General features: G+C 39.0%; 5 protein-coding genes across 5 annotated transcripts in view; all 5 read left to right on the forward strand.

Annotated features, from left to right (window-relative positions):
- LOC146609232 (N-formyl peptide receptor 1-like) overlaps positions 1 to 1,229 on the forward strand; it is a 2,997-nt gene extending 1,768 nt beyond the window's left edge. The window contains exon 2 of the mRNA XM_085346592.1: positions 336 to 1,229. Coding sequence (XP_085202718.1) covers positions 336 to 1,229 — 894 coding nt within the window. The remainder of the gene's footprint in view (positions 1 to 335) is intronic.
- A 23,463-nt stretch (positions 1,230 to 24,692) lies between these two features.
- On the forward strand, positions 24,693 to 26,847 carry LOC146609233 (formyl peptide receptor 2-like). The gene is made up of 2 exons (XM_085346596.1): positions 24,693 to 24,869; positions 26,029 to 26,847. The coding sequence occupies exons 1-2, from the start codon at positions 24,693 to 24,695 to the stop codon at positions 26,845 to 26,847; spliced, it is 996 nt and encodes a 331-aa protein (XP_085202722.1).
- A 3,139-nt stretch (positions 26,848 to 29,986) lies between these two features.
- On the forward strand, positions 29,987 to 35,218 carry LOC146609234 (C3a anaphylatoxin chemotactic receptor-like). Its single transcript, XM_085346455.1, has 2 exons — positions 29,987 to 30,163; positions 34,400 to 35,218. The coding sequence occupies exons 1-2, from the start codon at positions 29,987 to 29,989 to the stop codon at positions 35,216 to 35,218; spliced, it is 996 nt and encodes a 331-aa protein (XP_085202581.1).
- A 5,092-nt stretch (positions 35,219 to 40,310) lies between these two features.
- Positions 40,311 to 42,822, forward strand: LOC146609235 (N-formyl peptide receptor 1-like). Its single transcript, XM_085346595.1, has 2 exons — positions 40,311 to 40,490; positions 42,004 to 42,822. Exons 1-2 carry the CDS (start codon positions 40,311 to 40,313, stop codon positions 42,820 to 42,822), a joined length of 999 nt encoding a protein of 332 aa, XP_085202721.1.
- A 7,741-nt stretch (positions 42,823 to 50,563) lies between these two features.
- On the forward strand, positions 50,564 to 52,772 carry LOC146609236 (formyl peptide receptor 2-like). The gene is made up of 2 exons (XM_085346580.1): positions 50,564 to 50,743; positions 51,960 to 52,772. Exons 1-2 carry the CDS (start codon positions 50,564 to 50,566, stop codon positions 52,770 to 52,772), a joined length of 993 nt encoding a protein of 330 aa, XP_085202706.1.
- The last annotated feature ends 17,624 nt before the right edge of the window (positions 52,773 to 70,396 follow it).

Raw genomic sequence — 70,396 nt, forward strand, 5'->3', positions numbered from 1 at the left:
AAATTTATATATAAATATATGTTTAACTAACAGTTTTGAATGTGGTCAGTCCACTGAGTAGTCAGTTGTTATTGTTGCAAACATATCGATCCCCTCTACCTGACCCAATAGGACATGGTTAACACTTTTCTCAAGGTACTTACTTTACCCTGCAGGACAGCACTAGTAATGGGTGGTTACCAGGTTTAAGGTCAAACTGTTTCCAGGTAAAAACAGCAGATGAGGGCGCGTACTAGTGATGCACAAATGATAATGGCAATTCAGTGCCATCAAAATCTTTGATTTTCTTTATGTTCCTGTTATCATTGTTGTTTTATTTTCTTCTTCATCCACAGCCAAAGGTCACCAACGTGTGGTTGGTGAATCTGGCGATAGCAGACCTGATCTTCTGCTTTACACGAGTTTTCTCTCTCACTAAGAAGCTCTTCTTTGAGCACTGGCCTTTTGGTCTCTTCGTCTGCAAGTTCAATGGCTTCTTCAAATATGCCAACATGTTCTGCTCCGTCTTCCTGCTGGCTGTGATCAGTCTGGATCGAGTGCTCTGCATCTGGCAGCCCATCTTCACAAAGCGTCGACGCACCATGTGGGTAGCGAGGATGGTGGCGGTCTGCGTCTGGATCGCAGCGATCCTCTTCAGCATTCCCTACTTCATCCATCGCCAAGTCTACCTGGGCAAGAAGAACCTAAGTAAGTGCTCTGTGGATCCGAAGGAGAAGGCAGAGGGGTACAACAGCACCAAAGCTGCTCTCTACTCCATCCGCTTCCTGTGTGGCTTCATATTTCCCTTCATGGTGATTCTGGTCTGTTATATCTTGGCCGCTGTAGGAATCAGACGCACCCGCCTCTCAGGGAAATCCCGCCCCCTGCGTATACTCGCAAGTTTGGTCATTGCCTTCTTCCTGTGTTGGGCACCTTACCATTGCCTCTTACTGGTGAAGATGGTGGACAATAAAAATGCAGTGGTGAAAATCTGGTACCCTGTAGCAAAAGGTGTTGCCTACTTTAACAGCTGTGTGAACCCATTGTTGTACTTCTGCATGGGGCTAGATGTGAGGGGGCGATTCAGGCAGAGTCTGATGGGTGTTTACAAAAGAGCTCTGGCAGACGATGTTGATGGACAGACAACTCACTCCAACGATCGCTCTTTGGATGAAACCTCAGTGTCAAAGCACAGCACTCTCATAGCGGAGGGATCAGGTCTGACAGCAATGGGTGTGGCTAAAGTTTAAGTTTTCCCTCTATTGATCCTGAAGCTTGGTAAATGGCCTGCATGGTAAATGGCCTGCATTTGTATAGCGCTTTTCTAGTCCATAGGACCCCAAAGCGCTTTACACTACATTCAGTCATTCACCCATTCACATTCACACACTGGCGATGGCAAGCTACATTGTAGCCACAGCTGCCCTGGGGCGCACTGACAGAGGCGAGGCTGCCGGACACAGGCGCCACCGGGCCCTCTGACCACCACCAGTAGGCAAACATGGGGTTAGTATCTTGCCCAAGGATATTTGACATGCAGCCAGGAGGGAGCCTGGGATCGAACCACCGACCTTCTGATTAGTGGCTGACCTGCTCTGCCACCTGAGCTACAGCCACCTTGCAGGACATGTTTCAAACCTATCACAATATCATCATTATATGATACGTACACTGGTAATGAAATAAATAGAAAGTCTTCACCTATGATTGGATTGATCCACAGTGTCTCAAAAAAAAAAAAAAAAAAAAAAAAGGAGCTGTGAGAAGTGTTCGTGTCCACCTTAACCTGGATTAGCTGGGTTGATGTATCACAAGAGAGGATAAGGACAAAATGAGTATATTGGATAAATTATCAAACTGACACCCCTCCATGATATCAAAGTACTACACGATTGTGGCATTATTATTATCCACACCAACCTAGGGACTAAAGAACCAGATTTAAACAGGTAAGTTTATGTGGATAAAATAATTCAAGAAAACAAAGAAAAAATATGTTTAGATTAGACAAGAGGGCAGCATACTAATAATCAGCTAATGCTAACAAGCTTGAATAGCTAGGGTCACACACTGACACAGAAGCCTGTCAGACAATGCTCAATGATATACAGACGTCTCGGACAGCCTGCTTGTACAGTTACTGCACAGTTTTATTTTTCATGTTTGTTTTGTTTGTTCAACAAAGAGAAAATAGTCTGACTCCAGATGAAAAGTGTACTTAAAAAAATAAAGATGGTCACTTTGTACTTGATTTCGGCATAGTGGGAAAAAAATATTTAAACAACTAATGTTGTAATTCAAGTACTGGGACACTCTTTCTTTCACATTTTCCTTCTCAAACCAGATTTTATTTCCTGGTGGTGCATTTGAAAAATTCCAAAATGTGAGCAAGTCATTTTTGAAAATATTTATTTTTAAGAAAAAGCTATTGTGTTGTAGATATATTGCAAAGCTGTTTTACATTTTATGTTGTTCAAAGTGGGCAGCACGTGATATAGTGGTTAGCACTGTGACCTCACTCACAGGCCAGTGTGGAGTTTGCTTGTTTTTCCTGTGTTTGTGTGGGTTCTCTCTGGGTACTCTGCATTCCTCCCACAGTCCACAGACATGCAGATAGTGGTGTTAGGTTAACTGGTGACTCTATATTGCCCATAGATGTGAGTGTGTTAGTAGAGCCCTGGATGTCACATTTCTGAGTTGTGTTTTTGAACATGTAATTGAAGTCACAGAAGAAAAGTGGAACTGTGATGAAGCAGAGGGAAGTGAGACTACTAAAAGAAAAGCCAGTAATAGCTTTAGTCATGACTCTGTCTTGTGTATAGAGGTCATTCTGAAAGTTAGATGAATGGAAACTGTGCAGTGTACCAAGCTGCATCGTGTGGTTTTTGTTTTTCGTCTTTTTTTTGTTACCATGAGAAATGCGTCAAAAGTATTCCATCCATCCTGTGTGTATCTTACTGCTACTTAAGAGGGAGAGTGGGCTGAGACTTTTATGGCAGTCAAATATTATGAACATGGAATCTAGTTAATATCAATCCATAGCAACCAGCTTATAAAACACAGCACCAGAGTATTTACTCAGCTGCTTACACATCACTAACTCTGTTTACAATAAAACCGTTTATCTGAAACCTGCTGTTCCTTTTGTTTAATAACATTTCTGCCATAAAAATATGATTAAAGCTAAACGGAGTAGCTGCAATGATGTGCACGTGGGTTTTTGTAAATAACTGAAATATAACATATGACTTTGTAAATAGCACTGTCTATGGGATTATATTGATAAAGTTTAATTTTGAAGTGTCATTGTGCGAAGGTGTGCAATATGTCTGTGCTTTAAGAAACAGTGTTCATTAAAAACTGAAAAAATAAAATTGCTTTTGTGTTTTATGTTTACAATAAAAAGCTCAACTACTAATTGAAATCCTTCTGACATTCAGTGTAAATCACACAGGAAGTAAACGTGTTCAAGTTGTATTATATGGACGGAGATATTTCTCTTTGACATAGTGCACCAGAGTTTGCTTCCTTTTACAGATTTGCCACTGAATTTCCACAACCATAACCTTAACCATACTGAAGCTAACATGCACAGACAATAACACTAACATTCAGCTTATAAACTATATTTTATACCTTTGTGGAGATGAACAACATCAGTGTTCTTGTCTGGGGATATGTAGGTTAAGACATAAATTACAATGATGTAAGATTAAGACATACTTCATCACATGACCTGGTTCTTTGGCTTTTGGCATCATGAAGAGAAGCTGGGGGTTATCAGACTCTTCTACTGTGTTGAACTGCCATTTATGAATTCTGGAGGGCAGTACAATGTAAAAACTTTTATTTGGCCCTTTGTCAGTTACATTTCTTAAAGAACAAATAACTACTCAAACTGAACAAAAGTGGCACCTTTTATTTTGCTTCAAATAAATCTCTAAATGAGCAACTTGACTTTCTGTCTTGAAAAATTGAAATGGAGCTAAGCTCTAGATTCCCACTGGCCTCATTGTGGTGTGGCTCAGCCCTAAACAAGCTGGCTAAATCAAAACGAAACTACGTATTGACAAGTATCTTGCCTTCAAACAGAAAGCTATAATATGTGAAATGAAATGGGGGAAAAAAGCAAAGAGGATGTGATCTGATTATTTCTGCGAAACCACTGTTCAGAAGAAGCTTTCAGGAGAAGAGGAAGCTTTTATTTAGAAGAACATTATTACAGACACTGTCCTCATTTTGGATATTTCTTGTCTGCTACTTTCACTGAATCAGACTTTAAAGACTTTGAAGCCATATGTCACAGTGGCTGGTGTCCCCTTCTTAGATATAATGCATGTGCACATACTACCACCTATATATGAAGTAGTGGATTACAGTTTCTGTAGTTTACACATAAAAACAGTCAAAGATTTTATGTGTAACTAAAAGTAAAATGTTAAATGTGTTTGGAGTACCTCTGACTTGGTAACAATAGCCAAACCAAAATTTTCATATTGATGCCAATACTATTATTTGGCGTGAAGGCTGCCACATAAATTGGTTCAAATGTGAAGGAGGGAGGAGGAAAATGCTCTACTTCGACTCGTAACAAATCCTTTAACATATTTTACATTTTTTGTGAATGAGTTAATGTTGTTTGCTCGTTGGGTGTTGTTTTGAAAGTACCTGGAGTTGGGTGAACATCAGCACCTTTAACTAATATTATTTTTCTATTATGTTCGAGTCATGAAGTGTTATAAATACAGGAAATATCCAGATCCAATTTTAAAGCTAAAAATAACATTTAAAGTAAGTTAAAAATCAAATCAGTGTCATTGTCAGGGCTCTGTGTGCGAGCAGGCGGCGAGGAGGATCCAATAGTGATGTGACGTTCTGTATCGAGGCTTCGAAGCTTGTGTCGAGTAATTGAGGGGGCGTTTCCGCCATGCGCGTATCGAGGCTTGCTTCATTTATGGGAGGAGCTGAAAATGATGACGTCCGAAGCCTCGCTGCCCGGCTGTACCACGTGACTGGTTCATGAAGTGGTTCGAACTTTGCCGCGAGATATGACAGCGATATAAAGCCCTCAGACTTCATTCAAAATGTGGGTGTTTGATGGAGAGTTGCGGTTAGTGAGTTTGGAGACAGTTTTGAGGTTTATGAGAGTGAGGAGAGAAAGTCAGGAGAGAATGGAGCCAGCTAAGAAGAGGAGGATGTCCTCCCCTGTGTTTTGATCTTATTCCTCCCAACAAGGTATGTAAATTTCTACAGAAGATGTATTTTCATAATACTGATGGTGCAATACAATTTATGTTAAGTGGCTTTACTTTTGTACAAGGTGAAGTGTTTGCTATGTGCCAGGGAGCTGGGATATAACAACAACACCTCATCCATGCTTAGGCACTACAGAGCTTTGCATGAGAATAAGGGGAACACCGATTGTGGAGCAAGACCAGGTGAGCCATCAAATGCCATGATAATACAGCATGCAGTAATGTAACTAAATGATATAACAATATTATACAACTGTAATAGGTTACGTGTGTGATATTTATATTTGTGCTTTGTCTTTATTGTCTTTCCTCAGGAGAACAATCTCAAATAGATGAAGACCTGGTTAGCATGGTGATCGAGGACTCCCAGCCATTTAGCATTGTGGAGGACAAAGGATTTAAAAGATTTGTTAAATCATTAAATCCTAGCTATGTTCTCCCCACTAAAAAGGTCATAAAAGCAGTGGAAATTTAGTTTTTACAGAATAAAATGTGAACAGGCAGGACTGTGTAGCTGTCCATACCTCAACGTTACAAAAGCACAACCACTGTCCACACCCCAACCACACCTCACCTCACAGTAAATGATCATTTCCATTTTAAGCATTTCCAAATAATCATTTTCCATACTGCCAGTATAAATATACACAGTATACTGCCATCACTACAATATACATGTTTTACACACTCCTTTTGTTGTTGACATTTACAGGCAGTGTGCAAGAGGCCACACTTCAAATTCTTGCCAACTAATATTTTTACGTCCTGTAGATGTCCTACTAGAGCAAATGAAGCTTCAAGACGCTTTGTGCTGGGGTGAACCAATTGGATGAAAAGCTTCAATGCTTCATGAAGCTTCATCTGCCCATCACTAGGATCCAAGCGCAGGACTCAGACACTGAACTGTAAATCAAACCTCAGCTTTATTGCTGGCATAAAACAAAAGAAGAAACTGAGCAATGGTACTGAACATGGAAAACTGCCACAAAAACACACATGCATGATCTGATGGTACGACGCAACACCAAGCATGGGAAAACACAGGGCTTATATACACAGGGTAGTAACGGGGGAATCTGCAACAGGAGGGAGACACAGCTGGGAGAGATCAGGGCTAACGAGACATGGGGAACAAAGCTGCACACACTAACATAAGAAAAAGACTTTCACAATAAAACAGGAAACATGAATCACAACTCAGAGACACGGACTCAACACAGAACGACAGAAAATGACACATGGAACTGAACTATATATGAAACCACAATTCCTAAACATGGTTAACAGAAACATGAAACTCAAATAATAATCATCACAACCACAACAAGAGAACAAGAAAACAATCCATGATGCAATCCATGACTCAAAATACTGTGACAGTCATACTCACTCCAAATGCCATGCACAGTAGCAAGGCGACAGATGTGATTCGGCACAACAGAAATAAACTGAATTGAAGGGAATTGAACCAATTTATTTTATTGCGTTAAAAAATGATTTTCAGAGCTTAATTTTCATTTGTTCAAAAGGATTTCTTTCTATAATACTGACACGTTGTGGCACCATTTGCACAATCATGGTACACCATGATTACATTTGTAGTTTATTATTAACAGGAACACAGTGGAAAGTATATTATTGGGATCATTTAAATGAGTGGTGGAAACCACTTCTTCTTCCACCTGTCATAGTAATATGCAAAATATGACAATGAAGAGTCATCACGGTTCATGTGTGCTCACTCACTCACTCACTGACAATAATGGCTGATCACAGACGGCCAAGACACAGTTTATGACACATGTGGCAAGACCACAAACCTTGTCAAACACAAACAAAAGTAAATCATAACACAGAACATGATGATGAGATAACGAGGCAAACTGAAGAGAGGGATAAACTGAGAGGGATAGGTGCTGCTGAGGAAAGAAGTGTCACTCGTAGAGTCCTTTGGTGCTGCAGGCACTACCGCCTCACATCAATTCAGTTGGTCAATATTTAGTCAGGTAATGTTGTAGAGCATTTAAAGTGGATTATATAGAATAGCTTTCATTAAATTATACAGTATATCTGCAGTGAAGGTTAGGCTTTCAAAAATAAAAATACAACTTAAGAATATTTTATATATAAAATAGATAGATAATAATATGTAAATAGAAAATGTTTCCCAGCTTTATTATTATTATCAGTCACATTTGTTTTGACTGACTGCATTCTTGTATGATAATTCTTCATAATGAAACAATAAGAACAAGTAGTCTGATGTCTAGTATTCATTATGAATGTATCATTTGAAGTAACCTACTTTTGCTTTGGATTTTGCAAACACACTAAGGTTTTGTAGAAAGTATTTGTTTCAGATCAGTATCGTCGATATCAGCCTGAATTTTACTTGATATTAGACTGGAATGAAAATCAGTGGTGTCACACATCACTGCTAGATCTAGCTGTGTTTTAACAATGCCATTGGCATTTATCCACTGCACCTGAAAGAGGGTGCCTTTCAAATGGATGAGGAGTGGAAGAGCTCATGATCCAAAGCATACCACATCATCTGTAAAACACGATGGAGGCAGTGTGAAGGGTTGGCTGTGCATGGCTGCCATTGGCACTGGGACACTAGTGTTTATTGTGACACAGGACAGAAGCACCCAAATGAATTCTGCGATGTTCAGAGACATATTGTCTGTTCTAATTGAGCTAATGCAGCTAATGCTAAATGCAGTCAAATCGATTGGGCTGCATTTCATAATACAGATGGACAATGACCCAAAATATCCAATCAAAGCAACCCAGGAGTTTATTAAAACAAAGAAGTGGAATACTCTTGAATGGCCAAGTCAGTCACCTGATCTTAACCCAACTGATCATAGATTTCACTTGTTGAAGACTAAACTTCAGACAGCAAGGCCCACAAACAAACAGCAACTGAAACCTGCTGATATGAAGGCCTAGCAGGGCATTAAAAAGGAGGAAACCCAGCGTCTGGTGATGTCCATGAGTTTAAGACTTTAGCCTTTCATTGCTGGAAAAGGGTTTTTAACCAAGTATTGTACATAGTTTCAGTTATTTAATTAGTCCAAATACTTTAGAGCCCCTGAAACATTTACAATTCATTGTAGTAACGTACAGAACCAAAATTATTAAAAAGTCTCTGTCCAGATATTTATGGACCAAACTGTATTTACATGTAATTATATCTGGTTTATACTGTGAACTTGACTGGCATGCTCCAAAAATTATGTTAATATATGTTAAGTATAGAAAAAAAAGAAAACAAAACAAAAAAAGACTAAAAGAAAGAAAAAGAATAAAATGTTAGACTGATGGCATCTTGTAAACAAAAGGTCAAACTAAACTTGAAAACTAAAATCATTCTGGAAGAACACTTTCTGGGCATCAATTTAACTCTAGATTTTAGCAAAATAGCCTTTTGATCTTATTTCACACTTGCATACTGAATTGGTGGCACTAATCTATGGCGCTCTACTCACTTCCTTCAAAGTGTTCAGCACCTATGATACATGACTACATGAGTGAAAGCTGCAGGTCATTTGGTTGGAGCCACAATAATGTGGTTTCGGCTCAGGCTGATGTGGGCTGTGCATTCATTACAGAGCCATGTTCATTTCTTGACCGCAAAAGCTTTGCTTCTCTAAACAGCAGTGAGACAGTCTTTGTGCTCAATCGCTGGGACCTTTTCCAGTATTTGCTTCCAGTGGTAAGATCACTTTCTAATTTATGACATAACTCCTCCATTAACATGTCTTCAACCAAGGCTTTCATGTTACTCCTGGAAACAGTTAATTATTATAAAAATAATTATGTAATTTTCATCTCTGAGAATCAACAGGCATATCCTACAACTTCTGTTAAAAAATAATAGTAATAAAACGTTTAACCATTTTATTTTCAAAACCTTAGATCAGGAAACAGCAAACAAACATTGATCTGAATATCTCAGACTGGTGCCAGTGGTGACACAAGGTTGCAGGGTTTACGTAGGGAGGTGGCTGGAAACTATACTGGAAACTTGACTGGCATTCAAACAACTTTTTTAGGTTTTGCAAATTTCAAAACAATGCTGTGACACATGAGGGGTCGGAATAATGTAGCTCTGACAGCAATTTGTGGCTTTCTGAGCAGGACAGATCTGAAACCGTTTGTGGTGAACTACCATTCAAAGAGCCACGGTGGTGTGCTAACACATCCTGTGGCATATTATTACACTTGCTGCTAAAACACCCAGATGTGTCCCACTTGTTTAAATCGATTTATTTCAATTTAATTACACAGTGGCAATTCACAACACCAGCTGCATCAAAGCACTTGACTTTACCTTACACTACCTCCTTTCAACAAGCCCTTGGTGATGGAGGGAAGGCAAAAAATAAAAACTTGTTTTTAACAGGGATAAACCTCCTGCAGAAGCAGGGTCATGGATGGGCAGTCTGCCATCAACCGTTAGGAATAAGGAAATAGCAAGCAGAAGGATATAGGACAAAGGACAGACAAGAGGAGGCACACTTAATAATGAATTATTACTGAAGAAATACTCACTGCGTCATGGGATGTCCCCCAGAAGCCAATGCTTGTTGCAGCATATTTAATGGATCACTTATCTCGAACAAACACTAGTAAGCCTGCTGTCCGAAAGAAATGAAATGTTAGATACTATGATGCTTTGAGATCTATAAGATAAGATGGGGCCTGGTTATGTAAAACTTTATATGTGAGGAAATTAAATTTTGGATTCTGTACGGTTAATTTACTTTTTTCTCAAAATGGATGAAATGCTTTGGCACATATTTACTAGTTAACAAAATAAGAATCTGGCTCCAGTTCCACACACTTAAAAATACAATCTGAAAAATGTTTTAACTGGTGGTGTTGCATTAAAAGCTGTTTGCTTTTCTGAAGAATTTCTGCAGACGGTTTTTGAGATGAGCAGCCTACTTTCTGTTTTCCCCCTTAACTGCAGAGCATTGAAAAGATGGTTCCTTGATAAAAAAAAAAGAGCCATTTCTCTGAAACAGCAATGATAAAGACATGTAAATGACAAACAACTGATCAGATGTGCGCAGCAGTTTTTGATACCAAAAATCATTTCCCAAATTCTAAAACCACAAATGGTGTCAGTTATTACATCTTTAAAAAAAAAAAAAAGTAAAAAGAAAAAGAAAACAACAATTGAGAGGGCAACATGGAAGGACAACAGCAAAACAAATAAGAATACTAACTAGGCTTACTAGCACTTGATTGGTCGATGACCTATTTACTCCAGAGCTATAACCACCCCAACAGTAGTACAACCGAGGCAGCTAAGCCAAAAAAACTGAAAGTCACCATACAAATACACCATACAAATAAATAGATAGGAACTGAAACAGAGAAATGTGAAATTCAGTTCTTGGAAAATCATGAGGTTAAAAGGAAAATCAAAACTCAATAATGTTGCAAACACATCACTGGAAGAAAAATAAATAAATACAGTAATAATAAGGTAATGTGTCTCATCAGAGGGTGATGAGACACACTCGTCACCACTTCGCATCAGTGTGAGGATTTACGCCCTGTTTTTGCTGTTGTCCTGCATCCTGTTTTCCCCTTCTAGTGTGCTTTTCTATGTTCTGGATTCTGTTTTCTTTTGTTTGTGTGCATTTGTATTCTGTGGCTTCTGTGCCAGCTGTGAAAAAGGGGCTTATGTTTTAATAATTTATTTATGCATTTGGATCTTAATTCTGCAACCTCTGGCAGTATCTATGCTTGAACAGCTGTGTGTTTGATAACCAAGGAGGTTATGTGAATGTAGTTGTGTTCAGGAAAAAATAAAAGAAAACAAAACCAGTATGCATGCAGAAAGGAAGGTTTCTTAGCTCATTTCTTAAAAGGAAGATAAAGCCAAACACATGATTGGAAGAAATAGAGGAAGTGATGTGCATGTGTATAGAGTACTCGAATGTGACAGACAGTAGATAATAGCCGAACTTGACGTAACCACGGCACAGATGAACATGAGCGGATGCATCTTCAATTCTGCCTTTGACCACTGAGACTGAAGCAACTCCCCTCGGCTCTAACATCAGTTCAGCATTTCAGGTAAAAAAAACTTTATCTTGGTCAAATTTCTCAATTTATATTCCTCCATTAAGACAAACATTTGTTACAGTTACTGTAGTGTTTATTAACAGTATGTTTTTTTCTGCCTATTTCTCCTGCTTAAAATATTTTTTCACTCTATGTTATGTCATCAAATGGTGCTCAACCAGGAGCCTAACCTGACCAGGGGAGACATTGTGTTTTTACTCTTTGACTGAAGTCTGGCACACATTTTATTAACAACACATAAGTAAGTACAATTTATTTATATATCACTTTTTTATATATAAAAATCACAAAGTGCTTCACAATAAAATCAGAAATATCAATAAAATAATATAAAACAACGGAAAAAAATAATTTAGAGCTTGTTTCTAGAGAAATGTATTCAGAAATGTCTTCAATGGAGTCTAGACAGCGTACACACAACAGAAGAGAATTTTACAATTAAAAAAGAAAAAGATGTGAAAATTTAAACTATAGATTAACAGAACACACTTTTAAAAAAAACTGGAAAAATAACATATGTCTGATCATGCATTAGGACTCAGAAGATTTTCTGGGAAGAAACATTAGCTCAGTCACTAATATAAGCCACAGGAGAGGCCGTTAGAGGTTTGATGCACTCTAGTTTAGTCAGCAGTCAGACTTCTATGTGAACAGAGAGGCACTCTCAAAGTTGTGTGTTTCTTTTGTGGGTTTTTTTTTTCTGTCTTTAAGTTGCCAAAAGATTTTTTGGAATGTGTTATTCCAGCCAAAATCTTTTCTCTTCTTTCTTTATTATCACATCTTTTTTGCTAATTTGCATTAAAACCATAATTCTGCTTGCTAAAGTTACTGAACATAACAGGTTTATTAAAAAACATATAATACATTCACAGACACTGATATGGTGAAACAATTTTTTGTCCCATTTCTTTAGAGTCTTCAGTTTAATCTATAATAGTGACACCTGATCAGATATGGATGTAAACTTTAATTTGAGTGGTTGGTAGGGACAGAAAACTACATGTTTTCTCATCTTGTAAACTGTATGGTCAAATCGTTCGTTGTTTGTTTTGCCTTTAACTGCAGCAGCTTTGTTTCCCAATAGAAAACACACTTAACAGCTCTTTTCCTATGAAGTGCTACTTACCCTCTTTCTATTTTTCCCCCCTCCACACACTCATTCAGCTGCATCATACATGCAATATGTTTTGTAGTTCATCTCCGGTTGTATTGAGCTACTTTTAGGACCCACTGATGGCTGGATTATTCTGATGAAATCTTGATACATAAAACCTTATATTGTGTAAGGAGCTTGGAAAAGAAAAGCATCTGGACTTCTTTAAGTTGCTTGAACATGTTTCACCTGTCATCCGAGAAGCTTCTTCAGTTCTAAGGGTCAAATGTGGAGAGTCTCAGATTTAAGCTCTGTGGGAGTAACCCACCGAGAGGGACAAAGGACCCCTAATGATGCTCTACCTATATCACATGAGTCAAGGTGTGAAAATGGGTGTAGGTCACAATCAGCCAAGGTTTTGGGTGAGCTCATTGTGAAACCTAGCCCCCACCCCATATGTGATTTCCTGAGGTCAGATGGCCCAGGATGTGAGTGGGCGTTACGGCGTCTGGGAAGGGATCTCAAAACTGGATTATAGATGGCAGACAGTTGGTGTTGTAGAGAGAAGAACACAAACCTGAGGACAGTCATACCCATTGTTAGCAGCATAAACTCAGCCACTTACAACATTTCGAAACACCTTGCTACCATCCTTGCACCTCTTGTGAGGAACACCCCACATCACATCAAGAACTCCACCAACTTCACCGACAAGGTCCAGAAACTTACCCTGGATTCAGATGAAACCTTTGATGTAGTCTCTCTCTTCACTTGGTGTCACCTATTGTAGCCAACCTTTACATGGAGGAAGTGGAAAGAAAAGCTCTTGGCTCCTTAAAGGGAGAGTACCCAGCCACTGGTACAGATATGTAGACGACACTTGGGTCAAAATCAAAAGACAAGAAGTGGAATCCTTCACTGCTCACATCAACGCTGTGGATAAAAACCATCAAGTTCACCAGAGAAGACACAAAGGATAACTGTTTGCTTTTCCTGGATTGCGGCGTGCGCATTGAAGACAATGGAAGCTTCACCATTGAAGTTTACCGTAAGCCCACACATACGGACCAGTACCTCCTCTTTGACTGGGAAAAACACAGACACAGCCGTTATGGCACCAACTCCGGCAGGCATACACTTTAACAACACTAGAAACACTGACATGGAGTCTAATTCAACGATCCTGCGCCGGAGGAAGCTCCATCGCTCTGTTAAGTAGCTCCCCCGACGATCCTGATCAGAAGCAGGTGTGTGGTAAGCTAGGCGTGACCAGCAGCTGGCAGGGCCACACCCATCAGGCCTGCAGGTGGCTGTCCTTCATCCTCCAGCCTCACACACACACACACACCAGCATGGAACACAAGAGCACAGTGCAGCAAACATACATCCAATACACTAATAACAATAAAGGTCCACACTGTTCACGAACCCCGAGTCCCCGGCACCGGGTCCGTGACAGATAGTCACTTAGAATCTATCTTTTCCTCACATCCGCATAGCAGCTTGCCCATATCAGTAGCATCAGTCACTGAAGAGGAAATGTGCACTGTTTTATCAAGCTCAGCAATGCCTCGGCACCTGGACACCAGAAGCAAAATTTCCTTGATCAAGGAATTGACCTCACAGTCCATTGTTCTTTCAGTGGGCTTGTTTCAGTTATTGTGCAAATGTACTGTTTATGAGGTTGGGGAAACCTGCAGTCAGCTGAGACTGAAGAAATCACTTGGATAAGTGCTGAAACGTTTCTCCCACTGAAAACAGATGTACAGGATCAACCTTTTGGAATCTACTTAGCTGGATGATTGCGCATGCATCAAGAAATCTTATTGGGTGTTAACCAAAGTACTGTGGATTCAAACTTGTTAACTATTGGGTTTGCCAGTTTATATTCATCTGGAACTCCTCTCGGTATTCCCATTGCATCCATACATGTTGGAGAATTTTGTGTAAGATCAAAATTGTCTAATATAGACTGTCTACTTAGATTTCTGGACTGCTGTACCTTTTGCCTATGTCCTATAACTGTTACTGGCAGTCCCAACTGGTACCTAACCAGATACTAGGGAGGAAATTTAACAGCCTTTTCCCTCCACAATATCAAAACAAATCTACCCATGATATCAAAATCTTGAGGAATTTGACCATAAAGTCACATTCATTGTGTTGTTACCCCAGTCAGGGCTTATCTCTCACACTTTGGTAAGATTCCTCCGTGTCAGACATGTATAATTACCCTCGTTTGGTATGAAAACTGATGGTGTGGTCAAGTCGGGTGCTATAGGAAACAAAAGCTCAGGACAGAACAGTTATCAGTCATGTGTTGACTATGCAAAGCTAGTATACATTTAAATTCCTCTCGATCTTCTGGGTATAATGGTACATTATAATTGGATCTATCAGGGTTAAACTCAATGAGTTAAATTTTGTCTTTCTTTTTTGCGACATCAATAACATATGCCCTTACTAGTTGTATTCTACTTTTTACTGATTGACTACCTTCAAGGAAAAAAAAAAAAACAGTCCCGTGGACGAGTTCTTGCTATTACATAAATCCATTTTGGATGTGACAAATCGGCCATGTCTTTTCTTATATACAAATATTGTTTTGGCTATTTTACTCTTGAAAGTTCGATTAGCATTTTTTACAATGCCCTGCAATGCTGGATGGTAAAATGCTTCACAGATGAGTAACACCAAGAGCTTTCTCCACCTCTGCCAAATGTTTTTTGGAGCAGAACCAAAACCGAATCCACACAGGCAGTTCAGGAAGCTGACCCAGGGCTGGCTGCATGGACTCCCCGGAGCCTCCAACGGAGACGGAAGATGGCTGGAGCGGCTCCTCAGAAGCTCCAACGGAGACATGCGGCTGGACGGGCCCCTCGAACCCCCAGGGGAAACAGACAGCTGGCGCAGTTCTCCAGAACCCCCAGCGGGAACAGACAAAGGACCAGCATGTGTAGGGACCTCTGGCGAAGATGAGACAGATAGCTGGAACAGTTCTCCTGAACTGCCAACGGAGACAGATGGCGGCGTGGGAGCGTACTGGATGGCCTCTCCTGAGGCTCCAGTAGGAACAGATGCAGGGTCAGAAGGTGCAGAGACCCCTGACTGAACAGTTAGCTGAACAAGTGGTTTAGCTAAAAGGTAAACAAATGCAACCGATACATGAAACTATACATTTTTAGACATAAGTTGGAATGGCCACCGTTTTCTTTGTGAGTATTTATTACACGGCGTGCTGCGGGGAAAAGCCTGTTCTAACGTTTCAGTCTAAGGTTTATTTTTTATCACCTGTCGGCTCTTTTTTACTTCTCATCCGTAAATAATCTGCTCTTTCACGTGATTCAGTTTATTTTGAAAAGTCTCAACAGGATCTTGAGCTTTATTGTGAAAGGTTTATGTGGAACATAAACAAGCGGACACGCGATGGTGTTACCGTCGTTGTTGCTAACGACAACGTCCGTAGTGTGGTTATATTAAATATAAGAGAAAGAGAGAACTTCAAGAAATTAATATAGCCACTACAGTGACCATCAAAACGATGAAAAAATATTGCTGTAAAAAGTTTATTTTGCGACACCATGAAACAAACGATAGCGTAAAATGAAACGATAGACGTTTTTATATCGTCATCCGATATATATCCTTATATCGAACAGCCCTACTTTCAGGGACTCTTTCAGTCCAAATTGTTCAGATCTGCTTAAATGATGGCGAGATTATCAAACTAAAATTTCAGTGCACTGTGAAAGTAACAAAAATAAAAAGTGTGGTTATATTAAATATAAGAGAAAGAGAGAACTGTAAGAAATTAATATAGCCACTACAGTGACCATCAAAACAGTGAAAAAGTATTTCTGCAAACGTTTATTTTGTGACACCACTAAACAAACGATAGCGTAAAATGAAACGATTAATTTTTTTATATCGAACGTGTGAGGAAGAAATTGAACTCACAGATAGCTGCATGCTCGAGTAATCATAGCTCTGTTTCCCTCCCTCTGATGCGTTCTCAAGCAGCTCCTGCTCTGAAAATGTGTAGCTTGCTCATCAGCTTAGAAGTGACTGCATGCAAAACAACAATCAGACTCACTCACACCCGTGCACACACACAGGCCCATTCTGACGTCAATAACGAGCCTCCCTTCGCGTGTCCTGACACGAGGCTCCACACAGTCCTTGAATGTAGCTTTACCCTGCACGTTGGTAAAGGCTTTTATGTCACCCTCGGTGATGGGCCCCTTCTCTATGTGTGCCCGACACTGGGCCTCACGATCCCCGATCATGGCTCTCCCCGAGAGACTTAAGTAGTTCCCAACTACACTCCGTATATACGAAACTGAAAGTATAGTCATACAAAGTTGTTCCCAGATGAGATCTGCTTTGGAAGTGTGGATCCGTGCCCGTCGAGGGGGAGACAGACACTATACAACTGGCCCAGCAACAAACCTTACGTCCTGGAACTTCTCTACAGGCCACCTAAGGTCCTGGCTGATGTCAGGCTTCGGCCCGTCGTTCCCCTCCTCGGCGAACTAAGATCCCACATCCGCCTCGAAGGACCAATTAAATATCAGGGATTAGGGATGGGTATCGTTTAGGTTTTATCCGATACCGGTGCCAAACCGGTACTTTTGAAACGGTGCCGGTGCTTAAACGGTGCTTGAACCGCTGCTTAAAGAATGGAGAACCCAAAATTGGTCCAAAAACTTCTCATGTTCAGCTGTTTTTTTTTTTGTAAAAAGATAACAATGTTAGCCTTTTCTGCAGCTATAGGGCATATATGGTATCACTCTTGGCTGGAAGCAGTGCTTAAACAATGGAAAAAACACAAACTTTGTCCAAAAACCTCTCATGTTTAGCTGTTTTCCACTTTGTCTTTGGTCATTTTAGCCTTTTTGGCCAGGGTGAAGGGAGTATCTGCCATCAAACAATAAGGCAGCCGCATGTAGCTATGATGATGTTTGCTAGTTCACCTTACATGCATTAATGTAATAACGTGGTTAGCCTACTCAACGTAAATTACACACGAACAACATTAAGCTACGCAGAGAAGAACGGCTGCTGCTGCATCATCATCCTCATCATTTCTGCTACACCGGCAGGGCTAGGGGCCAGGACTCTCCTCTTCGGGTTTCTGGGGGATGTTGCTAACTCCGGGTCCGATAACAGGCACCACACCCGCAGTAGATGCGCTCGGTGTGAGGTCTCGCAGCAAGCTATCAAATACGACGCATTTTTCGGCTTTTAAAAAAACCGCTATGCGTTGCCAGGTGTTTCATTGGATTTGAGGTGTGACCTCCTTTGCATAGTATCACAGTATCAGCTTAAAGCACTTGTTGCAGGCTGCTGAGTTTGCATCTTTTGCTGTGAAGTACAACAAGACTTTGACTGCTTCACCTTGGGCATTTTTAATCTGTAGCTCTGCTCTAAAAGAATGTACGTACCTGGACCCGCCCACTATCCTCGTAAACGTAAAATGATTGGTGATAATTCAAAGTGTATCACATCTCAGGAAAAAAAAGCACCGAAATGTGCGCTGCTTTTCGGTCTGGTTACTGCCGTTTATGTCCGAACCGGTGCCATCATGGCACCCATCCCTATCAGGGATATATACCTGAAACTGCTGGATAAGCAGACACTCACTCAAGAACGAGATAGCACAGCACTCTTTATTGCATTTGCTGAAAAGGAAGTAGCTGCCTCCGAACTACTTCAACTACCTTCCCTCTGCAAGCTGCTTTCATTGGTTAGCCTCATGAATATGCATTTTACAAATACATGTGACATGCCTAAGCAGGCATATCTAAACAACATCAGTCTGTGTGTGTGTGTGTGTGTGTATTTCTGTGTGACTTCCTGCTGATTACAAAAGGGTCATCTATGCTCCTCCAGTATATGGCTCAACTTTAACGGTTCACCATATACAAGCATAGGCGAGCCACTAAGTGGCCGGGAGTGACCATTCCTCGGAAGATAAGGAAACCAGGATCTCGCATGTAATGTGCCTGTAGTTAAACATTACGGCCTCCCCACAATTTAAAGGCTGGGGAGGAGAACAAAAGAATATCTGAACATACTCTTTAAGACAAGGCTTACAACCTAAAGCACAACAATAACAACATTTCATGAAATCACTCTAACAGCGTACTCACTTATTTCCTCATACAGATTACAGTGTTTACCCTCCACTGCGCAGCACCTGATCTTATCAGTTCTGTACGTTATAAAAAGTTTTTGTTTAACCATGCACGAAATCCTAATCCTTCATTTGCACAGTAAAATGTTTCCTCTTTTTCTGTTTGGTCATGTTCCCTCTAGTTAGGCAAAGGACTTATGAAGGTTTTTCTCTATGATTGCAGAAACCAGATTTTTACTTAACAGCTCTTTTCCTTTAAAGTGCTACTGTTTTTGCTTCCCTGGTAAAATCTCTTTTACTTTATAACATGTTAACTTTCTGAACATATCTTGTTTTACCAACAACAGCATTGTTAACATCTTTATCTTATCTTTGTGGCTCTTTTGGGGAAAGTTATGTAATTTAGGACTACTGTAGAACATTATTTACTCCATTAAGCTCTCACAGCAAGAGTTTTTCTTTTTTTTAAATCTTGCATTAAAAAAAGAAAAAAGAATTCCTAAATCTTTGGAAACTGTAGTAGCTGAAAGGACTGATATTTAATTTCCAACCCTTATGAAGACTGGAGAAGAATGTTTTCAGCTACAAATAATCCATGAATCAGGGTTGAACCTTGAAAGAGGCTGTACTTTTTTAAAATGCCTTACAAGTGATCTGGGAAACAGCTGTTTCCATACCAGGACATGATGTTCTGCGTGAAGATGCTTTCCACAGCACCTGTATAGAAAGTCCTGAGCATCCCTGGAGAGACCCTGAACTTCCTCAGTTTTCAGAGGTGGTACCTGCGTTCACTTGGGGTGGGATGTAAGACCATCCTTAGACTATAACCTGAGTTTTAATATTTAGAGATCTTGGTTTATAGATTTCAACATGAGCCATAGTTTTTGTTTCTTGATACTTTTATTAGTTTCATTTTGTTTTTGTCATGGTCCTGGTACTTTTACTTTTGATAGTTTTATGTATTGTGACTGTGGTCCCATATGGAAAAGAAATAGTAAAAACTTATATGTGATTACTCATGAAAGTGGCCACTTTCTTATTACTTTCATATATTGTTTTAGTAAGTATCCAAAACATACAAGTTTCATTATATAATTTTTCAAGGGATCTTATATATGTTTTCACTCTTGTATGCTTTTCATACAAGTTTCACACAAGACAGATACAAACTTTATAAGATTTATATATATCTTTTCCATATGGGGTGTTTTGGTTTCCCTGGGTTTAGTTGTGTTCCCTGTTTGGTGTCATCCTTGCCTGTGTATCCCCTTTTGTGTTGTAAGGTCTCTGTGTTAGTCTGCGTCTCTGAGTCTGTGTCCGTGTGTGTGTGTGTGTTTCCTGTTTTACATTGAAGGTCCGTGTCTGATCTCAGTGTGTTCAGTTTACTTTCCCCTGGTTCGTCAGGTCTGATTACTCCCAGCTGTGCCCTCCTTTTGTGTCTCATTCCCTCGTTATTCTTCTGTGTATTTAAACCTCGTGTCTGCCTCTGTTAGTTGCTGGTTCGTCTGTGTTATTTGGTGTTTTCTTGTCTGTGAATCTCCCGCTGGCATCCTGTGAATTCTCCCTGCAAGTTGCTTTCTCTCGTGTTCAGGTTTGTTGTTTAGGTTTTAGTTTTCCCAGTGTAGTGTATTTTTAACTTTGGTTTTTCGCCTTTTGTTTGTTATCACTCGGGTTCTGTGTCAATAAAGCCCTCTCACTTCACTGCATATCTGCATCTTGGGTCCTTTGTTAAATCCACACGGCTTGCTCCGGCAACTAGTGATGGGCAGATGAAGCTTCCTGAAGCACTGAAGCTTTTCATCCAATTGGTTCACCCCAGCGCAAAGCGTCTTGAAGCTTCATTTGCTCTAGTAGGACATCTACAGGACGTAAAAATATTAGTTGGCATGAATTTGACGGGTGTGGCCTTTCGCACACAGCCTGTAAATGTCAACAACAAAAGGAGTGTGTAAAACATGTATATCGTAGTGATGGCAGTATACTGTGTATATTTATACTGGCAGTATGGAAAATGATCATTTGGAAATGCTTAAAATGGAAATGATCATTTACTGTGAGGTGTGGTTGGGGTGTGGACAGTGGTTGTGCTTTTGTAACGTTGAGGTATGGACAGCTACAGACTGAGCCTCAGTCTTGCCCACATTTTATTCTGTAAAAACTAAATTTTCACTGCTTTTATGACCTTTTTAGTGGGGAGAACATAGCTAGGATTTAATGATTTATCAAATCTTTTAAATCCTTTGTCCTCCACAATGCTAAATGGCTGGGAGTCCTCGATCACCTTGCCAACCAGGTTTTGATCTATTTGAGATTGTTCTCCTGAGGAAAGACAACAAAAACAAAGCGCTAATATAAATATCACACACGTAACTTATTACAGTTGTATAATATTGTTATATCATTTAGTTACATTACTGCATGCTATATTATCATTTGATGGCTCACCTGGTCTTGCTCCACAATCGGTGTTCCCCTTATTCTCATGCAAAGCTCTGTAGTGCCTAAGCATGGATGAGGTGTTGTTGTTATATCCCAGCTCCCTGGCACATAGCAAACACTTCACCTTGTACAAAAGTAAAGGCGCTTAACATAAATTGTATTGCACCATCAGTATTATGAAAATACATCTTCTGTAGAAATTTACATACCTTGTTGGGAGATATAAGATCAAAATGTTCCCACACAGGGGAGGACATCCTCCTCTTCTTAGCTGGCTCCATTCTCTCCTGACTTTCTCTCCTCACTCTCATAAACCTCCAAACTGTCTCCAAACTCACTAACTGCAACTCTCCATCAAACACCCACATTTTGAATGAAGTCTGAGGGGTTTATATTGCTGTCAAAGGTTCGGCAAAGTTCGAACCACTTCCTGAACCAGTCACGTGGTACAGCCGGGCAACGAGGCTTCGGACGTCATTTTCAGCTCCTCCCATAAATGAAGCAAGCCTCGATACGTGCATCGCGGAAATGACCCCTCAATTACTCAATACCCCTCAATTATTATTTTTCTGCATTTGGGTCTTAATTCTGCAACCTCTGACATTATCTATGCTTGGGCAGCTGTGTGTCTGACAATCAGGGAGGTGGCATGAATGTGGTTGTAAACAGGAAACAAAATAAAACAAAAATGCTATGCATGCAGAAAGAAAGGTCTTTTATGTGTTCATGTCTTTAAAGGACGATAAAGAAAAACACATGATGAGAAGAAAAAGAGGAAGTGGTGTTCGTGTGTATAGTACACAAATTTGACAGAAAGTAGATAACAGCCAAACTTGATGTAACCACAGCACAGATTAACATGAGTGTGCATCTCCACTTCTGCCTCTGTTCACTAAGACTTAACCAACGCCTCAGCTCTAACATCAGTTCAACATTTCAGGTACGAAACTTTGTCTTGGTCAGATTTCTCAATTTTTATTCCTCCATTAAGACAAATACTTGCTACCGTTACTGTAGGGTTTATAAACAGTGAGTTTTCCTGCCTTGTTCACCTGTTCAAAATAATCTTCCTCTCTATGGTATATCAGAACAATGATGCTCACCGTGAGCCTAAACTAACCAAAGAAGGCATTGTTTTGTTTCTTTGATTGAAGTCCGGTACACATTTAATTGACAGTAAGTTAAAAAGAAAAAATAGAAAGATATGAAAATTTTCACTGTAGTTTAACGGAGACCACAAGTCTCTGCTAGAAGATTTTGAGGGAAGAAAAAAAAACACTTTGTCGGTACATTCGCTCAGTCACTAATATATTGTTACATTGAGGATAGATGTCCAAAAATAATTTATTCACTGAAAAATATTTGTGGACACTACATCTTTCCTTCCTCAAAACTGTAACAAAATCCATGGAAAATGACAACTGAGAAAATGTCATCAGTTTGCCAAAGAACACGAGAAGCGCGTTACTGGACTTTATAAGATTGAACTAATATTTTTGGCAAAGTGTGGTAGAGGGGTTTGTGTATCATAAGGATCCAGGAGCTATGTTCTCAGGCCCAGTTGGGTCCCTTTAGGGCAGGGGTGTCCAAACTTTTTTCACCGAGGGCCACATACATAAAAATATAGGAGGGGCTGGGCCACTTACTAGAAATTAGGTATATAGTCTAAACTTTAGTGTATTAAAGTTAGAAAAATCAATTAAAAGTGGTCAAATATGTTATATTGTTGAATATAATTAAAGACAAAACTTTAAATATATTCAACAATATTTAAGTTATTAGGCTTAGCAACACACCTATTAACGTTCATTTGAAACAGTTATCAACATTAACAGACTGAACTGGACTTAATAACAGGAGTGCATATAATTTTAGTAAATTATTCTGGTGAGTGTCATCTGCACTGGGTATGTAAATCGGGGCATCCAGCTGCGGTGCTGATCCGATGCCACTTGTGCCACAAATAGGAAGAATGTCACTTGATCAAAGAGCAAATCTGCATCAGATGACATCAACTGACTTTGTGTGTGCGCTGTGCACAGCGGTGTGTAGTCTGTGTGTTAACAAAAAAACGCATATAAGAAAGTGGTGCACAAAAAGCAGGGTAGTGACAGAATTGATGCGCGTGATTGATATTTAAAGCATGTGTACCTGCACATGCATGCTTATTAACCCACAGGTACTGTGGAATATATTTTTTACTCACCTAAAGTGGGAACGGCATTGCACTCAGTTGGAGCACTGATGCTGCGCTGTGGACCGAAGGATGGCTGGTTGGTCTGGAGTAAACTTAGTGGTTGAGATGCGAAGGACCTCTTGGAGATCGCTCATTTTGGTTCTTTGCTCACATATGTATGTTGAGCCAAATAGACTGATATTTTTTTTTTGAGTGGCATCATTTAAGTCCCACTTTGTGAATTGAGTCTGACAGCTTCAAAAATATCCATACCCGTTGTTGTGCCTTTTAGACTCTTAAGATCGAGCAGCTCCTCTGAAACTCCAAAGTTCTCATCCACTCCCCACAAAAAAATTAGCAGCTGTCCGATGTCTGTGGCATCAGTGCTCTCATCACATGCAATGGAGTAAAAATCCTGCACTTTTTCCGGACACATTATTTAGGCAACTTTAATGTGGCAGTATTTTATGAGGTCTCCATCTCAAAAAGGCTTGCCATGTCTTGCGATGAGTTGGGCGACTTCAATGCTGGCTATTGTAGCCTTTTCCTGGACCTTTGAGCACGAAAAAAAAAACTGTTGCTGACCCTGCAGGATAGCTACCATTTGCTTTACTTTCTGCTCTCGCTCAGCACCAGTGTAGGATGCATAGGCCTGATGTTTGATTTCATAATGACGTCGTACATTATACACTTTTCATAACCGCCACAGTTTCAGTGCAGATCAAACAGACACACTTCCCCTTGAATTCTTTGAAGAAATATTCACTCTCCTACCATGTCTGAAATTTTCTGCACTCACTTTCTACCTTTCGCTTCTTTGGTTCTGCCATGTTTAGTAACTTGAGGTAAATTTCTTCTGTGATTGTCCTTTTTGATGGAGCAACTGCCTTGATCAACAGTAGCTCCCCCTGGTGTTAAAACTAGGAAATGCAATACACTCAAGCAAAAGCTGAAGTGGGGGCCATATTCTATTTTATAAAATTTCTTGTGGGCCTATTAAATATGGGCCGTAGTTTGGAAACCCCTGCTATAGGGTCTCCCAAGGCAAATTAGTCATGGATGAGGGGTCAGACAAAGAGTCACTGAAAAAAAACAACTTAAAAAACACAAACCCTATGACATCAGAGACATCACTGCAACAGTTTACTCTGCTTAACTGGTCACTTGGGTTAACTGGTTCTGGGCAGTTAACCCTGTCTCACCCCAGGCTCAAGCCCTGGGATGGGGGTTTGAGGATGTTTCTCTATCTCTCTTAGCCCATAGGATCCAGCCTATTGGCTAACCTAAAAGAGCTGCACACATCTGTCTTCCTGTTAGGCACAGGAAAGGCTGTTAGAGGTTTTCTTCACTGTGGTTTAAAGATATGATCAATGCAGAGAGAGGCACTCAAGCAACGCAGCAAAGTTGCATGTTTCTTTTGTGCATAGTTTTTTTTGTGTCTGTCTTAAAGGTGCCATTTTTAATTTTTTCTGTTCTGTTTCTGTTTTTTTCCTTCTCAGGCACACAATGTGTCCCAATGCCTCGCTGCTCACCGACACTCACAAATCTGAGGATGACCAGACAACTATGGTGGGCATCAATTCCATAGTGCACAATATCACCATCGTCCTCTTAATGCTCACCGTTGTGCTCGGAATCACAGGAAACTCCATGGTGATCTGGGTGGCTGGCTTCAAACTTAAGGTGGATATAAAGTATGTTTCAAATGCCTTCTGAACTTGCCATTTATCTTTTTAACAAAAGCTCAGTGAAAACAACAACAACAACAACTTGGGGTTAATATCTTGGCTAAAGAGATTTGGCATGCAGACTGGAGCAGCCAGGGATCAAACCTCCTACGTTTTGATCCAAGCTTGCCCTTATCTTTCAGGTTTAGGTATCAAAAGTACTTGTTTAGGGCTAAGAATGGACCAAAATACATCCTTTTGCAGTACAAATTAACAAGTTGACTAACTTAGGATGACATTTGCTACCACAGATCTTCATTAACTAAGTTGAAGATGTTTCCTGTCTCATCCGAGAAGCTTATAAAAGAAACAGCTTTTAGAGGTGCTGCAACAAGTACCGACAGGGACTAGAAAGAGAGAGCACATTTGTCCCATACAGACTTCACTTCATTGGCTCCCTGTTAAATCAAGAACCTGGTATAAAATCCTTCTTCTTGAATACAAGATCTTGAATAATCATCAAATCTTGTATAATCTCTATTTTCGAGATTGGCTTATATCAGAACTTGATCAGGTTACTCTGGATCCTCCTTTGCTTCACAGGAAGCCTCCACGCTTAGTCTGGCTGTCCTATCTTCCTCACATCACCTGCAACTGGTCTTGGCAAATGGCCGCACCTCCCTTAGCTTACTTCTGTCAGAGATTTCTTCCTGTTAAACGGGAGTTTTTCCATCCCACTGTCCTCATGTGCTTGCTTACGTCATCCACTTTCAGTGACATGTAGTCAGGATTTTGGAGAACTACATGGAAGCATGTGTGGGGTGGATGAAAACCCCTCTCATCCCTCTGAGTGGAATCGTGTTCGCAGAGCATGAATCTGCTGTAGCCTTTGCAAAGTGACGCTCTGGTGTGCAATGGCTTCTTTGTGGTTGAGTTCTAAACGCGCAGATATTTGAACTGACACACACCAAATGTAACTTCATATGTGGTAATAATACCTAAACCTGTAAAATTATCTTATCTGCTTGTGGTTATATCTTTTTTAACACACTGCTTTTGACATAAATAAATTGGCATAGATAACATCCCAGTCAGGTTACTTGCTTCTTCCATTTTTTCTATTTTTTTCTTCCTCTTATCTCTTTTCCATCTTTTATTTTCTTCTGCCTCAACAGCTGACGGTCACCAATGTGTGGCTGGTGAATTTGGCGATAGCAGACCTGATCTTCTGCTTCACACGAATCTCCTCTCTCACTAAGCTGTTCTTGTCAGACCACTGGCCTTTTGGCCTCTTCCTCTGTAAGTTCACCGGCTTCTTCAAATACACCAACATGTTCTGCTCTGTGTTCCTGCTGGCTGTGATCAGTCTGGATCGAATGGTCTGCATCTGGTGGCCAGTCTTCACAAAGCGCCGACGCACCCTGTCGGCAGCGAGGGTGGTGGCAGTCTGCGTCTGGATTGCAGCGATCCTCTTCAGCATTCCCTACTTCATCCATCGCCAAATGTACATGGACAACAACAACCTGACTAAATGTTCTGTGGACCCGAAAGAGAAGGCAGAGGGGTACAACAGCACCAAAGTTGCTCTCTACTCCATCCGCTTCCTGTGTGGCTTCATATTTCCTTTTATGGTCATTCTAATCTGTTATACCTTGGCTGGGGTGGGAATCCGACGCACCCGTCTGTCAGGGAAGTCCCGCCCTCTGCGTGTAATAGCATGTTTGGTCATTGCCTTCTTCCTGTGCTGGGCACCTTATCACTGCCTCCAACTTGTGAGAATGATCAATGGTGATAATGATGTGATGAAAATCTGGTTTACTGTAGCACAGAGCATTGCCTATTTTAACAGCTGTGTGAACCCACTGCTGTACTTTTGCATGGGGCTAAAATTGAGGGATAGGTTTAAAAACGGTCTGATGGGAGTTTATACAAGGGCTCTGACAGATTATACAGGTGGCCAAATTACTCCGTGCACTGATCAGTCTTTGGATTGAAGCTCTGTGTTTACAACAATCTTGTAAAAGCAGAAAGGAGTTTGACAGCAGTGGGTGCAAAGTTTTTTTTGAGTAATTGTGATGCTCGGAAGATTACGTGTCCATTTTTTAGTTTTTAACAAATGTAAACTGGAGTGCAGACACTTTGATCTGTCTGTTACTACACAGGAAATCAAATTATTATTATTTTTATTACTTTCATTGTATTGTGAAGAAGGCACAAAGATCGTAAATGTTGCTCAAAAAATGTACATATGTATATAATATGTTATAGAGCTTGATTTTTTTCTTTAACATAGTAGACCATTTTTTAAATGCCTTCAAATTTATGAAAGAGTATTATTCTTTGATATCTATTGTCCATCAATGCAACTTGTAATCTCTATGACTGTTGGAACAATTTACTCAAACAATATCTAAAAATCAAATAAATTATGTATATGTATATATTCGTGTCTCTGTGTGTGTGGTTTCAAAGTTTGTCTCATAACCATCTGACGCCTGACATGCAGTTTTTATGTTATTTGGGGCCGTTACTACTGAAACGTTTCCACACACACTACTGAAAACCAAGGCGTTTCAGGTGAACAGGACAGTGACCAAAGACAAACTAGCATATTTCAAAATGCAGATAAGTGCTAAGGCCTAAGCCTCAGCAGATACCATCAGAACTCTGTTGAATCCAACAGCTATGGGGCAGCAACCTGTTGCAGCTACAAGTGTGGATGTGCTGGATAGTCATCACTGATCAATGGCCATGAGCACCATTCACACAGAGTTGGGGAATCGCTACAATCAGAAATGACGGATTTATGTGACTGAGGACATCATTTCCTGTTTGATTGCAGAAACCACACTTTTACTCAACAGCTCTTTTCTTTTGAAATGCTACTGTTTTTGCCTCCACTCGTAAAATCTCTGGTAAAGAGATTTATGTTCAAATGTGCCACGTCCCCATTGTCTGTGTTCAACATTTTCATCTTTATATTATTCTTGTGACTTGAGCTAATCCTGCAGGATCTAACAGCCATCTATGTGTGTGAGTGACAAACGGGCAAGTGATATAAATGTGTTTCTGTGTAAACTAAAGTGACATAACGCTATGCAAAAACCAGGACAAAGTCAGAGACAGTGAAAAAAGGAAGCTGTGTGCGTGTGAGTGACATAACAGAAACTAACGGTAATAAAGCTATAGTTCCCATGACAGACATCGTTAGATTGCATTTTCACTTCTTCCTCTTATCACTAAGACTGAAGCAGCTCACCACAGCTCTGTGAGAGCACTTTAATATTTCAGGTAAGAAAATAATTCTGGGTTAGATTTCTCTTATCAGATTGTTGTTTGATATTTGGACTGTGGTCAGGTGATGGGATTTGATTTTTGTGCCATTCATGGTTTTGTCCACTACACCGGAATGCGAATAACAAAATATTTTCACAGAACTTACAAAGGATTCCCTCTTTGATTGCAGAAACCACATTTTAACTTAACAGCTCTTTTCCTTTGAGCTGCTACTGTTTTTGTTTATAACATATTAACTTTCTGAACAAATCTTGTTTTTACCAACATCAGTGTTGTTAACATCTTTATGTTATCTTTTTGGCTCTTTGGGGGAATTTTATGTCATTTAGGACTACTGTAGAACATTATTTACTCCTTTAAGCTCTCACAGCAAGAGTTTTTTTTAAAAAAAAATCTTGCATTAACCTCCAAACATGTAGGAAGTGTCATGAAAAAAGAATTCCTAAATCTTTGGAAACTTTAGTAGCTGAAAGGACTGATATTTAATTTCCAACTCCTATGAAGACTGGAGAAGAATGTTTTCAACTACAAATAATCCATCAGTCAGGGTTGAACCTTGAAAGAGGCTGTACTTTTTTTTTTTTTACAATGCTTACAAGTAATCGATGTGCAATTGTGAGCAGTGTAAGGAGCACCCATATGTAGGGCAAGAAGTCCCCTCATATGAAGCAAAGTAGAAGCCGGTCACAGACAGCTGGCTGGTGTGAGGTGTGGACGAATGCAGACAACGAAGGTGGGACTGAACTTAGCAAAAAGTGAGCCTTTATTGTGGCTGATGAGAAACATAAATGAAATGAGTAAACCAGCTAGATGAGAACTAACATAAAAACTTAAACTGGGAAGAACTAAATGCATGGAATCTGAAATACTTGGAGGCATGGAGACACATAGAAAACTGTGCCAGACAAACACAGGGAAACTCGCACGAGGGAACACATGGGAGCACAGCTGGGACAGTAGACATAATGACATCGCAAAGTAACACAGAACACACTGAGCACGGGATGAAAGACTGTCAAAATAAAACATGTAATATACTGGGAGGAAGACTAAAACACACAGGTTTGACACTGGGACCTGGGGGAGAACAAACATGAGGACAAACAGACTGAGAAGATGGAGAGGGTGAGAGAACAAGATGGGCTGGGGAGAAAACACATGGATGCACATGACAGACAGGAGAGACATGGTAGTGGGTGGCTGTGGCTCAGGTGGTAGAGCAGATCAGCTACTGATTGGAAGGTTGGTGGTTTGATCCTTGGCTTCCCCAGTCTGCATGCCAAATATCCTTGGGCAAGATACTAACCCCAAGTTGCTCTCTGATGCATTCATCAGAGTGTGAATGTGTGTGAATGTAGATTAGTTTGCACTTGAGTTTAGAAGTGCTCGTATGAGTGGGTGTGAATGAGGCATGTTGTATACAGCGCTTTGAGTACTCCGGGAGAGTAGAAAAGTGCTATATGAGAATCAGTCAATTTACCATGGTGTGAAACACAAGGATGGGAACAGAAAAGGAAGACGAGATACAGAGGGAGGGGGCAAGAGATGTGAAGTAAGGCACAAACATGACTGAGGACACATAAACAAAGGACAAGACAGACTCTCACAGGGATGATAGAGAAAGAAGGGGAAATTAACACAATAAAACATAAACTAGGCATACAAGAAAACTTTGCCTCCAGTTAAGTTGGTTCTATGTTTCTGACTGTAAAATTGGAACTTAACCCATCTTTAAAATGCAAAAAGTCACAAAAACTGCTGGGTGCTTCCTGTTAAGTCATGAGAGACATGCTGAGTAACTGGTTTTTCTTCTGTTCTGTCGTTTTCAGCCACACAATGTTTCCCAATGCCTCTCTTCCCACGCACATACTCACCTTTTCTAAGGATGACCAGGAAACTAAGGTGGTGAGTGCTGGCTTGGTCAATGTCAGCATCATCCTGTACACGCTCACTGTTGTGCTTGGCATCACAGGAAACTCCATAGTGATCTGGGTTGCTGGATTCAAGCTTAAGGTAGATATAAAGTGTAGAATATGTTTGAAATACCTTCTGAGATCGTCAGTAATCTGTTTAACAAATGCTCACTGGAAAAAAATCTGATTTATTCTGCACCCCATTTTACAACTCCCCACAAAGCAGCTTCAGCAAAGACAGTAAATATACTCTGCAATAGCAAACTGTGACCTTCAGTCAAGTAAAGGTGACAGCCACGATTTTTGTTACATGTGCAGAAAAACTGTAACCAGGATACTTTATATCAATATTTGCCAACCTTTTTGAGCCATGCACATATTTCACATTGGAAACATCACACGGCACACCATTAAACAAAAACGTCACGAAAAGCATATTGATAATATTTCCCTGTGTACCATGAATAGCAGAATTGGCTCAGTTTGTCCCCAATATACCTTTTTTGCTTTCTTCTTCACTACTCATGCTAGGGCCTTCATCTGGATTGGAATTTTCTCCAGGAGCCAGGATAGATTGACTGCTTTTCTTTTCAAATATTTATCTATTGCTACTATGCGCTGGTCGTTTCACAGCATGTGAATGTAATTCCTTCTTTGTCATCTTCTGTTTTACTGGCAGTTGGCAACCCGTTTAATTAGAGTATATACTTTTACTGCCCTCTAGTGGAAAAGAATGTAATTGTTCTGCCCATTACTCACACCAAATGCTTAGAGTACTAATCAGGTGGAACCAGATAATCTTCCATGGCACACCTGATCATTTCTTAGGGCACACCTATGTGTCACATCACAGTGGTTGGGGAACACTGCTTTGTAATATCCGGTTGTTCAGTCTGACGTCACTAGCCGTGTCTGGGTCTAAACTCCGCTGCAGGTCCATATATCAAACGATCACTATGGCATTACTGAGAGTTGAAAAACTGTCTAAAGTCTTTCATCTTTAATAAAATGATCGGCGTTCTGCTCTACCAGGTGTAACAATTGAGTTTAACATCCAGGCATCCATGAAAACGGAATTTATGACATTTAATGGAGTTAGAAGTTAGCAGGGAGTTAGCTCGCTAGCTTCTATCTAAATACAATATAGCATGTCCTGACTGCGGGGTTTTGGAAACAAATTAAAACGTACAGCTCTGCTATCACTTCCAGCATAAATGAAGACAGAAAACTAAACAGCAGTGACGTTTGTAGGGTTACTGAAGTTGGGCTAGCTGGTATATAATGATGTGCTACGTGACAGCTAGCGACACAGCTATGTTAGCATAATATAAACAAGCTAACTTATTTTCCACTCGATAAAAGTTAACGTGAGTGTTGTCGGTGGTCAGGAACAAATGTAATCGCATGGCAGGATGCTGTAAAAGGACCAAACTTCAGCCAGGAGAACAACTGAGATAATCCATCCACAATACGAGGTTAGTCATTCATATACTGCTGCATGGGCTGGGCTGTAGTTACATCCTAAGGTTTTAAAAACTGAGCTTAAATAAATGATTAGCGGTAATAAAAGCCGAGGGAGGTCAACAGTGATCACTGACTGTTTTAGGAGCTTTTTGAGATCAAATAGAAGAAAATACGTAACATTAAACATGTTAACAACACAAAAGCCATATTAAACGCAGACTACTTTAGACCCGGAAGTAGGATTCGTCGCGTCATCACTGAACAACCGGATAGGGCTGGGGTTGGCAACCCAGGGCACGTGTGCCACAGCTGGCACACAAAGGGTTAACCGATGGCACGGCCATAGCTGGACTGGTAGTGCCATCGGGCATGGGCCAATGGTGATTTTTAATTTTTACAGGCCTATGGTTTTTGTTTTGTATGTTTTTGGGTTTTTTTTGTTTAGGGGGGGGGCTGTAACTGTATTAAAATAACTCAGTTGTTTGGTGGTGGCTACGGCGGAGCTTCCACAGAGGCCAGCAGGTGGATGAGGGAAAGGGGAGGCAGGAGGAGGAGAGACCCGAGGCGGCCGCCGGTCCTAGTGTCAGGTGAACTGAACTTCAGGTAAGAAGTTATGACCTGCAGTCTATCTGGGTCAGATATAAACCAAGTTTAGGTGGAGTTTATTTTTGTTGTGCTGACTTTTTACAGTCAGTTACAATAACTCGTACTGTGAAGCTAGCATGACGGAGTTTCTATACAGCTGGGTGGGTGCTATGATGTTACTGATAGTGAACTTTATTTTATTCATAAGGTTCATTAGTAGAGTTGCCAACCGTCATGTAAAAAACAGAATCGTCCCGTATTCAGAGAAAATATTAAACGTTTTGTATTGAGCAGAAAAGAAACACAGTTTGTACTTAAGCTACAATGGAAAAAAAGACACAAAGCTGGAGTCATCCTGTCTTTACGGTGCACAGCTGCCTCTTCTTCTCTCATTCTCTCCCCCTCTCTCTCCTGTTTCTACTTCAATCATGAAACTGATCAATGATCAGCTGATCGGCTTTTCTCTCTTGTTTGTTTATCGCCCACTTTGCGTCAGAAACAGGAAACCGGCGGATGTCGCGCCAAACAACAGCAGCACGTTTAAGCTTGATCAACTGTTGTTAGAATTTATTTAATATTAATTTCTAGTATCAGCTGATGTTTGCTGGAGCCACAGCTGTAAAGCTGCTGGTCATGATGTCGGTTTGGATATGTGGTGAGAGGGAAACATGAAGATGAAACCAGGAGATGTCCTTACTGAACCATCAGAGCTGAACAGGTGATGGAGAAACAGGTTTACCTTTTAGGTCACATGAATGAGTTGAAGGGAAGTTATGAACTGTTTCTGAGAGACAAATAACCCCAGGACCCTTTTCTAAGTAGCTGACAGCTGGTAACTGTGCAGGGGTGGGTCTAGCAAAGTTTTGCCAGGGGGCCAGGTTGGGCATTAACTGGGAGAGGGGGGCACAAAGAAATACTTTTCTTTCTTATTCTCATTTAAAATGTCTAGTTTTTAATAGATAATTATCTGAATCTTACGACCAACGTTTTTATCTGATGTAAAATGTATAGAAATCATACATATACCAACAAGACAGTGTACGTGACTGTCACAACAGCGTTCATTTTCATTCAAAGGCTTTCTGGTTTTTCCTATAATACCTGGTGGGCTGGTCTCTAGTCAAAATGCCTGGGCCGATTTTCTGTCCCAGTCCAACCCTTGGCACGGCATGCAGTGAATTAATCTGAGAGGGTGCAATAAAAAATATATTCAGGAACTGTGCGCTCAGCACCGCGGAAGTACATGCCTACATCCATAGACTCGAGACAGAATTCACAATGCACTTTCAGGACTTTCAGGTCTATGGACCAATGTTTTCTTTTCTGATCAAACCAGAAAGGTTTAATGAGCAGCTGGATTTGTCTGGCATTAACTGGCTGCACACAGAGGATATCAAAATGCAGCTGATTGAACTGAAAAGCTTGACTCTGTGAGGGTCAAAGTTTGCAGAACTATGAACGCAGCTGGAATCCATAGCTGTGCGTGTTCATGGAGCTGCATTTTCACCTGCTGGACATCACTACCTGACAAGTTTAACTGTCTTCAGAACATTGCGGATGCCTTATTGACAGTATTTTTCATTGGTATGAGGAGACCTTAAATTTGCATTTGCATGTTCTGTTGTACAGTTCTTGTTATGGATAAAAAGTTTTGTTTTTTTGTTTCCAAATAGCTGATAACTATTTGCTTATAGCTGCCAACATCTGCGAACAAATATTATTATTTAAAGTTGTTCTATATAGTGTTTAACTGTTAATATAGACCATTATTACATTTATTGCTAATGCAATCATATGGCACATTAACTTCTGAGGAAATTTTAGTTGGCACTCATCATCAGAAAGGTTGCCGACCCCTGATAAATTGTACGGTAAAGACCGTACAATAATAGAGAGAAAACCCTGACAATCAGATGTCTGGACACAAAGACTATAATTGGGGATGAGGGGAAAGAGAAGTGAAGGGAGGAAGGAGATAGGATAGCATGAGAGAGAGCCAGAGTTTAAAGCAGTGAGAAACTCCAGGCCTCGAGGGCCACTGTCCTGCAGCTTTTAGATGTCACCCTGTTTCAAAACACCTGAATCAAATGATTAGTTCATTACCAGGCCTCTGGAGAACTTAAAGATTGTGTGTTTATGTGTTTTTAATGTTTTCAATGGCTTTTAACATAAAGAAATCTCCACAGATAACATCCCAGTCTGGTTACTTGCATCTAGCAAATGTGAGCTTCTGTTTGTCTTCCTCTTGTCTCTTTTCCATAGTATTTTTTTTCTTCTTCCTCAACAGCTGACGGTCACCAATGTGTGGTTGGTGAATCTGGCGATAGCAGACCTGATCTTCTGCTTCACACGAATCTTCTCTCTCACTCGGCTGTTCTTGTCAGACCACTGGCCTTTTGGCCTCTTCCTCTGTAAGTTCACCGGCTTCTTCAAATACACCAACATGTTCTGCTCTGTGTTCCTGCTGGCTGTGATCAGTCTGGATCGAATGGTCTGCATCTGGTGGCCAGTCTTCACAAGGTGCCGACGCACCCTGTCGGCAGCGAGGGTGGTGGCAGTCTGCGTCTGGATTGCAGCCATCCTTTTCAGCATTCCCTACTTCATCCATCGACAAACTTACATAGACAACAACAACCTGACTAAATGTTCTGTGGACTCGATTGAGAAGGCAGAGGGCTACAACAGCACCAAAGTTGCTCTCTACTCCATCCGCTTCCTGTGTGGCTTCATATTTCCTTTTATGGTCATTCTAATCTGTTATACCTTGGCTGGGGTGGGAATCCGACGCACCCGTCTGTCAGGGAAGTCCCGCCCTCTGCGTGTAATAGCATGTTTGGTCATTGCCTTCTTCCTGTGCTGGGCACCTTATCACTGCCTCTTAATGGTGAAGATGGTGGACAATAATATTGCACTGTTGAAAATCTTGTACCCTGTAGCAATGGGCATTGCCTACTTTAACAGCTGTGTAAACCCGCTGCTGTACTTTTGCATGGGTCTAAAAATGAGTGAGGGATTTAGACAAGGTCTAATGAAAATTTATAGAAGGGCTCTGTCAGATGATATGGATGTCCAAATTACTCAGTGCACTGAACATTCTTTGGACTGAAGCTCTGGGTTGAAACACAGCACTGTTGCTGTGCCAAAAAAAGAGTCTGACAGAAGTGGGTGTAGCTAATCTTTGTGTTTCTCTGATTTATCCTAAAGCTCAGAAGAATAAATTTCCATGTTTTGATCAATCTGTTGTGATTTCTCAACGCAAACCATTGTAATGCAATTAAAATGAAAATGCTTTACACTAAGATTAATATACTTGATCTTATATATAGTTACTGTAACAAAAAACAGATTTTTATATATGTGTGTGTGTGTGTGTGTGTGTGTGTGTGTGTGTGTGTGTGTGTGTGTGACGTTACTTTGTTTTTTGTCGAATGCACATACTGCCTGTGTATGAAGTAGGGACTACAATTTATAAATGCAATGAGTGCATACAAATTCTTTGTCTAAATATTAATAACACAAATTAATAACAGTCTACACCATTAAATCAAATCAAATCACTTTTATTGTCACATCACATGTGCAGGTACATTGGTACAGTACATGTGAGTGAAATTCTTGTGTGCGAGCTTCACAAGCAACAGAGTTGTGCAAAATACAATAATGTAAACAAGCAAAATAAAAGAATGGCTACATCTGAAACTAATAAATATATGTACAATATATAATAGTATATGCATTTCTGGATGTATATACTAAATGTTTTTCTACGTGTGTGTGTGTGTGTGTGTGTGTGTGTGTGTGTGTGTGTGTGTGTGTGTGTGTGTGTGTGTGTGTGTGTGTGTGTGTGTACACATATTTTACAAATTAAATAGAGTAAAGAATAAAATAAAATATATTTAGACTGTTAACGGATACAACTCTCCTGGATCAATGCTTAACTCTCCCTTGAGTGCCTGAAAATACATTTTAACAGCTTTACCTGACAGTGAAAGTCAGGGTTAGACTGGATATATTGTATGCATTTTGGTGCTTGAGGCATTAACAATAGGGAAACTATACTTCCTTTTTGTAGGATTCCCCATTATTATCCTCTGCATGCACACCTGGGACAGGAGTCTGTTCCAGGAAGCATAATCAACGTACTTCAACTCCAAAATAAGTAACTCCGAATTATCAGCTCCAGAACTGATCAGAGTTTGTTCCGTCCTGTTCACCCTGGGTGAAGCACATGCATGAGTAGAGAAAAAATGACATCATCAGTGAAGCTCACACACACACACACACACACACACACACACACAATTCACCATGGCAATCAGACAGAAAGAAACAACAACAACAACAAAACATTGGACTCATTTCACCCCAATTTAACTGGATGTTCTGCTGTGTGTGTATGGTGAGTATAGTGCCAACTCCAGCTGCCTTAAGGTGCTTTATATTATTAGGCAGTTACCCTACACTGATACAGAGAAAGTCCCAATAATCAGATAAACCCCACTATGAGCAAGCATTTTGTGACAGTGGGCAGGAATAAAACACTCTTTTAACAGGAAGAAACTTCTGGCAGAACCAGACTCAGGGAGAGGCGGCCATCTGCCACGACCAGTTAGAGATAAGGTGTGGAAAATGGGACAAAAGACATGCTGTGGAAGAGAGCCAGAGGTTATTAACAACTATTAAGGCATGGGTTTAAATGAGTAAGAACATTTTTCTACTCTCATTTTGGTTTTCCTTGTTTTGATATATTAAGCAAGACTATAAGAAAGACTATATGCAAAAATGGTTTTAGAGTTTTATTTAGCTAACAGAAAGAAGGCAGATGTTTGCAGAAGTTTCTAGTGCCTTCAGCATAGTCTAGTTGCTGAAGGCATTGCTGGAGTCAGTCACCTCCCAGGACTTTAGTTTCTGCTTAAAATATGATTATTTTCTATGCACATACTGATGACATTCCCTATTGAGCCTTCTGCCTAAACAGAACCCCTTCCATCCCTTCCATCTGTAAGTAGGCCACTCAGTCCTGAGATTTTACCTACAAAAATCTCACTCTTCAACAGAGCGGATGAAAATGGGCGGATGGATGGATGGATGAATCAACTTTCCATTGCTGGATGCCAATTAAGGCCTTGTTTCTTGGAAACAGCTGTGAACAGTTTATAACAGAAAACAATTCTGCAATTGGATTTAAATAACTTATTCACACTTCTGGACTTATGCTCAATTGGTGTGTGAATCTATGTCTGAGAAAAAATGGGAGGGAAATGTGGGTATGGTTGTGTGAGGGAAAAAAAAACAACTATATTCAGAATGGAAGATAAAGCCAGACACATGACGTGAAAAAAGAGGAAATGGAGGGTGTGTTACTGTGTCTGGGAGTGTGTATTCACATGTGTGAGAGCCATGACACAAACTATGTAACAGCCAAACTTGAAGTAACTACAGGACAGACAAACAAATACATCCTCACTTCTGCCTCTGACTACTAAGAGTGAAGCTGCTCACTTTAGCTCAATATTTTAGGTAAGAAATTCAATTTTTCTTTCTTGGTTAGATCTCTCAGATGATACTTAAATTCTTATTTTTTTAATTCGTGTTTTTGCATTTTTGTTTTTCCTGCCTGTTTAAATGTAATATTAGGTTTTTCTGCTTAATAGAGAGCTTTGGTTATGTATAGTTGATTGGAAAAGAGCTTATGATGAATTAAATTGTTTACATGCAGTTTTTTAAAAAAACGAAATCAAGAAATATTTAGAAACCACATCAGATCTCCCACAATGGGAGAAAATCCAACTCAATATCTATACTGATATCGACTAGGTAATGTGTTAGGAATGAACACATTCATTCAAATGAATGCTACATTATTTGATGGAAATGAAAGTTATTAACCTAAACAAACAGGATGTCTTTGTGAGAATTTAATTTGCCTTTCCAAAGGAAAGTTTTAGGAACCTTAACATGGATAAAGAAATGAAACTAGAATTTCTTCTAAAGCAGCTGACCTGTGGTCTTGTAGGCATCTAAAGTGTAAATAAACATGTGCATCAAAGCATGATGGGGCCAACTGTAATAACAACTTTTTACCAAACTAACAAATACTAAAACCCAGACAGTTTTCCATATATAATGAATTTCTTTGTAGTTAGTGTTCAAAATTTGTTCATCTCGCTCAAATCTTTCATGTTCAACTACATTATGGGTTAAAACTTCAGGGTCAAAATACCCAAAACAGCACATTAAGTTATAGCCTGATACATTTTTTGGCAACAGGCAAAAATATAGTGATAAAGAAAACCATATGTCACCATATGTCCTGACGCCTCAACAGAGTGAAAGTAGTTGCCACTAACCTGTGGAGGAATTGAAAAATCAATTTTTTTCCTAAAAGCAGGGGATAGCTTGTGTTACAAGTGTGAGTACAGGCTAGATTTGTCACAGTCTGGCTGAGGCAGACCTGAGAAGGAATGACTGAAAACACACGGACTAAATACACACAGAAGGCTAATGAGGGAAGTGGGAACACATGGGGAAAACAGCTCACACACATGAACATAACGATGTCACAAGGGGAGAGTAAAACTAAAAACACTGAACATAGGAACACAGGACCCCTTTCAAAATAAAACAGGAAAAATAATGAGACGCAGACATGAGAACATGAACTTGACAACATAAGACACACAGACATGAAACACATGAAGGGCAAGGGAGACTTAACAGGGGTTGAAAACACAAAGGGAAACTAATAAGCAAATGAACTTAGATAACCTAAATAAGTTAAACATACCATAAACATCAGAATAAACCAAAACTCCAAAACATTAGGTCAAACGACCCAGGATCATGACAGGATTCTACTATGTATCTGCACTGATTAATGAACAAGAACAAGATCAGGCCTCTTTACAGATCAGGGTGACAGTTTAATATGTTATTAGCAGCTTTTAATCTAATATCTTCTGCATAGCAGAAATTAGATTATTGTTAAGTTATATAAACTAGTATATTTAAGCTGTTAGACCTTAGTGAATTGTTGCCAGAGTCACATGTATTCAAAGATTAAGGTCTAAGGAAATGATCTCATCACAAATACCACTTGTTACTTGTTTTTAAGCTTTTGACTCTGTAACATGAGCTTTATCAGATGATGAAATTTGCTTAATGTCATAATCTTTTTTCAGACCTGATCCATTTTCATAACATACTTCCTGTTTCGATAAGTTTAACCATTTCACACACACTTTAAAATACAACAAAACCTTCAGCCAACAGTTGGTCAAGAATTACACCCCTATGCATACATATATGCATATATAATTTATACACACTTATATATACTATATTTTGTATATTTGGATGAATATTTCTTACCACTGCAAAACCTGTTTATTACCCCCATAAGTGGTGCCACATTTGCACATTTGTAAGGATAATGCATTTATGGGTTGAGCAGTAGAGCTGAGTGTGTCGGCTGCGACCATAAAAAACTTGTCAAATCTTTTTTGCCAAACAGCTTATTCTGTCATTGAGTCGTGTTTATTGTAAATGGTAAATGTTTATTGGATTGGATTATTGAAGTCTAATGAAATAAAACATAGTGGAAATGTAACAGCTTATTCATTTAAGAAACAGCAGCCTTAGTAGCATGTGGAAGAACCATACACAGCCAAAACAAGTCAAGTTGTTTTAAAATTGCCTTGTAACCATTTCACAGACTAATCGGCAGAAACAATTGCTTCTCTGAGATCACTGCTGTGTATGTCCTCCTATGGAAGCAGTAAGACTAACATTCAGTCTCTGACTCACTGCTTCTGCATCTTGGTTTTTGTTAGATAAATAATGATGTCATTTTTTTTGTTCATTTGAGCTGTTCACCCATTTGAAGACCCACTGGTTATTTCTATTGTAACTTGATATATAAAGCAACATAATTTTCTTTACAATGGCTGTAAAAGTAATATATATCTCATTGTGAGCAGCGTGACAAAGACCTAAATAGATGAAGATAGCAGCCAATGTGAATCAAAGCAAATACCTTAGCTGGCCAAAGAAAAATCATCTAGGGAGTCAGTGAGTATGATAATATACAGCGGCGTGTGAGGTAATCTTATGACTTCCTATTCACTGTCTGGAAGATCAGGAGTTACATGATGAGTAATATTTTGTTCTTTTTCTGTTCTCTCTTTTACAGCCACACAATGTTTTCCAATGTCTCTCTGCCCAATCAGATGCTCAAGTTTTCAAAGGAGAACCAGACAACTATGATGGGCATCAATGCCATAACGGACTATGTCACCATTATCTTATATGCACTGACCGTTGTGCTCGGCATCACAGGGAACTCTATAGTGATCTGGGTGGCTGGATTCAAACTTAAGGTAGATATAAAGTGAAACATGTATTTCAAATACCTTCTGAGGTTTTAAGTATCTCTGTGAAATTCTCATATTTAGTTTGTACAATATTTTATAGGCAAGAGTTTTTGAGACAGCTTCAGTAAATGTGTTTTTTGGGTTTTTTTTAATGTTACATATCAGTGCATGAATGCAACCAGTATACTGATTACAAAATACTCAATGGTAGATTTATCATTCACCTCTTAGTGCGTGCCAAAATGCAGAGGTGGCAAAAGAACATACATTCATCACTTAAGTAGAAGTACAGATATTTGAGTTTGTCTGAAAATCTTAATACTTTATTAAAGATAAGAAGCAAAAATATAACATGTGCATAAATATTTACAGCCTTTGAGGTCAGGTGCATCCTGTTTCCACTGATCAGCTGTCAGATTTAAGCCCCAGACTGACAGTGCATGTCAGAGCGCAAACCAAGACAGGAAGTCCAGGGAATTATACCCGACCTGAAGTTTCCCCCAAAGTATCTGAAGGAGTCTCAGACCATGAAACACAAAATGATCAGGTTCTCTGAAAAGAAAGATTGAACTCACTGGGCTGAATGCCAAGCCTCATGTCTGTAATAAACCGGGCACTGCTCATCATGATGTACAGAGACATCCTTGCTAATAACCTGCTCAACAGCGACTGGACCTCAGACACAAGTGAAAGGTCATCTTCCAAGAGAACAAGACCCTAAGCATACAGCCAAGATAACTAAGGAGTGGCTTCGATACCACTCTGTGAATGTCCTTGAGTGATTTCTTGATAAATAAACCCACTAACCCTTGGCTTAAATAACTCCAAATAACCCTCTTTTTTCTTCTCTTTTGTTAATGAACCCCTTCTGTCATCGTTTCTAGTCATATCAGCATATAAGGAAATCCAGCTGTTAATAAACTTCTTATATCCATTGATTTGGTGTGATTAAACTTATTTTTGACCAAGACTTAATAAGTTAAAGCACTGATTATGACTGTACAAGTTGAAACACAATGTGTTGGGTCTCAATGTGCACAGTGTGGCTAAATTTAATAAGTACATCCCCATCAGCCTTTGGCCTTATCAGCCCAATGAGTGATCATTATCAGTCAATATCTGTCTCACCTCTTCCTCCTACTGAGAGCTGGTCACCCTCTCAGAGGTAGTAATGGATGGTGTGTTTGCAAGTTAAAATAGGAACACAAATCCCCACTTGGAGGCTGGGCAGAGGTTTATTTCACTTAGCTGAATTGCTAAGTGAATTGCTAATTCACTTAGCAATTGCCTTGTGATACAATTTCTTCTAATGTATTTTTTCACATAAACACTAGATGTTTATTGATGCTACTGATAATAACAACCTACTGAGTTTGATACAAGATTAAGATGAAGGCCAATATTTTAAAATTGCTAATATCGCTGATAATATCACAATCTGGTGACTTGCTTCATATAAATACATTTTTTTCTTCCATTCTTCTCTTTTCCATCTCGTTTTATTTTCTCCTCCTTAAAGCTGAGTGTCACCAACGTGTGGCTGGTGAATCTGGCGATAGCAGACCTGATCTTCTGCTTCACACGAGTCTCCTCCCTCATTCAGATGCTCTTCTTCGACCACTGGCCTTTTGGCCTCTTTCTCTGCAAGTTCAACGGCTTCTTCAAATACACCAACATGTTCTGCTCTGTCTTCCTGCTGGCTGTGATTAGTCTGGATCGAGTGCTCTGCATCTGGCAGCCCGTCCTCACAAAGCGTCGTCGCACCCTGTGGGCAGCGAGGGTGGTGGCAGTCTGCATCTGGATCCCAGCGATCCTCTTCAGCATTCCCTACTTCATTCATCGCCAAATGTACATGGACAACAACAACCTGACTAAATGTTCTGTGGACCCGAAAGAGAAGGCAGAGGGCTACAACAGCACCAAAGTAGCTCTCTACTCCATCCGCTTCCTGTGTGGCTTCATGTTTCCCTTCACAATCATTCTGATCTGCTACACCTTGGCTGGGGTGGGAATCCGACGCACCCGCCTCTCAGGAAAGTCCCGCCCTCTGCGTATACTAGCCTGTTTGGTGATTGCCTTTTTCCTGTGCTGGGCACCTTACCACTGCCTCTTACTGGTGAAGATGGTGGACAATGAAAATGCAGTAGTGAAAATCTGGTACCCTGTAGCAAAAGGTGTTGCTTACTTTAACAGCTGTGTGAACCCGCTATTGTACTTCTGCTTAGGTCTAAAAGCGAGAGAGGGTTTCAGGCAGAGTGTAATGAGAGTTTATAAAAGAGCTCTGACAGATGAAATGGATGGTCAGATGACTCAGTCCACTGATCGCTCTTTGGATTAAAGCTCTGGTTTGAAACACGACACTGTTTTAGTGGCAGGAATAAGTGGGTGTAGCTAAAGTTTAAGTTTTCCCCCAATGATCCTAAAGCTAAGAAAAATGCATATCTTTATATAAACCATTAGTATAGCAGTGAAATGGCAATAGCAAAGTCGTTATTTTAATGTAACTTGTAATCTGTAGCTTTTCATTGCAGTTTATGTGAAGCAAGAATTAGTAGGTATGACTGTGAAAAGGTGTTTTCTTTCATTCTGTGCTCAGTGAAGAAAATATATATTTGGCACACTGGAGTGAAACACCGTTTTGTGATCCTTCTTCTAGAGTGTCTGCAGCTCCAGGGGGATTGCTCCAGGTTTCTCTTGTTTTAAAAGCTAGAGGCTTTTAATTGTCATTTTATTTTGTTTCTGTGACTCTTTAAAAGCCATTTAGCATCAGAGCACTTTCACTGAACAGTGCCAAGCTAAATCTCATCATTCTATAACTTATTTCTATCTATCTGTCTGTCTGTCTGTCTGTCTGTCTGTCTGTCTGTGTGTGTGTGTGTGTGTGTGTGTGTGTGTGTGTGTGTGTGTGTGTGTGTGTGTATTTAGTAAAATTTTAAAATTCAAAGTGTTTTTAAAGGCAAATATTTTTAATTCAAATGTAATACAGTAGTATTGCATTAAAGGAGTGATATTGTTTTTAAAGTAATGTTAATGGTTTAGTAAATAACAACATTTAACACTTATACCTATTAAATACAATTATTTTATGTGAAATAGATTAAATCACCAGTTTGTACTTGATTTTATATACACTTTAATGTACTGTAACTGAAATAATGATTTTCTCAATGATTTGAAAAAAAGAGAAAAGCTAAATCTAGTTATTTTATATGTGGAAATATCATTTTAATGGTGAATGTCTCTTAAATATACAAGTTTTTTGTTGTTTTTTTGCAAAGATACACATCACATTAGAACTGAATGTGTAAACTCATTAACTACTTACAAACATTTTGGACTTTTAATGGGTGATATTTCATTTGGGTACATTAAATATAGATTATATCAACGGTCCCCAACCCTTTTTTGCACCACAGACATGTCTGTCATTATGTCCAACAATATTTTTACGGACCGGCATTTGAAGTGTCGCAGATAAATACAACAAAATAAAACCAGTACCAAAAAAAGTAGATTTATTTATAACACATGGGATAAGACCCAGGGACACAGAGTTAACGCTAAAACCGTTTAAAAGAAAAAATAATGTCAAAAACCAATAAAAACTCTGAAAACCATAAATTTCACAGCCGAGCCTCAACTCTCACGGCCTGGTACCAAACGACTCATGGACCGATACCCGTCCGTGGCCCGGGAGTTTGGGGCCGCTGGATTACATATACAAGACTGTTCTGTACATAATGAAATGCAGCTTATAGCAGTGCAATCAATTCAATTTAAACTAGATTATTTGTATTACAACTATAATACAAATGTATTTTTAAATAAATGATTTTAAATTAATTTCCATTACTTTTGTTTTTCTGGTGCTCCATCTATTTGAATATTATTATTTTTTAAACCTTCACAGTCTTTCAAAGCAGACAGAACACACAGTCTGACGCCAGGCCGAGCAGTGACACACATTATCTACCCCTTATAGTAAGCAGATAACTTCCATTGAGATCTGTTTTGGCAATTATCCTCCTGGACACTGTAAGGCTGGACCCACCGAACATCAGAAAGACAGCTCTGTCTTCAGGCCACAGCACATAGCAGGCTCTGGTTAATATCACCACACCATGATTATCTCTTCATCATGGCACCCGTGTATAACAAGGGCCAAAATGTGATGGACAGACAACGAGGTCAGAACATCTTCAAAAGCACAGCTCTTGTGGGATGTTCTGGTCTGCAATGTTCAGTATCTATCAAACGTGGAAGAAACAGAAGGGACAGTGATGATAGGGTCATGGGTGGCCAAGGGTCATGTACATGGGGAGCAAAGACTCCGCAGTTTGTTGTGAATGGGGCAGTGCATAGCCACAGACCTGTCAAGATGCCCATGGTGACCCATGCAACTGAAAGCACCAACAATGGGAATGAACATCAGAACTGGCACCAACACAGCATCATGCAGTATCATACATAATGTTAAACCTGATTGGTCTATTTATTTATCTATTTATTTTAAAGAGTACATAAGTAGTATTCAAATGTGTAAAACGTTACACAGACAGGCCGATTCTTGGAACACTGAAGATCAGGACTCAACATTTCAGGAGACAAGACGAAGTATTTTCGAAAGTACTATGTACAGCACTTTGGTATTGTCTTTGAATGATTGATTGATTGATTGATTTTTATAAAATAGCCAGTAACAAGGAAAAAGTTGGTAGAAGGAAAATGAACCATTTATACTTTGCACGGGGTGAAGGAGGACAAACAAGAACAGCCAATGTAAATGCAAACTTTCAAATCAGACATGAGAACATTCTAAAATTGTTGCAAAAAGAACAATAGTAAATTCTAAGGAAAAAGACTATTCACTAGTGATGTGATGCACTGTGCCAGGATTTAATCCAGGAAATCCTTTATCAAGTACATATCATAGCTAGGTTCTTTAAGGATGAGTGACATCGGTCGTGATGTGTGAAGCCTCGCTGTTTCAGAATGTGGTTTGAGTGTTGATGTGATTCACGAATATTCATAAGCACCATGGATTACCCCCCAAAACTGCATGTTAGTGTTCATGTTGGAGTTTTCCCAGTGACATGAGGAGGTTGTTTTCATGGAGCCTGCTGAAAGGAGAAGCATTTCCTCCTGTGTGGCAACACTTTGAGCTATTATACGTAATATTCCTGTAAATAATGAAACATGTTACTGTAGTTTTGGTCAAAGTCAACACCAGCTTTGTTGTCAAAGACTAGTCATACACAGGAAATTGAAATTGCAATACTCCCACAAACACAAACATCATCATGATTATTCCCATGATGACACTGTTGTAAGAAAACCAAGAAGCTGTAAGAAGTAGTTGAAAGATTTTGACCAGCAGGGGGGGTCTGTGTACACATGAAGCTTTTGGAAATGAACCTGTTTTTAACCAGTTGGATGGAAAGCTTCAAGGCCATCACTACCATATCTATACTTACCAAACATACTTGAGCTTTGATCTGTCATATCTAGTCCAAAAATCATCAGACACACTGACTACTAAAAAAAACCCTAAATGGTAGTTTGTATGCCTGTGTGTGTGAGTGTGTGTTTGTGACAGTAGCAGTAAATTTTAAAATAAAAACAAAACACAGATTGAATTAAGTAATTAGTTAAATGTGTCAACTAATTAAAACTGGAAATAGAAATAACTTCTAAAATGTTTTAAATGAAATGAATTGACATTTAAATAATGATAGATATATTTGATTATTAATTAATTACAATTTTATTTAATTAACGACACATTTAATTAATTATTTAATTAACTCATTTTGGCACTCGGGACATTTCATACATGCTCACCATGGGATGGAGGTTACAAATTTAATGTTGTTTGCCATTTCCTCAGATATCTCTGACAAACATGCATCCATGAGTCACACGGTGATGGAGATGGAGGAAGAAACTGTATTAATAGCTTCGGAGAGGAAGACTTTTTTTGGGGCCTTTTTCCTTCAAAGTAAATATTTAAATCTATATTAGTGATGTCTGTATGGACATAGATGTAAACTTTATTTTGAGTGGTTGGACATGCAACCACAAGGTGGTGGGGTTTTCTTCTTTTTACTGTGTGTGGCTAAAGAAACTGTACTGTCCCTGCACTCCCACGTTTATTTGCAATTTGACTCCAGTAGCCTTACGTCTCTCAACAGCAGAAAAAACCTTTTTTCTCAGTCATTGGGGATCTTTTCTTTTGAAGTGCTACTGTATTTCTTTCTACTGGTAAGACTTCAGTTTTCAATTTATGACATAACACCGCCCTGAACACTAACTAACTTCTAACTTCTTTAGCTTTGTGAAGGTTTCTACCACCACAGTTCATTTTGATGTGATCATGAAGTAATGATCTTTTAATTTTCATTATAGACTCTTTTTTCATAATTAGCAAAAAAATCGTTAAACAATTATTTACTCCTTTAAAATATCACAGCCAGAGCTTTTTTATCTCGAAATCACTTCCAAGTATGTGTGTGTGGTGCTTAAAATCATATCATGTTATATGTTATATTATATGGGGAGTAACACGAAGAATGTTATCATTTTCATATTGAGACAAGGTGTGTACATCTTAAAATTAATAATAGTAATAAAACCAAAAAACTAATCTCAATACCTCGCCATGAATGGTTAATTACATTTTTATGTAAGTAAGTGTTTGAAAAATAATCCTGAATTGATTTCTACATCAACAGGAACAAATGGATTAGGATCAGAGCTATAACATTTCTGGTCAACGGCTTGACATTATTATCACTTTTCAAGTGTTAGACATGTATAATGAATATCATCTGCATAGCAGCAATTTGATTACTCTGTAGAAATGTAGACTAGTACCATGCATCCGGTAAGTATTGATGGCACTTCATTTGTTCCACATTTTGTCATTTTTCAGCCTTATTCCAAAATAGATTGAATTAAAAAAAAATGCACCTCAAAATTTTACACACAATACCATCTAATGACTAAGTAAAAACTGTTTGCTCGAATTCTCGTGCGCTTGTTAAAACTATAACATAACAAGGTGTAGTAGGTGTAAGTAGACTGCGGAGTCCTGGCCTGATGAATTAGCTCTTCTGTGTTGTGCCATACGCTTTGCCACAGGTTGTTTGGTTTTGTCGATATATAAACCATGGCCATCCTCCGGGCACTTAACAGCGTACACTATATGATTCTGTTTGTGTCGGGGGACCCGATTTGTGGGGTGGACCAATTTTTTCCTAAAACTGTGTCTGTGTGGCTTTTAAACCCCAAAACACGCTCTGCCAAAAATTGGTCCACCCCAAGGATTAATGATCAAGGAACTGATCTCACAGCCCATTGTTCATATAGTGGGCTGGTTTCAATTATTGTGCAAATGTACTGTTTATAAGGTTGAGGAAACCTGCAGTCATCTGAGACTGAAGAAGTCACTTCGATGAGTGACGAAACGTTTCTCCCACTGAAAACTCTGCGTCCAGATGAACAGAATCAACCTTTTTGGACCCAAATTACTAAAATATAGATATATTTGAAATGTGAATTGATTCATAAAACATCTGGCATTGGAGAAGTCGATATTTTACTATCAGTCCGCACACTACTAATGCTTAGCAGCGTAGTCATTTGAATCCACACTGCACTGGTGCAGAGAGAGGTCAGTATCTAAAAGATTATTAGAAGGGATTTCTTAGTTGTAGCTTTCTGTGCTAGAAGGAAAGAAGGGAGAATTTCAGCGAGCCTTCTTTGAAAGAACTTACACCCACATTGATAATGAGCAAATGCAATGGGTTATTAGCATATAAGTGCATATTTATATGATTTGTTTGACATTTCCAGACAAGAAAATAAATATGTAAATATAAATAAGTCCGCACCCCTATAATCACACTTGGGATCTTGTTCTAATGTATGGCATAGAAACTGAACATTTAACAATAAAATAAAAACTCTTCAATGACATATTCCCCTATAATATAGCACAGGTACCTAAGCTTACCCACAAAGGTCTATTATCTTATTAATAATGTTGACTCGTGTCATCACTATCCTGGATAGTGTGTCTCCTCTAAAAAAGGACAGTCTCAGATAAACAGATAAGCTGGAAAGGAAATGATGTGTCACTAATTTAGAAGAATGTAATTTAACCTGGAAAAAGACTATTTAAAAAGCCCTCTCTAACAGGATATACTGTATTACTCATCATCAATTAAAGGAAATAAGAACAACCTTAGGTTTCTTTTCAACACTCTAGCCAGGCTGACACAGAGTCAAAGCTCTGCTGAGCCATCAGAGCTCAACTGTAACTATTAATAACTTCATGATTCCCATCACAAAACACTCACTGGAGAAAAAATTATATATAGTTTAACCATCTCACAGACATATCATTTTGTACAGCTATTTTCAATACTATTTACATGCTCACTCTGAAAAATCAGAGTTTAGTTAAGTTCAATATTTATTTCCTCCAAGCCATCAATGTGTCTATAAGACCCCATTTCTAAAAGACTGTTCAAGAAAGTCCTACCATTAATGTTTTGATCATAGATATGAGAAATCTATCTCTATTAATGAGCTATGCACCAAAGGCATTCAATGTATCAGTAATTAAACCGATATGTAAAAAGCCATTAGTTGGCCCATCTGTCTTTATAAACCAATCTCCAACCTTCCTTTTATCTAAAAGAATTCTTGAAAAAATAGTTGTAAAAAAGCTAATTGAGGGGTCTTTGATGATAATACTGGCTTCCTGCTGAAGTCTGCCAGTAAAGATGTCTCTGAGGGGTGTTGGTGAAATGCCAATTGCACCAGTAGGCTAGAAGGCTCTCAATGATGGAGCTGTAGAAGTTAATTAGCAGTTTCTGGGGTAATTGGGCTTGATGCAGCTTCCTGAGGGAGTACATCCTTTATTGTGCTTTTCCTACCTTGTGAGAAATGTTTGTGGACCAGGTAAGGCTGGTCGAGATGTGAAGGCCAAGGAACTAAAGCTTTCTACGCTTTCTACTTCCTCTCCATCGATGTAGAGAGTGGAGTGCTCCCATTGCTTTGTTCTCCTGATGTCATTTACCATCTCCTTGGTCTTGGCTGTGTTCAGTTGCAGGTTGTTGTCTTCACACCATTGCTTCAGATGCTGAATCTCCTCTCTGTAGGCTGAATCATTCATGTTGTCGATCAGCCCTATGATGGTGGTGTTGTCAGCAAACATTATAATAGTGTTACTAGTGCGGATTACACAACAGTCATGGGTGAAATGTGAGCATGAAAAAGGGCTGAGGACACACCCCTGTGGGATGTTCAGAAAGAAGGTGGAAGAAGTGTGCTCTCCCATCCTGACGTTCTGGGTCTGTTGCTCGGGAAGTCCAATATCCAGGTGCACAGTGAGCTGCTAAGTCCTAAGTTGATTACTGCCAAATGACAACAACTGTCAACAAGGGACCTAATATGTAAGGTGATGAACCTACAATAATACAGAGAAAAAAAATGGAAAGAAAAAAACTCCCTTTTAACAGGGAGAAACTTCAGCACCACCAAGCTCATGGACGGGAGTCAGTTCTGACAAACTGGGATTGAGGGAAGGATTGTAGGACAAAAAAAACACTATGAGAGAGACAGAGATGAAAAATAATAAATAATTAAATGCAAAGTGGTGCATAAACACACTGACTGAACAAAAAATGGGTGAAGAAGAAACATTTCACACTTATCCATGTTTTATGCTGAACTTTGTGAGGAGGACCCAAATGCACAACATGAAGGCAGCTGATGTGAGGCAAAAATCCTATTCTGACTTTAACAACATAAATTCATAACAACTTCTGATTGCACAAATTGTATTTGGGATTCCCTAAAATGATCTCTGTAAAAAGAATCTTCTGCTTTGTTTACCTGCAGTTTTCCCCTTCTTTTAGGTTTTAGACAATTTCATTTTAAAATAGTGTTAGGGAGTATGATAACGTAGAGCAACATGTGATATAATCTTACATTTTCTTAATCACCGTCTGTTAGGTTAGGAGTTACATGATAGCGTAAAATTCTTCTGTTCTCTCTTTCCCAGACAAAAAATGTTTCCCAATGCCTCTCTGCTCACCCTGGGACTCAAGCCTTCTGAGGAGGCCCAGGCAACTGTGGTGGATATTGATGCCATGATGAAAAAATTCAGCAGCATCCTGTACACACTGACCGTTGTACTCGGCATCACGGGGAACTCTGTGGTGATCTGGGTGGCTGGATTCAAACTTAAGGTAGATATATTGCATAATCAGTTTCAAATACCTTCTGAGTTTGAAATGTTTCTGTACAATATTTTATAACACCCTAAAAGGCAGCTTCTTTGAACAGGAAATATACTTTCACAACATCTACCCAGGAAAGCCACAATCGGTTAAAAAATCTAAAATCAATGGGTACATAACTTGTAAGGCTTGAATGTTTATCAAATGTCACTGAGCTTAAAATAAAAAAAAAAATTCTAAACTTTTCAGCAGACAAGGAAATCCAACTCTTGACAGACTTCTTGGATGGTATAGATAGATTTGATAATAGCTTTGGGAAAGTAAATTAATTAGTTACAAGATTGATGAATGGAAACTGATAGAATGTTATCAGCCAATTGAATGGCCATGATTGCTTAAAGTCTGTGTTAAATATACAATATTATACTACCTCCAGACTTATTCATGTACTTCTGATTACCTCACAAGTATAGTTAAATCAGCAGATAACAAGACTGCCTATAGGGATAAAGTGCACAACTGACTTCATCTAACACTAAATATCAAGAAGACAAAAAGCTTATCATAGATTTCAGACATCATCAGAGGAAGCCCCAGACACTAAAAGTAGCAGGAGAGGAAGTGATGGGAGTTTATAGCTTTAGGTTCCGAAATGTGTCAGTGATGATCTTAAATAGACTGTTAACTGAGTGGCACTAGTAAAAAAAGATTCAACTGAGACTTTACTTTCTCAGATCACTAAGAAAAGTCTGCCCTTTTCCAAAACTAAGACTTTTAAGCACTCCTCAGTAGCAAACATTCGATTATACTGGATAAGATCTTGATATGGAAACTATACAACAGCAGACAAAACAGCCTTCAAAGAGAAAAACAAAAAAGCTGCAAAAAAAAAAAAAAGAAATCATTGGATTACTTAACAGCAGGGCCTGCAGCAAGATTACCCATCACATTCATCATCTGTTCTCTGTATCGTCACCTGGAAGTCATTATAGGACTTTAAAGACCTTCAAATCCTTATTATTTTTTTATTTTTTTTATTCAACGGCCATAACTGAACTTAATTTTCTCTTTAGAGTAGCATTTCAATAACGCTCAATCACAATTCGTATTTTGTATATATTTGACAATATAACAGGTTTGCTTACAATGAAATTTACCACCTAATTAATGTCTTTCACTTTCTTCCTCTTTTTTATCCATCTTGTTTTATTTTCGTCCTGCTTAGCTGACAGTCACCAACGTGTGGCTGGTGAACCTGGCGATAGCAGACCTGATCTTCTGCTGCACATGGGTTTTCTCCCTCGCTCAGATGCTCTTCTTTGACCACTGGCCTTTTGGCCTCTTCGTCTGCAAGTTCTATGGCTTCTTCAAATACACCAACAAGTTCTGCTCTGTCTTCCTGCTGGCTGTGATCAGTCTGGATCGAGTGCTCTGCATCTGGCAGCCCGTCTTCACAAAGCGGCGACGCACCATGTGGGCAGCGAGGGTGGTGGCAGTCTGCGTCTGGATCGTGGCGATTCTTTTCAGCATTCCCTATGTCATTAATTGTCAAATGTACATGGACAAAAAAAACTTGAGTTGGTGTTCTGTGGACCCAATAGAGAATCCAGAGGGGTACAATAGCACCAAAGTAGCTCTCTACTCCATCCACTTCCTGTGCGGCTTCATATTACCCTTCATAGTGATTCTCGTCTGTTACATCCTGGCTGGAGTAGGCATCCGACGCACCCGCCTGTCAGGGAAGTCCCGCCCCTTGCGTATCATAGCATGTTTGGTCATTGCCTTTTTCCTGTGCTGGGCGCCATACCACTGCCTCTTACTGGTGAAGATGGTGGACAATGAAAAAGCAGTGGTGAAAATCTGGTACCCTGTAGCAAAGGGTGTTGCCTACTTTAACAGCTGTATGAACCCACTGTTGTATTTTTGCATGGGTCTAAAAATGAATGAGGGATTTAAACAGAGTGTGACAAGAGTTTATAGAAGAGCTTTGGCAGATGAAATGGAAGGCCAGACTACTCAGTCCACTGATCACTCTTAGGATTTAAGTTGTAAGTTGGAACACATTAATGTTGTGGGGGCAAAAAAGAGAGAGTGGGTGTGGTTTCTGCCAGTGATCGTGACGCTAGTATTTGATAGTATTTATTCAAGCTCAACAAAACAGGCATGTGAGGTTCCACCTAACCTTCCTCATCTGTGCTTTTAGTTAGCCAAGGGTGACATTAATAAATTCTGACATCCCTACAGTAAATCAAGATGTATTTCATCATGATATATTATATATAGTACATAGTATATGCAGTCTTCACTACTCAAAAATTAAAGGAAAACTTTAATCATAGCTAGCATTGGGTCAGTTTAGGGATATTGATCTGTTCAGTTAAGTAGCAGAAGTGATTGTTAATCAGTTCCAGCTGCTTTAGTGATAATAAAATTAACAGCAGGTGCACTACAGTGGCATCAATTAGACAACTTCCAAAACTGGAATGATTTTGCAGGTGGGGGCCACTGACACTTTTCACTTCTTAATCTTTTTCTGACAGTTTTTTACTAGTTTTCACTTAGCTAGTGTCTGTGTCACTAATGGTAGACCTGGGGTTGATACCAGAATTGATGGGTTCACCAACTGGCTCCCTGTCCTTTTCATGGATGAAAGCAGGTTTACCCTGAGCAGATACAACAGACATGAAAGGGTTGGAGAAGCTATGGAGAACATTCAGTATGATTGGTTTGGTGGTGGGTCAATGATGGTTTGGGGAGGCATATCCATAGAGGAATGCACAGCACTCCACAGGGTAGGCAGCAACACCCTGACTGTCATTAGGTATCGGGCTGAAATCCATGGACCCTGGCAGACCCTACACAGATGCAGTAGGTCCTGGATTCCTCCCAGTGAACAAGGCCCCTCATCGTGCGAGAGTATGCAGGGAGTTCCCGAAGAATATAAGAGTTGATACCGTTGAGATGTTTTGAAAGTGTTCCTTTAAATGTTTTGAAAAGCGTATGTCATGATACTCTTGGCCAAACTACCCATGGACTGACATATCAAATCTAACTGGACAGGTTAATGTCAAAAAGTAACAAAATCATAAACATGGTTTAGAAATCCAGATAACTGAGAAAAATGACTCAGTGGTCACAACATGTCAGCATCTGCCTGTCATTTGGCACGCCCCTAAATGTAAGTGTCAGTGTAGTTTAGATGAGTGAGTTACAGGGGAAACAAATCCACTTTTTTTGCAGTTATTATGATCATTAAAAATGGCTTAAGTAAACACAACGTTTTTTTAAATACGAGGCTGTAAATATGTTTTATTAAAAGCAAACAAGCTAATGATCAGCAGCCTGACAGGAAATAGCAGGTTTTACTCTGTTGAGGAGGGTTTTTTTTCTTTCTATAGCTTTATATTTATATCAGTAGGACGATAAGATCTGAGATCTAATTCTGCCAACCACTAGATGTGGTTGACGACGATCCAATAAATAACAACATACTGTGAACATAGATACATTATTTTCCATGGTGTCATCTAGAGACAATTTTCATATAGAAATGAACCCTTTATAATAATTTTCATCAGGAAACTGCTGTAGTTGTTTGCATCAAATAATTATGAAAATGTCTTTGCCTACAACTTAATTACTGGATATCAAATATGTACTGAATGAATAAACAAACAAAGATGGTGAGTTTGTATATACTTCGTGGATATTTGCATCAGTTCCTCCTTTGGGTGGCTGCAGCCAGGTGCTCTTGGGTGCTCTCACTTGGTGTTGGCTCTCTCTGCAGTATAGTATCACGTCCTGTTACAACCAACGACTGCAGAAAACATGGACGACCTGACAGCTCCCCAAAAATGAAGCCAAAACGTCTCTGACGCCCCCTGGTGTCTGGCTGCAGTATAGGTCATAAACTCTGCCTCCTCCTTGTTAGCACATTTTTTCTTTTTAAATTAACTTTATTTGTCAACAATAATATAAAAATATGAGACCATATTAGTTATCCATGCATATAAATGTATACGGCTGAGCATTACAACAACAGAAAAGGAGAGATTTAAAAAAGCAAGAGGAATAACAAAAGAATGAAAGAAAAAACAAGTCTTAGGAATTCATTAGTTGGCTAAATCTTAACCTCAATGGCCTCAAATTCTTTTAGAGTATAATTTCTTTTAACTGGGTTGGGACAGATTTCGTTTATCAAAATATTTCTGATCGCTTTGTTTGTAAACCTGCTGTCACAAGTCAAGGTCTCCAGCTATGCAGAGCTGTCCCAATCTAGGAGAAATTTAATCATTGATCTCAAAGGGACTGGGATGGCTTTTGTTAGTGTTTTATAACTCTTAGCAGTGCATCTTACGTCAAACTTCTCACAGAACGTCTGTTTTAATAAGACCCCTTTCTCATCCATAAAATCAGCTACAGCCCAAATCCCTCTGGATCTTCAGTCATCCATGTACACTGATTTTTAACAGGTAATGAACTGCAATCAAAGTCACAACTTAAAATTCTCTTCCACCCATTTTATCAATCATCACATTGAGATTAACATATCAAAAGGAATGTTTGTTCTTAAGGATCTTAACCATTTCAATTTTAACACACAATTCATAACAGCTCCGCGTGGCTTGGGAAAAATTATAAGTATTTAACTGAAGTTTATTTTTATTTGTGTTAGTTTTTTTTTCTTTAACTTGTAGTTCTAAATTGGAAGATTATTGTGATCTTGAAATATAGAAATAAAATTATATTTTATTATCTTTTGTTGCTCAAAATAAGCATCACACTCGTGGAAGCCGCTATACCCACCAAAACGTGTGCATTTATTGAGACTTTTGGGGGTGGTGCACGATGGCAAGTTGAGCAGTCGCACGAATTAGGAGCTTGATAAATTTATCCCAGAATTTAGATTGTGTTCTTAATTGTTTCCACTCGAGAATAGTGAAAAGAATGCCCCAAGTATAGTTAAACCTGCTAAACTCAAAGTCGACCTCAAAAAACAAGAAACCAACATCGCCATGTGGTGAAAAGAAAGATGGCAAACAGGGAATGGAACATGACTACACAGCAATGGACGTAGCAGTGGTGAGCAAAAGGGAACATGGCAACGACTTGGTTCCTACACCTAAAAGAAGCCTGCAAAAAAGAAAGTTAAAAGATGAAGATGTCACATTATTATTATTATTATTATTGGTTATTGGAATCCTTGGCAAGATCGCACCTGATATGATATCAAAGGTTGAGGAATCTGTAGATATGGTGCATAGAGTTGAGAAGAAGATTGAGAACAAGGTCAGAAATGTCATCATTGCTTGCTCTGAGACGTAAAGGAAGAGCGTCAAAGCAAAGGTTTGGCGGTCTGTAAGGACGGCGGTTTCCACTTCGCTGAGGTACTGCCACGGGAGCAGTGAGAAGAGGAGGCGGCTGTGGCCCCAAATTGAACAAGCAAGATGGGCTGGAAAATGGGCCTTTTTCCGGGGTCCTCATGGATAGACGAAGGATGGAATGAAAGACTTCATGTAAGACTATATACAGTGTAATATTATTAATGGGGCAACAGAGCTCTACTGAAAGTTACAGGTTATTACTCATTGAGTGGGTGACAAGTGTTATGATTTAAACTCATACTTTTTATTATTATTTATTTATTTATTCTTATAGTATGCTCTCTTACTTGTTATGGTTCACTCAAAAATTTTATTTGGTTCATTAAACGTTTGGGGTTTGAAGGAAATTGTTAAGAGAAAGGCACTTTTTTTTTATTTTGCAAGGGGAAAAAATGTCACTGTCTGTTTCTACAAGAAACTCACACGGTGGATGCTGACCTTTTGGGCTAATCAGTGGGGAGACCAGATTCAGCCATGGTTCTAACAGATCTGGAGGTGTGGTGATTTGTTTTAATAAATTCCCAGGGGAGATTATAACTTACAAAGCTGACAGAGGGGCCCATTGGTAAACTGTAGTTTTGAAGAGTGAAGGTATATTTCTAATTGTCACAAATCTTTATAGACATAATAATGAGCTTCAAAATAAAAGTCTATTGGAAAATTTAACAAATGTTATTTTAGAGTTTAAAGTTATGTACCCCATAGATTACATAGGGGGAGGTTGGAACATGACAGCAGATGAATGGATGGACAGATGGCCTCCTCGCTTAGGAAGGAGGCAACCAAAATAATATTATTGAGAACTTTGCTAGTGATAATAATTTTACAGACATTTGGAGAAGTATGAATCCTAGAGTTAAGAATTATTCGTGGTTTAAACCTAATAGTTCTCTGGGAACATTTCAGGCTCTCCGAGGTATGGAGGCCCATCTCCCCTCACCACACTCCCTGCCGGTGGCTGATGCCCTCAGACGTTGGTATGTTGGTGGTTCTTGGTGTCTGGGGCTGGGCGCTCACCAGCTCACTCCTGGTGGCCGATTAGCAGGGCCTGGCACCTGTGGCCCGACCGGGCCCCTTCTGGGGGGTGGGGTGCCCTCAGGCCTCAGGCCGGCAGAGCCCGCGGGCACGTCACTGCAACTCCCTCTGGCCTCTGCTCCGTGGCTGCTGGGTGACCTCTCGTTTGGGGCTTTCCTCAGCTCTTCCCAGGAGGGTGGCATGGTTGCCCCTGTGGTGGTCCTCCTTGGCTCCTCGTACTCTGGGGCCTCTGAATGTCTGGGGCCTGGATCTCCTCCATACCTGCTTTATGCCCTGGGGGACGGGGCTATGGCTCCCCACACTCCCTAGCAGATTGTTACATGGAGAAACCTTTTGAATACAAGCATGCTGATCCACACAGGTGTACACACAGGTGTACACATGTTCACAGACACAAACTACACATTTCTTGGCTGCTATCTCAAAGCACATTGGGCGCTGCCGATCTTGTGTGCTGCACAATAACATGTAATATTTAGCATCTACTGTTAGCTAGTTTATTGTGATGGTGTTGTATTTGTTATGTTGCTCTTTCCTGTTTGTTTTCTCTTCTGTTTTTTTTTTTATCTCCATACAGTTGATCCAGGTGCTTTGTGTGTTTTCTTTTTTTTCTCATCTCCCCTCTATTTTTCTTTCTCTCCCTCTCTTTCTTTCATTCTTTCTCCCTGTCCTATCCCCCAGTCATATCTGTCCCATCTGTAACAACCGAAAATAAAATAAAATAAATACATAATTATAATAAAGGTCAATCAAATGGACCAATATGGCAAGGCCATGATGATCCACTTGGTAAAGTAAATCCGCTTGGCATCTTTCTTGGCCTTCAGACAACAATTCTGACGGCTAAAGATCCAAACGCGACAGGCACAAAAAAAAAAAAAAAAAAAAAAAACTAATAGAGAAAGCAGATCAAGGATTATTGGTTAATCATTAACCAATAATCCTTGATCTGCTTCCAGTAGGAGAGAAGCTGCAGAGAGGTGTGTAAGACTGCAACTGTGCTTCCTGGTCCCAACTCTGGATAGTCATATTTTGGGGGGTTTAATAAATTTGTCCATATTCCTAGAAATGGTAAATGGACTGGTTCTTATATAGCGCTTTTCTACTCTTCTGAGCACTCAAAGTGCTTTACACAACTTGTGCATTCACCCATTCACACCCATTCGCACAAGCACATTGTTCTAGGTGCTTTCTAAGTAACATTCACACACATTCATACTCCGATGGATGCATCGGAGAGCAATTTGGGGTTAATATCTTGCCCAAGGATATTTGGCATGCAGACTGGGGGAAGCTAGGAATCGAACCACCAACCTTCCGATCAGTAGATGACCTGCTCTACCGCCTGAGCTACAGCCAGTAGCCAGCAGTGATGAGAATAACAGCGTTACTTTTTTCAGTAACGAGTAATCTAACTAATTACAATTCCTATCGTTACAACGCCGTTACCGTTACTAACAAGAAAACGCAGTGCGGTGGCATTACTATTTTTCAACAAACAGACGGTTGAAGCTGTCTTCAGCTTGCCGCATCTTATATCAGTTGCACAGAAGTAGCTGTAAGTAATCTGGACGCTACAGCTTTAAGCAGCTGTGCATGCTCCCGTGGGCGGCAATTACCCTCTGGTAGACATCACTTTTTGGCACAACACCTGGAGCTAGGTGGCAAAACAATCACATGAGTGCTGTTGTTTCACTGAGGAAGAATAAAGTGGTAATCCAATCACATGACTACTTTAAGATGACAAAGCAACAAGGTGATATATACCAGTTTTTAAATTGTGTTGATAGGCCACGTGAAACCAGAGTCATGATAAACAATATATTCCTGTGTTTTTTTCTGAATAGTTTCGTCACGTTTACCGTCTAAGGACAACGCTAGTGCTATATCTCTGCTTATGACCAAACAAAAAACATCCCGTTTGTGTTGGTGGAGGAATGCACCATGTCAACCAATCAAAAAATTATATGGCAACATGACATTTGGTTGTTTAGGAAGAGGTGGACGTTTTAGGAGTGATGGAGAGAGAGAGAGAGAGAGAGAGAGAGAGCAGAAAAAGAGAGAGAGTTTTGAGATGTGAGAGATTTGTGACGTTTAGCGTGTTTGGGGTGTGTAGTTAATGTGTTATTTTGTGTAGTTAGTGTGTAGTGTTGTGGATAGTTTTGTGTTGTGTGCCAGAACAATGAGGTGACTGCTGAATGAAAACAGGAGGAGTATGTCTGTGAAGGTTCTCAGTCATCTAGGTCATCGTAGTCAAAGGAGGTTGAAAAGCAAAAGCATCTGGACTTCTTTAAGGTGCTTGAAGAAAACAGGAGGAGTGACACACCTGCTGCTGTCAGACGTGCAGGTATCAGGCTGTGATGTTCTCCTTTATAGTGGACAGAAATTATTTTTGGAGTGGCACAAATAATTTGTGTGGCATCTTATTGAATGCAGAACACCTGATTGCCATGTTAATAGTTTGAAATGGTTATTAAAAAATGGGTAAAATAACTTTGTTGTTTGCACTGTCCACTTCCTGCTGTGACAAAACAAATTTCCCACGTGTGGGACTAATAAAGGTTATCTTATCTTATCTTATCTTATCTTAAAACTTGTGCATATGATTTTAAAATTGACAATTTATATTTGCATTTAAAGTTATGAAATATGATTCAATAAATATGTTTGTGGTTGTTACAGTAAAAAATATAACTACTTGGATTTTATGTTTTTTGTCTGATTTTAGATCAGTTGTGTTAAGACAGTATCTCAATATGACAACATAACTGTAAATTCAGATGTGAGGTTGTGCTGAAAAGAATGATACCAAACATTTACGGCAGTGTCCTGTTATATTTTAGATAGCGAGGAGCAGATGGCTGAGTTTATTAAACTCCACCAACACAGCGGTGACGCAAATCTGAAGGCTAGACCGTCCCATTTCACAGCCTCGAATCTCCGGCCTTTTCGGTCTTTGGAGGACCCGGTCCACATAGACCGCGAAGGCCGGGTCCTCCGAAGGATGCAGCCTATGTTTTGGGACACAGTTCAAGTGACAGCGCCACTGGAAGGAAGAAGTCAAGCACTCAACACTTCCCCACCAGTCTACCATTATGTACAGCGCTGTCTGCCGCTGTTTTTTTTTTTTCTTTATTAAGTGACTTTTTAAATTTAACTGACTTCCGACAACAAATTCTCATTTCTGTTGTTCAATACTGAAGAAATTTAAACTTTTTAAATCATGACAAATTGCAAAATGCTTAGTTGTCACTCTAATTAAACCTCTGTAACTTTTCTCTGCTTCAGCATCAGGTTTTAAAAAGCAGTGTGCAAGAGGACGCTGACATTTTTTAACCCAGCACTCTCTCCTCAGAAGTTCAAACTGCAGTGACACTTTGCTGTAGTTCAGCTTCAAAGTGGACCTGGATGAGGAAGTCCAGTAGAGCAGCCACCAGGCCCAGGATCCTGCAGCAGCCACCAGGCCCAGGCTCTTCCAGCAGCCACCAGGCCCAGGCTCTTCCAGCAGCCACCAGGCCCAGGATCCTCCAGCAGCCACCAGGCCCAGGCTCTTCCAGCAGCCACCAGGCCCAGGATCCTCCAGCAGCCACAGGCCCAGGCTCTTCCAGCAGCCACCAGGCCCAGGATCCTCCAGCAGCCACCAGGCCCAGGATCCTGCAGCAGCCACCAGGCCCAGGATCTTCCAGCAGCCACCAGGCCCAGGCTCCTCTAGCAAGGCACCAACAAATAAATCAACAGTGACTTCAACGGGCCATCACAAGGAAATACCAATCTCATCATTTTCAAAATGCCACCTAAAAAAGCAAACCCAGGAGTTGAAGAGGAGTTGGAGGAGATTAGGAAATCGCTTAATTTCATGTCTGATGAACTGAGCAAAGTGGCTAAACAACAAGGTATGCTACATGACCTAATGGATGAAATCAAACAACTAAAAAACCTCATAAAGGACAAGGACAAGAAAATAGACGACTTGGAACGGCGAATCGAGGACCTTGAACAATACACAAGAATGGATGATTTAATCATAAGTGGTCTGGAGACGCAACACCGAACCTACGCCAGAGTAACAGCTGGCGGAGGTAAAGACGGTGAAGATGCCCCGGTAGAGGAGCAGCAAACGCTTGAACAGCAAGTGATAAAATTCCTTCAAACGAAGAATGTAAGTATTCAGAGCCATCATATTGCAGCATGCCACACGCTCCCCAGAAAAGACAGTAAAACAAAGCCAGCAATCATTCTTCGGTTTGTGAGTCGCAAAACAAAGATTGAGTTACTGAAACAGGGTAAGAAGCTAAAAGGGACTGGTGTGTATTTAAATGAACATTTAACGAAAAAGACTGCTGAAATTGCAAGACAGGCACGCATCCTGAGAAAACAAAATAAGATACAAGCGACATGGACGAGGAACTGCAAAGTAATGATAAGACTAAATGGCAATCCCGAAGAAGCGAAAGTTGTGATGATAAGAGAACTCAAAGACTTAGAGCAATATAAATAATCAGGAATCTGCTATGGAATCTATTGGAAAAGTGACGATTGGATAATGAACAATGGGTATGGAAAGTATTTCTGGCCTTATGGCTCAAAAACAATGGAAACAACAACAACAAAAACACATAAATGACAAGTTTGGACACAGATTATAGGTTTCCATTCGGAGATATTGAAGAGGAAGACTTTGATTATGAAAAGGACTGTCAAGGTGGTTATTTTGCCACACACGCTGAGAAAACGAACTTCAAAACGTTTAACTATGCAGAGCACAACATGAATGACCCTGAAAGTAGCATTGACCCAGATACCCACTTCTACAATAACACCAATAATACTTGTGAGTACTATACAGATGACCAATTCAATGTGAATATTAAAATGGCAAATGCATTGTCGGTCATACATTTCAATAGTAGAAGCCTGTATAAAAAAATTTCTAAAATTACAGAATGTTTAAGTAAGTTAAAAAAGTTTAATATAATTGCAATATCAGAAACATGGCTCGATAATGAGAAAGTTAGTGAAATGGGACTGGAAGGATACGAATTATTTACAATGAACAGGGTGAATAAAAAAGGAGGTGGTGTTGCTTTATATGTAGATAAAGTTTTGAAATGTAGTCTGATTGAATGCATGTCAAGCACCATAGATAACATATTGGAATGTGTCACTATTGAAATTCATGTTGAAAAAGCTAACAATATAATTATAAGTTGCATCTATAGGACACCAGGTTCATGCCTTGAGATATTCAATGAAAAACTTGCTGCTATGTTTAGCAACCTAAATGATAAAAAAGTGCAAATAATTTGTGGTGATTTTAATATAGATTTGCTAAACCCAAATGGACATCAGAAAACAACAGATTTCATAAATACAATGTATAGTAACTCCCTTTTCCCTGTAATTATAAAACCAAGTAGAATAACAATTGATACAGCTACATTGATAGATAATATATTCACAAATAAAATTGACCATGAAATAGTAGGTGGACTTCTTATAACTGATATAAGCGATCATCTTCCTGTTTTTGCAATTTTTCAAAATTATTTTGGGATTAAAACTAAACAAAATAATCAAATATTTGATATGATACGACATAGAACAACAAGAGCCATTGCTGCCCTCCAGGTGGACTTAAAGGAACACAATTGGAATGAGGTTTTTGCAAATGAAGATTCAAATAGTGCATATGATGCATTCTTATCAACTGTAATTTCACTATATGAAAAACATTGTCCTTTAATGAAAATCACTAGAAAGCATCACAGATCAAATAAGCCATGGATCACAAAGGGGATAGAAGATGCATGTAAAAAGAAAAATAATCTATATAAGAGATTCATAAAACAGAGGACAAAAGATGCTGAAATAAAGTACAAGTTATATAAAAATAGATTAGTAAATATTATAAGAACAAGTAAGAAAGAATATTACCACAAATTATTGGAGCAAAGTAGAAGTAACACACAAGAAACATGGAGGATATTAAACAGTCTAATCAAAAAGGGCTCAAAAAATAAGAATTATCCAGATTATTTTAAAAAAGATAAAGATATTGTGCTTGATAAAACTAAAGACATTGCAAATGAATTTAATGATTTCTTTGTAAATGTTGGCTTTAATTTAGCAAAAGAAATTCCAGAGTCAAGAAATAATAACGACCTAAATAAACATATTACTCAGAATGTGTCCTCCATGTTTATTGGTGCTGTAACTCATAGAGAAATAATTAACATTGTGAAGACATTTAAAAATAAAAAGTCCACTGACTGTTTTGGTATTGACATGATATTAGTTAAAAGTATTATAGAATATATAGTGCAACCTTTCGCATACATTTGTAATCTGTCCTTTCAAACTGGTGTGTTTCCCTCACAAATGAAAATAGCAAAAGTTATTCCAATCCATAAAAACGGAGAGAGATGTCAGTTTACCAATTATAGGCCAATATCACTACTCCCACAGTTCTCAAAAATTTTAGAAAAGTTATTTGTTAATAGACTTGATAAATATATTGAGAAGCATAATCTCCTAAGTGATAACCAATATGGCTTTAGAGTGAAAAGGTCCACTTCAATGGCAGTGATGGAACTTGTTGAAGGGATATCTAATGCAATAGATAATAAGGAATATACTGTTGGTGTTTTTATAGACTTAAAAAAGGCGTTTGATACAATTGATCATTCTATATTAATAAATAAACTAGAGAGATATGGCATAAGAGGGATAGCATACAAGTGGATGAAAAGTTACCTGGATGAAAGATATCAATATGTCGAATTCAATAATGTAAAATCTAAGCAGTTGAAGGTAACTTGTGGTGTTCCTCAGGGCTCTGTGCTGGGGCCTAAATTATTTATATTATATATAAATGACATATGTAGTGTTTCCAAACTGTTAAAATGTGTATTGTTTGCTGATGATACGACTCTGTACTGCTCAGGTAAAAACTTAGAACAGCTTCTGACTACAGCGGAAAAGGAGTTAAATATATTAAAAAACTGGTTTGATGTAAATAAGTTATCATTAAATATAAAGAAAACAAAATTGATTATTTTTGGCACTAGACAAGTGAAAAATGTATCTAAAATAAGGGTTAATGGAATTGAAATTGAAAGAGTGTACGAAAATAAATTTCTTGGAGTGATAATTGATGATAAGCTGAGTTGGAAGTCTCATATAAACCACGCGAAAACAAAAATGTCAAAAACCATTGCTATTCTCTATAAAACAAAGCATGTCCTGAACAAAAAATCATTATACACACTTTATTGTTCTCTGTTGCTTCCATATATGACTTACTGTCTGGAGATATGGGGTAATGCATATAAAACGAACACTCTTCATATTTTCAAGTTACAAAAAAGAGCTATAAGAATTATAAACCAATCAAACTATATAGAACCAACTAACATTTTGTTTATTAATCTGAATACCCTGAAATTTTATGATTTAGTTGAATATAAAATGGCACAGATAATGTATAAAGCACAAAATAACTTGCTTTGCCCCAGTACTCAGAAGCTGTTCAAAGTCAGAGAGAGTCAATATGACTTAAGGGGAACAGATTTCTTTAAGAAAAACAAGATGAGGACAAATATAAAGCAGAGATGTGTTTCTGTTAGAGGAGTTAACCTGTGGAATAGTTATGACAGTGATTTAAAAAGGTGTAGTTCATTTTCCTTGTTTAAAAACATGTTTAAAAATAGAGTATTAGAAAAATATATATATCAAGAATGAAAAGAACAAAAAGGAGAAAAAAAACAACAACCTCTTGATTCTTTACTTTGATGTAGTTACTTATCTAAGGTGGAAAGTTTTTTTTTTCTTTGTTTTGTTTGTTTGTTTGTTTGTTTGTTTTGTTTGGTTTTTGCTTTGTTTTATTATTTTCTTCAAGCCCTGTGTACAGGAGCTGCATACAAAAAGATATTTTGTGAAAAGGGTTGGCGTAATAAGCAAATGCTTCAGCCAATACCTTTTGATTAGCCTTGTCTCATGCTTTCTTTCTTTATGGTAGATTTTTGTTCTGTTTTCACTGTTTTTTGTTTTTTTTTTCTCACTGTTTTCACTGAGATTTGAATTTGAATGCTAATCAATAAAATCAAATCAAATCAGGTAATGTTTATATGTTGATTCATGGTTTTCTTCAGGTTTTGTTCTACTGCAGAATATTTTAAATTTTTAAATGTTGTAAAAATCCAGGCCAGGAAAAATCTCCTTCATGTTTTTCTGTGTTTTATGCTCAGTTACTTTGACACAAAAGCATCTGCTGTGATGCTTACACCTCTGATGAAGTCTCACAAGTGTCAGCTTTCTTTTTATAGATATAAAAATATGGATATATGCTGATAAATGATCAGAATTGTAATATTTCTGACTGTCTGAGGCAAAATTTCTGCGATTCAAATCGAATCGAGCAGGACCTTGTGAATCGGAATCGAATCGATTCTAGAAATCAGGGGGTCACTTGATTGTTGGGGGTTTTCACAGTTGTACTATTGTAGGGTCTACCTTACAATATACAGCCCCTTGAGGCAACCGTTGTTGTGATTTGGTGGTGATTGAATTGATGGTGATTTGATTCAAATTGAATTAAACTGAACTGAAGAAATTTAGCCCCTTAAAGTCTGAACTATGAAATAATTGCCACAAAATTCTTTTTTAAAAAAAGAGAGAGAGAGCGTTTATTGAACCATGTGTTTGAAAAGTTTACTAAATTTTAATGTCCATATTTCATGTTAATTTTGTTTTTGCTGCATCATTTTTTTTTAAATTGCTTTCAAATGTAATGTGCACTAATTTAGTTCTTTTGTTTTGTTTTGTTTTTCTCTTGGGGGGGGGGGGGGGTTACACTGATGATGAAAAAGTCTCAAAAACTCACAAAAAAAATGCGTTTCAAATCAGAAACACTAGGCATCAGGGGCATAAAACAACTAATCTGGGTTTCATGTGTTGTTCAGTAGAGGGAGCTAAAGGAACAGGTTAAAAATATGCCAGCATTACTCTGGGTAACGCTGAACAGTTGCCTATCAAGGTCTGAGAAAAGCTTGCTGATTTTATTAAATGTTTTCATTTAGTTAGAGATTGTTTTCGCCCTCTTGTGGTCATTTACTAAAACCCTTCTTCTCAGCAACATACTTTTAACCACCACTGAAGTATTGTTACATTTGTGTTGAATACTCGGGATTCCCATATACTTGTTTGCCATTCACATAGGGACCATCTTTGAGCCGAGGACAACCCAAGGGCAGTAGATGCCCATTATGAGCCACAAATGACCCGTTTATGGCAGAAAAAGACATTGCAGTGCACTCTACATCAGTTCTACTCAAAATTTGAGCTACTCAGTTTTTTTTGGTGGAAATCAGCAAAAGCCGAAAAGTGGTGAGACTGCTTGAACATGTACCACTTCACATGAGGCTTCTGCTTGGGACATAATGCTCCTTCATGATGAATCTGATTGGCAGACAAGCCTGAGGGGAAAAGCAACCAGTCTGAAGTATGATTAACATTTTCATCTTCTGTCTATATTTATCTGTATGTGGGTGTTTGACAAACAGCGAGGCAACATTAGTGTGACTGTGTGAGAAAAAGAGCAACAACTATATGCAGAAAAGACAAAGCCAGACACATGGCATGAAGAAAGACAGGAAGTCTGTGAGTGTGTGTGTGCGTGTGTGCGTGTGTGTGCGTGTGTGTGTGTGTGTGTGTGTGTGTGTGTGTGTGTGTGTGTGTGTGTGTGTGTGCGTGTGTGTGTGTGTGTGTGATTGAGAGATAGACAGACATGACACAAACTAAATAATCAAATGTAACAGTAACAAAGATAAACATCAGTAGATACATTTTCACTTCTGCCTCTGACTACTAAGACTAAAGCAGTCCTCATCAGCTGCGTTCAAACTCTGCAAGTAAGAAATCTGAACTTTTTTGTAGTTTTGGTTCCTCAAATAAGATTGTTACTTAATATCTCCCACTTATGACTAAAAGAGTTACAGTTGTGTACATTTTACACAGTTTGTGTCTTTCAGGATTGCTGATCTGTTTAACAATAATTTTACATAATACTCAATGTAATATTGGTAGCATGATTCTCACTGATTTTTCCTCATAAGTTTTTCTTATTGATGTAAGTGTATAAGCTGGTTATAGAGTTTGGTAGTGTTCACTGAAGTCATATTACAGAGATTGTGTTGATAAAATGCACAACTAAGTTAGGCTAAAAAAAACCTAACAAAAAAAGATCTGATCATGCATTAGATGCTACAAAAGAATTTTGATGTTTTTGAAAATTTCATTAATACATTTCATCGTAAATACTGTGACTTTAACAAGAGACGCGTATTACTATGGTTTTTATAAATTTGCTTTTTGGATATTATCGTTATCTTGTACAACATGCACGTATTTGAGGGAAAGAGGATGACTGTGTGGCATCACTTGCACAATTGTGGTACAAAACAGTATTTCAGTCTAATGTACGTGAACTATGCCCAGTATAGAAAATATTAAGCAGAGATACAAATAGTAAGTATCAAAAATGTTCAATTTCTTTCTTTATATAATTTGACTGTATAATGAAAGAAGAGCGCAGTTAATGCGGAGTCATTTCTTTGTGGTGACTGTGTCCAACACTTAAACACCAACTTAAATAAGGCCATTTTAAACTACTTTTACCATATTAATGGAGGTTCAGAATGTGTCTTTTCTCAGAGGATCACACAGTTTAATTCCAACGTGTCTGTATAGTTTTTTCTCTGTTTCAAATTCATTCTTTTATTGTCTGCACCTTTAAATGCAAATGAGCTCCAGCTAGTTTCACAATGAAGGGTGCTTTCCTAAAGTCCCTCCTATCTCCTTTTCCTACCTCCTTTTTAATGACCTTGATTATGTTTTCAGTAATAAATGGCAATGTAATGTAATGTACTGCATTAATCTTCTTAAAAGTAACTTTGTATGTTCCAGTATGTTACTTAATTACTCACCAGAGAAAATAATTAATTACATTACGTTCTCATTACTCAATAAAATGACATGAAAATCAGTGTCTCATAAGTTAACAATATGAACATGAAGCTACAGTCACGCACACCAACACAAATACTTATACTAATGAGGACACAAATAGGATCTTTCTTTTAGTGTTTACATATGAGCACAAAGCAGACAACACAAAGTAAAGATGACAGCTGGCCTAAAGACACTTAAAAGTGATTTTCACAATTTTCACACTTTAAAAACAAGAACCTACACGGAGGCTGCAGCCTGACTGCTCATCACTGTGTTATCATCACTCTTGGTTCTTGGCTAGCTTTGCGTTAGTATGCTGTATGTAAAGATCCTTGCAAAGAGCTGAGGTTGTGTTAGCAGTATAATGTGGTTGTTTCTGTACTGGATGCTGTTTGCACTTTACCATTGCATTTTTATCCTTTAGTGCATTAAAAATGAAAGTAATATTCATATCTCCACTCCTGAAAAGCTGTATCACTATACCACTGCAACATTTTCCTTTTTTCGAACACATACTGAAATTTCCTGATTGTTCCCCTAGTGCCCAGGAAGAAAAGAGTTTGATGGGGTTTTTTTCTTTTTATGGCATACAGATACCTGAAGTACCTTTAATTCTGGCATCATGGCATATGTGTTTGCAAGAGTTTCCCTTTGACAAGGATCAAAGCTGAATGTATTATGCATGGGTGATTTACTAATACTTGTGGCATGCAATTTAGTACAAATAAATGTAATGCTGAAGAAAGCAGTAACTTCCCTTATGTGTTTCAGGTTGTGTACGTCTGTGTGCCTTTGCCTGATTTTGACGTTTTGTACATCAGTGTGAATAAATGGCTCACCTTTTGTTCTCTCCATCTGCCTCCTGTGTATCTGTAATTAGGTTTTAATTGCATGCTTTGTGACACATTTTGTCTCTTTGTTGATTTTTGTTTTGCTAATGGAAATGTTGCATTAGAAAATGTCTGCCTATTAGGCTCCCTTCTCTTCTGTAGTGCAGCTAGATGTTGCTAGAACTGCACCCAAAATGCTTCACCAGATGATTTTCAGGCATTTTACCCCTGAGTACCTGAGTGTAGTGCTATATATAAATTATAGATTTTTGCCTCTATTAAGTTGTCATGTTCAATAACAACTGATGACTGATACACCAAAGGGATTGTGCTTTTGTGTTAGTGTGCCTTCAATTTAGGTTCAAATTGGTTTGATGTCAGGAAGGCAATAAGTGAACTAAGTCACCTCAAAGGTGAAATGAGAATTATCATACTCTTTCACAGAAATTAAAATGAGAAAATGATGGAATCGTTATGGTCCTAGATCATCTTGACCCAGCGTTCTCAGTTTTTTTTTTATTCTGTATGGTTCCTAGGTTGTTCTATTTAGTTTAGTTTATTAGATTCCCCCTTTCATCTTTGCCCTCTGTCTCCCTCTGTGTGTCTGTTTATTTTATTGTGAGTTCTTATGCCTTGTTTCCCCTCCTTGTGTTTCCCCAGCCCGTCAGGTCTGTGCTCTCCCCGTGTTCTCTCTCCCCCTCGTGTCTGCGTCTCTGTCTTCCTGTTTTACTTTGATAGTCTCCCGTCAGTGTACGTCACGTTGTGTTTGCTCCTGCTCTGTCTTGTTACCATTATCTGTGTCAGCTGGGTTCCCCGTGTGCTCCCACATCCCTCGTTTCCTTGAGTGTATTTATGTCCGGGTCTCCCTCAGTTCTGTGTCACGTCCTCCCTCTTGGCTGTGTTTCCTGATGTGTCTTTTCGCATTATTAGTTATTAATTTTCCAGTTTAGTTTTGTACCACCTTTTTTCCCATTCAGCGAATATAGCTGCATTTTAGGTCGAAATCCAGTGTTCCACCTGCACACAGCCAATTTATGAAATTGGAATGGTAACATTTTATAAACTTCAAGACAGATGTCAACTTTACTGTGACGTCAAAATGTTCTGCAAAAACCCAAATTTCTTAAGAACAGAAAGAGCAGTTGTGACCTTTTGTGACACAGATACTAAATTCCTTCAAAGTCTTTAGTTTAAATTATATTTGTTTTTGTCTGTGGACAGACATGGATGCAAACTTTTTTTTCTTCCTTTGTTTCTATATGTGGTTGAAGAACATTCTATGGTCACTGTCATGCCATGTTTATTTCCCCTTTCACTGCAGCAGCTTTGCTTCTCTAAACTGAAGAAACCACCTTTGTGCAGAACAGCTTTTTCCTTTGAGGAGTTGTTGTTGTCTTCTTTTCATT

This window comes from Diplotaxodon limnothrissa, linkage group LG22, assembly GCF_057381915.1.
Source record: "Diplotaxodon limnothrissa isolate DT_005_m linkage group LG22, D_limnothrissa_male_GT1.1, whole genome shotgun sequence".
Taxonomy (NCBI): domain Eukaryota; kingdom Metazoa; phylum Chordata; class Actinopteri; order Cichliformes; family Cichlidae; genus Diplotaxodon; species Diplotaxodon limnothrissa.

Excerpts from the sequence above, each read along its gene's own strand:
- LOC146609233 (XM_085346596.1), top strand. The coding sequence starts at position 24,693 with ATGTGTCCCAATGCCTCGCTGCTCACCGACACTCACAAATCTGAGGAT. Across the intron at positions 24,870-26,028 it reads TGGCTGGCTTCAAACTTAAG|CTGACGGTCACCAATGTGTG; the intron begins GTGGATATAAAG and ends CTGCCTCAACAG.
- LOC146609234 (XM_085346455.1), top strand. The coding sequence starts at position 29,987 with ATGTTTCCCAATGCCTCTCTTCCCACGCACATACTCACCTTTTCTAAG. Across the intron at positions 30,164-34,399 it reads TTGCTGGATTCAAGCTTAAG|CTGACGGTCACCAATGTGTG; the intron begins GTAGATATAAAG and ends CTTCCTCAACAG.
- LOC146609235 (XM_085346595.1), top strand. The coding sequence starts at position 40,311 with ATGTTTTCCAATGTCTCTCTGCCCAATCAGATGCTCAAGTTTTCAAAG. Across the intron at positions 40,491-42,003 it reads TGGCTGGATTCAAACTTAAG|CTGAGTGTCACCAACGTGTG; the intron begins GTAGATATAAAG and ends TCCTCCTTAAAG.
- LOC146609236 (XM_085346580.1), top strand. The coding sequence starts at position 50,564 with ATGTTTCCCAATGCCTCTCTGCTCACCCTGGGACTCAAGCCTTCTGAG. Across the intron at positions 50,744-51,959 it reads TGGCTGGATTCAAACTTAAG|CTGACAGTCACCAACGTGTG; the intron begins GTAGATATATTG and ends CGTCCTGCTTAG.